This window comes from Pecten maximus, chromosome 18 (assembly GCF_902652985.1).
Source record: "Pecten maximus chromosome 18, xPecMax1.1, whole genome shotgun sequence".
NCBI classification, from domain to species: Eukaryota; Metazoa; Mollusca; class Bivalvia; order Pectinida; family Pectinidae; genus Pecten; species Pecten maximus.
The window spans coordinates 27126972-27199060 of NC_047032.1; the positions used below are offsets into that span (position 1 = coordinate 27126972).

Sequence of the window (72089 nt, forward strand, 5' to 3'; positions counted from 1 at the left end):
TTTTTATGACGGTCACTATAACTTGGTTAAAACCAGTTTTTTCATGATGATCACTATAACTAGGTTAAAACCACTTTCTTTTATGACGATCACTATAACTAGGTTAATTTAAAGAAGTTTTTTATGACGGTCACTATAACTAGGTTTAATTTTTTTGATGACGGTCACTATAACTAGGTTTAAACAAGTTTTTTTTTATGACGGTCACTATAACTAGGTTAAAAACAGTTTTTTCATGATGTCACTATAACTAGGTTAAAACCAGTTTTTTTTTTATGACAGTCACTATAACTAGGTTAAAACCAGTTTTTTATGACAGTCACTATAACTAGGTTAAAACCAGTTTTTTCATGACGGTCACTATAACTAGGTTAAAACCAGTTTGTTCATGACGGTCACTATAACTAGGTTTAAACCAGTTTCTTTTATGACGGTCACTATAAGGTCACTATAACTAGGTTAATCTAAAGAATTTTTTTTATGACGGTCACTATAACTTGGTTAAAACCAGTTTTTTCATGATGATCACTATAACTAGGTTAAAACCACTTTCTTTTATGACGATCACTATAACTAGGTTAATTTAAAGAAGTTTTTTTATGACGGTCACTATAACTAGGTTTAATTTTTTTGATGACGGTCACTATAACTAGGTTTAAACAAGTTTTTTTTATGACGGTCACTATAACTAGGTTAAAAACAGTTTTTTCATGATGTCACTATAACTAGGTTAAAACCAGTTTCTTTTATGACGGTCACTATAACTAGGTTAATTTAAAGAAGTTTTTTTTATGACGGTCACTATAACTTGGTTAAAACCAGTTTTTTCATGATGATCACTATAACTAGGTTAAAACCACTTTCTTTTATGACAATCACTATAACTAGGTTAATTTAAAGAAGTTTTTTTATGACGGTCACTATAACTAGGTTTAATTTTTTTGATGACGATCACTATAACTAGGTTTAAACAAGTTTTTTTTTATGACGGTCACTATAACTAGGTTAAAAACAGTTTTTTCATGATGTCACTATAACTAGGTTAAAACCAGTTTCTTTTATGACGGTCACTATAACTAGGTTAATTTAAAGAAGTTTTTGATGACGGTCACTATAACTAGGTTTAAATTTTTTGATGACGCTCCCTATAACTAGGTTTAAATTTTTTGATGACGGTCACTATAACTAGGTTAAAACAATATTTTTTTGATGACGGTGACAATGATACTTGTATTTGCTCCCTCTGATCATTGTCTAATGACCACAATGGATGGGGTGGGCGGGGGTACGTGCGTTTAACAATAAATACGAATTTATAATACTCGTATAATTATATGAATTATCTACTGGTTTGTATATATACAATAATGTAAATGAATACTGGCCAACTGACATCCCTGATTTCAGTATAAAATAGTTTTTGCGTTAATATCACAAAATACTGACAATATTTACCAGGTATTTTGTGTGACACGTGATTTATATACACCGCACATTGTAGCTTTACTGAAACAGAGAATATTCCAGACTGGACATAGGGCGGGTCGTGACTCCAACTCATTAATTATAATCGCCACACGTAAGTGATCTAGAAAATTCTGTCCTCCAGAGTATGATGCGGTAAATATCCGAAAATTTAGTAGGTAATTTTAATACCGCATATCAGAACTATTTAATCGGACTATACCTTTTCTCTCTGTCTCCCTCTCTGCTGAAACTAATTTAATTTGTAAATATGTCATCTTGCTATAATGTGTTTGTATAATCGTATCAGGAAACTGACTTTATATAAAGTGTATAACTTGTGTCCAATCCCTTTGTATATTTAAGTTACAAATAAAAATGTGTGTTAAAATCAAAACCTTTTTTGTATCAGACTTTTGACTCATTTCAATGGGTTTTTTGTTTTTGTTTTTATACCTTAGATTACACCATGTATAAAAGTATGTTGTACATTATATTAATAAATATATATGTATATGATGGATTTTGGTTTGTTTTGTTTAACGTCCTATTAACAGCCAGGGTCATTTAAGGACGTGCCAGGTTTTGGAGGTGGAGGAAAGTCGGAGTACCCGGAGAAAAACCACCGGCCTACAGTCAGTACCTGGCAACTACCCCACGTAGGTTTCGAACTCGCAACCCTGAGGTGGAGGGCTAGTGATAAAGTGTCGGGACACCTTAACCACTCGGCCGCCGCGGCCCCTAAATGATGTTAGATAACAACACACAAAAACACATTGGTTCTATCTTTTATTTGCTTTTCTTCAATTGCCACAGGGTACAACTACTTATATATATATATATATTAAAATTCAACACAATATCAGCTAATATGTAGGTCTCTGACGATAGCGAGGAACAAATATGTTCAATAACACTTGTACCAACAAAACATCACATTTACATCTGTAACAAATGTTTACACATGGAACTCTGTAAGCCAACAGTTACTATAACCCCTAGGTGTACCCATAGTAGTCATATATGTTGGGAACATTTACAGGGTGTGGTGGTATGTCGATTATCGACCGACCGACAGACAGACAGACAGATTGAATGACTGACAGACCGACAGACAGACAGACAGACCGAAGGACAGACAGACAGACAGCCGGACACGACATCAGGACTTACATCATCATCACCTCACTACTCCAACTGTATTATTTGTAAAATGATCAGAGTAAAATAAACATCAGAAATGTGCATTCCTAATTCACTAGATTCCCCTTAATATTTTGTAATAATATGTTGTGAACCAAGTCCATGTGTATATAATGTTCTACAAATGCACAAAAAAAATCGAAGGTGTAGATTATATTGGTATTAAAGTTAATTAATTTACAAAATATCACACAATTTCAATTAAAATTAGGTTTAAACAATGAGTATTTTATGATTTGAATGCTTTTTTGTCTTTAAATATAAAAGAATATCCATGTCCAAGATCTATACAGTGGCTAAAATGAGCCCGCTACAGCGTTCCACACAGAAGATTTACAAACCAAAACATTTAAAGCTCAGATCTATCCAACAACTTATCCTCAACTATTCTTTTTCTTCTTACATCATCTCCACAGATTTGTTAAATCATCTCTAGACAATTAATCCATTAAAACACCTAAACATAACACTTTCTTTGATTTATTTCTTTTCCCAGTAACTATAGTACAGCCATGTATATAATACTCCAGATTTGTGATGCTGTACAGAAGTACCACAGAAGAAATGATCATCACTGTGTGTAGTGTGTTACTACAGAGATAAAATACATCTAACAAATCGTCTGGTACAACAGCTACTGTGCTATGAACTACCGTATTTATCCAGCAATAGGCCCACCTATGTCTATTGCAGTTCAGTATGAATACTAACACATTCTTTCATTGTCCTGCAATAAGCCCAAACCCTATTTTGAGTCAATGACCGTATGTTGGCTGTCCAGTTTATTACAGAGTAAATATGGTTCAGGTATTATGCATGGTTCAGGTATTATGCATAAGAGCAAAGTCTAAATACACAAACAAAATATTGGGTTGTTTATATAAAAGGAAATGTATAATACAAATAAAATGCGTAAATACAAACATGTCCAAAGCGAGTCGGTAACGACACAGTTCTCTCCATGTAGGCAAGTCGGTGACAGTAATGACAAAATTCTAAACGCCTATCTCTTAGTTCATTTTCTTAGTGCCAACTAAAAAACTAATCATGGATGTTAGATCCAAGCACCTAGATACAAAGTTATCATCAACATAAGTTACCCATCCTGTAAACCATTGATGTATTAGTTCTAGAACAGCCCTTGTATTTATCACTTTTATGGACTAGTACATTTTTTGAAAAACTAACATACACTTTTTAAGTAGTTTACATAAAATGAGTGTTTGTCTACTGAACCTCATACAGGTAACAGGACGAGTAGACAGTATACCGGACATGTTCACATATACTGGGCAGTTCGACAATAGAAGGGAACACTTTAACTCCACACTGTCAAACTGTATTTTTAAGAATACATTTGAACTTGACAGTGAAACCAATCCCCTTATTTGACATGAAATCTTTAAGCAATATTTTTGTGCATAAAGAAATATTCAATATTTTGTGCGGACATCACGGTAAAAACGTTGTAATTTTCAATGAATGTACGTGTTTTGTTCCTTTCCAGTTATGTTTCTGTGCTGTCCCAATGTTCACAGTCGATCCTCATGTCCAGCTTGACCACTTGATTTAGTTGGGAATCCCCCTCTAAATTTAGCGCGGAAATTATTTTTAAATCATCACGTAACTGTTTTGAAATCGAGGCAACACAAACACACGATAGTTTACAAGGCGGATTAGTTGGACAACGATATTATACAGTGGTTTAAATGTTAAATAACACGTTCTGTATATATTCCGGCACATATATTTATGTGTAAATAAGTGTAAACACCGTACATATAGTATAGTGACAGTAGCGATGTACTGGTACAGACTGTATAAATATTACCGAGATTGTGTAAATATTACCGAGATTGTCATGACCTACTATCCAGCAATCAAGCAGAATACGAGCAGCGTCCGTATTACTGCTGTTTTCATGTTTGAACTGTATTGTACTGCTTCCCCAGTTTAATTCTAGGATTGTGTTTGACCCATTTTCCAATTATTCTCTTCATTGCGGAAGCTGTTATCGTTTTCAACCGCAGTCGATTCACATTGGAAGCCATTTTTGTTTTCAGGTGTTTTAGTGTGTTGTGCGCATGCGTGTTATCGTATATGTCACAAAATTTGCATATTCAGACTATTGATCAACGAATTGTGATAACCTTTTTATAATTAATAATTGATGTTTTTTAAATACATATATCATCAAATAAGAATGGTTATTGTTCATAAGGATATTTTTTTTAAAGATATACCCAATAATATGAAAAAATACAAAATAAAAATTGGTTTACCGTGATGTCCCTTTAACCCTCCATGTTCTTAAATCAGCGATCTTTTTTAGGACTCTACAACATTGGTTTGTGATATTTACCAAACCGCTCAGGACAATATTTATATCTAAGCATACATCCGTATCATATTAAGGATGGAATGTACACATTTAACAATCCAAAAAATGACTTATAATAATTTTTAAAAAAAAGTTAAATAATTCATGCAGGACTAGTCTAGGAAACACACAAAATATACCTTGAATAAATTAGTATCATCAACATTAACATTGAAGAGAATTAAAAAAAAAAAACAACAACAACGTAATGTGTTTAAGGACAAATATACACTTATAGATATACATAGTAATTACTTTAAAACTTGTACAGATATATACCCGACATGACTACAGCCAAACTTGTTATGTATATTTAGTGGTTCCTATACAGGGGCTTATTCGTTATTTGCAGTCAAACCGGTTTGTCAATTCTTAATTGTTTTATTTCTTGTTTGAATCTTAGAGACCAACAGATTGTTAAGTCTTCCTCAAGGTTTGTCTGAAAGGAACATAAAATCAACAAGTCTGTCATTATTTCATAAACAATTCTTGTTCAACTGTCATTATTTCATAAACAAATCTTGTTCAACTGTTTGTACCCCAATCAACAAAATCAGCCCTAGTTTTGTTAATATAATAACACAATAACTGTAGGTTTCAAAGTGGTCTTGTAAGTCAGATGTTCACTATATGGAGGTGCAAGTCAGATGGTCTCTATATGAAGGTGTAAATCAGACGGTCTCTATATGGAGGTGAAAATCAGATGGTCACTATATGGAGGTGTAACTAAGATGGTCTCTATATGGAGGTGTAACTAGACGGTCACTATATGGAGGTGTAACTCAGACGGTCTCTATATGGAGGTGAAACTCAGACAGTCTCTATATGGAGGTGTAACTCAGACAGTCTCTATATGGAGGTTTAACTCGGACAGTCTCTATATGGAGGTGTAACTCAGACAGTCTCTATATGGAGGTTTAACTCAGACAGTCTCTATATGGAGGTGTAACTCAGACAGTCTCTATATGGAGGTTTTACTCAGATGGTCTCTCTATGGAGATTAAACTCAGATGATCTTTATATGGAGGTTTAACTCAGACAGTCTCTATATGGAGGTGTAACTCAGACGGTCACTATATGGAAGTGTAATTCAGATGGCTTCTCTATATGGAGATAATCTCTGAAGACACTGAAGAGATTTTCCTATCCACCGCCCCAGTAATACTGTACCAGATCTTGCCCTAAGTTAACCCTGCTTGATAGCTATTAGTTTATTCTATATCTAATTCAGTTCTTGAATGTAGTTGCCAATTCTAATTGTCGGGTAGACATCATTAAACTTAAAACAAACTATGGGCAAATATCTATCATTAGGTTATACGGACATAAAACAAGCTTCATTAAGAAGCAATAATGTAATAGAAACTTTCAATTGAAAATGTGTTTGTGACAACCTAATTCAGCCAGATTAACATCCAAATACAATGTTCATCAAGAACTAAATACAGTATCTATCACATACCTAAAGATCCAACAATACACATGACACTACAATGGGGACACATTACTGTCAGTCAAATATTGTATTTACTTTTTCATGACGTAGCAATAACAAGCCATTAAGAACTACAGACCCCAGTGCCAGGTAAATACACATAATGAGCTAATCAGCATTTGTCTTGTCATGCTGTTCATGTTATAGGCACAAATAAAGTAAAACTAAGCTAAGACCTTACAGCTTCTTTATTTAGCAAGAGCTCAAAGCTTCTTTAGCAATAGCTTACAGATTATTTAGCAAAAGCTTACAGATTCTTTAGCAAGTGCCCAGTTTCTTAGCAAGAGCTTACAGCTTCTTTATTTGGCAAGACCTTACAACATATTCAGCAAGTGCTCTGTTTCTTAGCAAAATCTTTAAACTTCTTTAGCAATAGCATTCAGCTTCTGTAGTAAGAGCTTACAGCTTCCTTATAGTAAGAGCTTACAGCATCTTTAGTAAGAGCTTTCAGCATCCTTAGTAAGAGCTTTCAGCATCCTTAGTAAGAGCTTACATCTTCCTTAGTAAGAGCTTATGACTTTCTTAGTAAGAGCTCACAGCTTCCTTAGTAAGAGCTTATGACTTTCTTAGTAAGAGCTTACATCTTCCTTAGTAAGAGCTTACAGCTTCCTTAGTAAGTGTTCACAGATTCTTTACTAAGAGCTTACAGATTCTTTAGGAAATCAGTAAAAATCAACCTGCACGTTAAACAGAAACTTTCTTGTGAAGAATAAGGCTACACAGTACATTCTTATTGGACTGAATGTTTTAAGTTACAAAGTTCAAAACATAATTTTCAATATTTGATCACCTGTACATTGGGACAGTTGGCTATTTTTCAAATCAGTGCAATATGTTTTGAGGAACACTATTGTGTGTTCATGCATATGTGGAATGCTGTGGCACAAAAGTCAAGTAGAAGAAAAAATACAATACAACAAATATCTAAGTTTCCAATTTCAATAAAACGGTAAAACATGTATGAAACATGATTTTTTCACAACAGCGGCACAACACAAAAGCAAAGCATAACAAAAACTTCAACATCAAGTTAAAAACTTAAAGCACCTTTTTAGAAAGACATATATCATAACAAAAATATTTCGGGAAAAAAAGAAAAAAAAATTCAAATCAAGAAGAATTCAAATGCATGACAATTCCAATCAGAAAGTTTCATTCGATTCCTTTTCTTGAAAAACCGTAAACATAGTTTTTAAACTCTAAGTCTCATAATTATTACAAGATTGATCAATCTACAATTCCATTTTATGGGGCCTATTTTCTACATCGATATAATATTGTTTATGTCCTGCTCTGTTTATTTTCAGAAATTCCAAAAGTCAAAAAAAAAAATAAAAAAAATTCATATATTTTTTCCCCAACAGACATAACTTATCACAGAATTATATAGACTGAGACTGGAAGAAGTATTTTAAATGAATACAATTTACTTCCATCTTTAACATGAATTTCTCCTTTTATGTTATATATGTTACAACCGTTCCTGAAGTGTGGAAGGAAATTTTCTTTATCCGTAAACATGCTTGTTCAGGTACATGTACAAATCAAAGTACACTAACTACGGTATTAGGTGGTCTAGAGATGTGGCAAGAAAATCCATTAAATCTCAATAACTTCCTACAATAAGGAATTGGCATGTATCAGTAAGTTTTTGTAAAATCTTTGGTAAACATTATAGCATCCCCTAGATACTCCATACATGATAATCAAAATATCAATATCAAATATTACATATAATACTGAAATTACAATCTACATCACTTTCATTTATATTTTTCATGGATTTCAAATTTGTACTCAATGGCTGTCTAATCAACATAACAAAGCTACATTATGCAAAAATTGAATTGCTGTTCATTTCTAGATCATGGAGAACAATTGGTATACTTAGAGAGGACATATCGTGATTAATCAATAAATATAATGTACATAAGTACTACATCTGATGTCACCATGTCGTGATAGAAGCCAAGATTGTAGGTGCGTGAAATCAAGTAACCAGTTTTTATCTTTGGCTGTCAGAATTATAAAGAAACGGGTGGATAAGAAAATTGTCATGTACAGATTATCTTACAACAATTATAGAATAACTTTAACAGTCATGTCTTAAATAAACCCCCTGAATTTGTTCCGGGCACTGCAGAATTTTGATCTCCATGAAAAAACGTATAGGATATTACAGTATCTTAATATCACAGCCTCTATCCTAGTTATCACACTGACTCTGATAAAACCTATATCATGTACTACATAGCAATACCCTGTCAACACTGTAACTATAAAACATTGCTTACAAAACAGTGAATCTATAACAACTACTGATAGAATTACTTTAAAGATCTTGATAAAAGGTGGTCTTCTATTATGTATTTTCCACTGTTATTTGATATTTAAGCATCATTTGAAAATTGATCAAATATCAAAAACAGCACGATAACCAAATAATTTATGTAATATTCTTCAATAAAGTTTGTTCTTTTATATATTTTTAAAATTTGAATAAAAAGAAAATTAGATAAAAACTATTCCGTAATACTTAATGATATTTTGGAGATATTAATGTATGTTTGGGCCGCAAGGGAATACGTGCCTTGTGAAGCAGCCGTTCAGATCATAAGAAATGACCAACAGGCCACATGCATGGTCAGTCTATGGGTGTTATCCATGTCTTCAAATTCTCTTACACTCCACGAGATGTACAAATTTATTTGATATTTTCATATGTTTGTGTGGAATCATCAAATCTTACAACAATGATTCAATTGTATTTGTGGTTAAGACTTCTGAAGTTGTTATCCTCAAAAATAGTCCACATTAACTTGCATTAATTTCCTTTGGGTTTATGCGTTGTCCTCGTCTTCCACCTCGTCTACGCCACAAGTCACACCTTCGGTTACGTAAGCAGTCTCACTATGCTTGGCAAGAATCCTAAGCAATGGTCGCAGTTTTAACCACCATTGGCTCTTTGGAATCCTTTGTCTAGAAATCAAAACAGAAAACTAATGAGAATGCTGATTTATACAAGAAATGGAATCAGACTTAAATACAAACCAAAATAATAGGAATAATACGCTGTTTTAATTGTACTTTTATCTCTTATTGTGAATACTGATGATGGACCGTATATATTCACGACTGAACTAGCAGTAAAAGTATATACATATAATGATTATGAAGAATAGTATAAAGCAAATTACAAACAGATTGTACAACTATCAGGATGAGCAGAAATCATACAATATGTATTTTGTGTACTGGTAGTATTTAGCAGAAATCATACACAACATGTATTTTGTGTACTGGTAGTATTTAGCAGGAATCATACAACATGTATTTTGTGTACCGGTAGTATTTAGCAGGAATCATACAACATGTATTTTGTGTACTGGTAGTATTTAGCAGGAATCATACAACATGTATTTTGTGTACTGGTAGTATTTAGCAGGAATCATACAACATGTATTTTGTGTACTGGTAGTATTTAGCAGGAATCATACAACATGTATTTTGTGTACTGGTAGTATTTAGCCAGGATCATATACAACATGTATTTTGTGTACTGGTAGTATTTAGCAGGAATCATACAACATGTATTTTGTGTACTGGTAGTATTTAGCAGGAATCATACAACATGTATTTTGTGTACTGGTAGTATTTAGCAGGAATCATACAACATGTATTTTGTGTACTGGTAGTATTTAGCAGGAATCATACAACATGTATTTTGTGTACTGGTAGTATTTAGCAGGAATCATACAACATGTATTTTGTGTACTGGTAGTATTTAGCAGGAATCAAACAACATGTATTTTGTGTACTGGTAGTATTTAGAAGGAATCATACAACATGTATTTTGTGTACTGGTAGTATTTAGCAGGAATCAAACAACATGTATTTTGTGTACTGGTAGTATTTAGCAGGAATCGTACAACATGTATTTTGTGTACTGGTAGTATTTAGCAGGAATCGTACAACATGTATTTTGTGTACTGGTAGTATTTAGCAGGAATCAAACAACATGTATTTTGTGTACTGGTAGTATTTAGCAGGAATCATACAACATGTATTTTGTGTAATGGTAGTACCGTATAACGGGAAATTTTAACGGGGCTTTAATTTGGCGGGTCCGTATAAAGATCGCCAAAATTTAACCCGTCAAATTTTAACACCGCCAAATAAAAAGACAATTTCGCCAAGAGCCATATACCTTTGACAACTCAAGAGGGTAACGACTGGTGCGTAACGTTGGTTGTTGCCTGGCAACTGTCGGCCAAAATGCCGATAGGTACATGTAATACGAATAGCTGGTGAACAAACTACTCACGATACCTGTATAGCAATACAAGTATGACATAAATCGCATCATAATTTTTTTTTGTGAAAACAAAGCCATCTACCCATACCATTCAATGAACTGATGTTAACACTTTACCTGTAGACTCATTGTTTAACTTACCTGTATACGTATACACATGACACAATAGATGACCATGGCGATATCATACGCTTGATTAAATTCCCTTTGTCTGTTGCTTGTACACATACTTATATAAACACTAATTTGACAAATCTACATGTATGTGTTCGTCTGAAATTTTTTGGTAATAGTTTCCGGTTTGGAGACTGAGGATCGATAATACACAACACACTTAATCAACATGGATAGGATGTATGGACATAACATTAATATCTATATATACCGGTAGGTAATATATATGCTCAACGCCAAATTAAAACCCTAGATTTAAGGGAACTCGCTAAATTTTAACCTGCCAAAATTTAACTTTCAGTTTTCATGACCAAATCGCCAAATTTTATGACCGCTAAAATTTCCCGCTATACGGTATTTAGCAGGAATCATAGTACATACAACATGTATTTTGTGTACTGGTAGTACTTAGCCGGAATCATACAACATATGGTGTGTACTGGTAGTATTTAGCAGGAATCATACAACATGTATTTTGTGTACTGGTAGTATTTAGCTGGGATCATACAACATATCATGTGTGTACTGGTAGTATTTAGCCGGGATCATACAACATATCATGTGTGTACTGGTAGTATTTAGCAGATATACAGATTTCACTCACTCGAAGTTTGTGTCTGGACGCAGCTCCTGAACAGGTGTGAATGAGAGATGTCGTTTGGTCATTCCTAGTAATACTGCCGAGTCTGGATTATTGCTGAACACTGTCCCTGTCACAAGAAATATCAGTAAAATACATCTTTCTCACAGAACAGAATATCTATGTTGTAATAGAGTTTTAGTCACAGTGACCTACATTTAATTATCTCTAAATGTATATTACATTTGATGGTTGTATACTGATGTTGAGTATAATTGAATACAGTCTAACCAATCACAATGTACAAGATGGATGAACATACACATTAGATATGAATGGACACACATATGGACGGATGGATGGACAGATAAATAGTGTGGGAATATCTATAATAGTAAGATCCAATGATATGATATTCCTGCTTTACTGTCAACAAGACAAATATTACGGGAACATCATAATCATTCAGTTCGCTAATCCTTAGGATCAAGTCTTTGTTAATGATGTGAACTTCTGTCTTGATTTGGTGACGTTTATGTCATTTTGTTGTGGGGAACAAATACAATGTAAATGCATGATATTTCTACGAAGTAATTAAAGGGAGATAAATCTCAAAGTAAAGTAGGACCAGGACTAACCCTGATGACTATCTTGGGCTAAGTACTATTCCAGATCACTATCACTACATACCATCTTCATTTCTGTTTTCTTCAATTTTCCCAATCATGTAATCGAGAGCTTTGCTCGCCATCTTAGTTCCGTAGTTCCTGTCAAATGGAGAGGGCACTCCACCCTGCTGCATGTGTCCCAGCACGTTCTTACGACAGGTAAATGTACCTTTGCCCTCCTCAGAAAACAGGTTAAACACAAAATCTGTTGAGTAGTTGGCATTGGCATTTTCATTCCTGAAAAAAAACACAGTTAAATAACACTGGGCATTTTAGGGTGAAAAAATGAAAGCAAGATAAGTGAAAATCTCAAACTGGGTGGGGTAGGAGTCGAGGTCAGAACTACATCTAAAACGTTTATCATACACTAATGTGTTGTGTCTTAACCATCTGGGTAAAACATTCACTGAACATTCAAACTCATGTTTATCAACTAAAGAACTTCGGTTTGAGATCCCTGTCTTATTCCCTAAGGATTTAGTTTTGTTTAGTGTTGATTAATGTCCTATCAACAGCTATGGTCATTTTAGAACCTGTTTGCGACATGCATGCATGTGGTGTATACATGTGTGTTTTGGGAGGCTGCGGTATGTTTGTATTTTGTTTCCTTGTGATAGTATAGACCTGATCGTGCCAACTTTATAAACTACCTCACTGAAGTATATTGACAGAGACACCCACCAGGATACCCCATCTCGTCCCCAAAGGAATGAAATATTTTATTAATCCTAGCGCGTCTTATACTGCCAATCTGGAAGAGTAAAACATACAGACACCAGATGGATAGATGGAACACAGACATAGAGTGATTTGATCTGTTGATAGTGGGTTAAACTTACCTGAGAATAAGACCACGTTGAACACCAGCATTGATGATCTTATCCTTTAAATGGTTTACATCATTCTGCAATAACAACAAATAAAATTAACAGTTGATACTCTGTATAATGGGAAACACATCATCATTGTTTTGTGATCATAAATACATTGACACACACATACATGCATATGTGCACTGTACGTACCAGAAACTGTAAATCACATAGATTTCGTTAATACATATATGTACTTTCACGAACTAAACTCTTCCGACATATTTGCGAATACATGATTTTGTGAACACTGGTCTAGAAATTACTTTAACTTCACAAATGATGAGTTACCAGAGTCCTGTACTTCTCAAGACTCCTATATCGGTTACCGATAGCTTGGCTGCCATCCAAAGTGTTATTTTCGTTGTTTGTTTGTTTGTTTGGTTGTTTGGTTGTGTTTAACATCCTATAACAGCCAGGGTCATTTAAGAACGTGCCAGGTTTTAGAGGTGGAGGAAAGCTGGAGTAACCGGAGAAAAGCCACCGGCCTACAGTCAGTACCTGGCAACTGCCCCACGTAGGTTTCGAACTCGCAACCCAGAGGTGGAGGGCTAGTGATAAAGTATCGGGACACCTTAACCACTCGGCCCCTATTTTCGTACAAATAATTTGCGAAGGATTTGAATTCGCAAATGACTTGCATTGCCTAGTAATGCAAAAATAAATCCTACACAAAATATAAGTGATTTACAGTAGTAAAGCAGCTCACCCACAAACAGTAGAACTAACCATTTGACCTTTAATTCCTTTGTGAGTCTGACATTTGGGGTACTGGTATAATGATAATTTTAAATTACACAACATTTTTATTTGTATTTCATTTATTTATTTCATTTATTTATTCATTTATTGAAAATACTGAATTGATGGCCCGGCAATCATTATAGCAATTGAAGCCCATTTGGTATGTTGTGACCTATGGGGTCCATCATGAGAGTTGAGGCTCCTAGACCTACATGCTAAGATCTGTGATGTTTAAAGTTTCCCTCTAGACTTACTTCTCTAAGATCTGCAAGGTAAAAGTTTCCCTATAAACTTGCCCTAAGGACAGTGGTGTTAAACCTTTCCTCTAGACTAAGATACCCCAAGATTTATGAGGTTGGGAGTACCTCTAGACCTACCCTAAGACCTATGATATTAGGAGTACCTCTAGACTTACCCTAAGATCTGTGATATTAAAGTTTTCCTCATAGATATATGCAGCATCAGCACCTCCAGCCAGACCACTCATGGTTGCCAGGTAGCCACAGTAGCCACCCATTGTCTCAACAATAAACAGGCGTCTCTTTGTTCCTGTGGCTGACTGTTTAATTCTATCACAGATCTGTAAAGGACAAATTACAAGGTATCAGCCTCCATCCATTAAAAGATAGAAGATAAAGTGGTCAATACACACCTGTACAATACACAGTGACCACACACAGTCACCTGTATAATACATAGTGACCACACACAGTCAATACACACCTGTATACTACATAGTGACCACAGTCAATACACACCTATACAACATATACTGACCACATTCAGTCAATACACATATAATTTAAAATCACTAGACAAACAATTCTAATGAATGAAGGATTTCAACAACCTATCTCTAAAAGTATAAAGCTCTAAATTTAATGATTAATTTAATTAAGTGATTGACTGTATATGGTAGCAGGTTACATGGGATATTCCATTGAGACAACTTATATATGATTATACATCTTATGAGTTTTGATATTTCACTGTGACGTTATGTGCGTGAGTGAATGAGTCATAGAGATACCCGAATTAATGAAATAACAAGAGGCCCAATGGGCCTGTATCGCTCACCTGCCTCTACACAAAATTGCAGCTGATTGAGGTCATTTCTACAGATACTATGCTGATAACAACTTTATTTAAATATCAGAGTAAGCCAGGTTAATTCATGTCAATATATTTTCTAGTCCTTCATTCCTGAATACTATTGGCCTAAGATAGGTTCTTGGCGACTCTTGGCTCTAAGCATGCTACAGACAGGCCCAATATCAAGTCCCTGGGCCTCTTGGTTATTGAGAAGAAGTTGTTTGAATATTATAGCCTATTTGACCCATGTGACCTTGAATGAAGGTCAAGGTCATCTATTTGAACAAACTTGGTAGCCCTTCACCCCAGCATGCTACAGGCCCAATATCAAGTCCCTGGGCCTCTTGGTTATTGAGAAGAAGTCGTTTGAAGATTATAGCCTTTTTGACCCATGTGACCTTGAATGTAGGTCAAGGTCATTTATTTTAACCAACTTGGTAGCCCTTCGTCCCAGCATGCTACAGGCCCAATATCAAGTCCCTGTGCCTCTTGGTTATTGAGGAGAAGTTGTTTGAAGATTATAGCCTATTTGACCCATGTGACCTTGAATGATGGTCAAGGTCATTTATTTGAACAAACTTGTTAGCCCTTCATCCCAGCATGCTACAGGCCCAATACCAAGTCCCTGGGCCTCTTGATTATTGAGAAGAAGTCGTTTGAAGATTATAGCCTATTTGACCCATGTGACCTTAAATGAAGGTCAAGGTCATTTATTTTAACAAACTTGGTAGCCCTTCACCCCAGCATACTACAGGCCCAATATCAAGTCCCTGGGCCTCTTGGTTATTGAGAAGAAGTCGTTTGAAGATTATGGCCTATTTGACCCATGTGACCTTGAATGATGGTCAAGGTCATTTATTTGAACAAACTTGGTAGCCCTTCATCCCAGCATGCTACAGGCCCAATACCAAGTCCCTGGGCCTCTTGGTTATTGAGAAGAAGTCGTTTGAAGATTATAGCCTATTTGACCCATGTGACCTTGAATGAAGGTCAATGTCATTCATTTGAACAAACTTGGTAGCCTTTCACCCCAGCATGCTACAGGCCCAATATCAAGTCCCTGGGCCTCTTGGTTATTGAGAAGAAGTCGTTTGAAGATTATAGCCTTTTTGACCCATGTGACCTTGAATGATGGTCAAGGTCATTTACTTGAACAAACTTGGTAGCCCTTCACCCCAGCATGCTACAGGCCCAACATCAAGTTCCTGGGCCTCTTGGTTATTGAGAAGAAGTCATTTGAAGATTATAGCCTATTTGACCCATGTGACCTTGAATGATGGTCAAGGTCATTTATTTGAACAAACTAGTTAGCCCTTCATCCCAGCATGCTACAGGCCCAATACCAAGTCCCTGGGCCTCTTGGTTATTGAGAAGAAGTCGTTTGAAGATTATAGCCTATTTGACCCATGCGACCTTGAATGAAGGTCAAGGTCATTTATTTTAACAAAGTTGGTAGCCCTTCACCCCAGCATGCTACAGGCCCAATATCAAGTCCCTGGGCCTCTTGGTTATTGAGAAGAAGTCGTTTGAAGATTATGGCCTATTTGACCCATGTGACCTTGAATGATGGTCAAGGTCATTTATTTGAACAAACTTGGTAGCCCTTCATCCCAGCATGCTACAGGCCCAATACCAAGTCCCTGGGCCTCTTGGTTATTGAGAAGAAGTCGTTTGAAGATTATAGCCTTTTTGACCCATGTGACCTTGAATGAAGGTCAATGTCATTCATTTGAACAAACTTGGTAGCCTTTCACCCCAGCATGCTACAGGCCCAATATCAAGTCCCTGGGCCTCTTGGTTATTGAGAAGAAGTTGTTTGAAAATTATAGCCTATTTGACCCATGTGACCTTGAATGATGGTCAAGGTCATTTATTTGAACAAACTTGTTAGCCCTTCATCCCAGCATGCTACAGGCCCAATACCAAGTCCCTGGGCCTCTTGGTTATTGAGAAGAAGTCGTTTGAAGATTATAGCCTTTTTGACCCATGTGACCTTGAATGAAGGTCAATGTCATTCATTTGAACAAACTTGGTAGCCTTTCACCCCAGCATGCTACAGGCCCAATATCAAGTCCCTGGGCCTCTTGGTTATTGAGAAGAAGTTGTTTGAAAATTATAGCCTATTTGACCCATGTGACCTTGAATGATGGTCAAGGTCATTTATTTGAACAAACTTGGTAGCCCTTCATCCCAGCATGCTACAGGCCCAATACCAAGTCCCTGGGCCTCTTGGTTATTGAGAAGAAGTCGTTTGAAGATTATAGCCTATTTGACCCATGTGACCTTGAATGATGGTCAAGGTCATTTACTTGAACAAACTTGGTAGCCCTTCACCCCAGCATGCTACAGGCCCAACATCAAGTTCCTGGGCCTCTTGGTTATTGAGAAGAAGTCATTTGAAGATTATAGCCTATTTGACCCATGTGACCTTGAATGAAGGTCAAGGTCATTCATTTGAACAAACTTGGTAGCCTTTCACCCCAGCATGCTACAGGCCCAATATCAAGTCCCTGGGGCTCTTGGTTATTGAGAAGAAGTCGTTCGAAGATTATAGCCTATTTGACCCATGTGACCTTGAATGAAGGTCAAGGTCATTTATTTTAACAAACTTGGTAGCCCTTCACCCCAGCATGCTACAGGCCCAATATCAAGTCCCTGGGCCTCTTGGTTATTGAGAAGAAGTTGTTTAAATGAAAAAGTTGACGCCGGACGGACGGCCGGACAGACGGACGGACGACGGACGCCGCACCATGGCATAAGCTCACTTGCCCTACGGGCAGGTGAGCTAAAAAGAGATACCAAAGGGATCTTGGCACCCACCATTGAATGATCTTTATTGCTTCTATGTAAGACTGATCTTTTCTCTTCTTTCCTCTTAATCATTTGATAATTAGGGCAATATAGCTGCACATGAAATCTAACTTTCTCAGAAATAGAAATAGTGAAAACAAATTTCAAAGATGGCTGCCTGTTCTAACATTTTGTTATCCAAATGAATCTATGATTCAAGTTTGTGAAGTTACTTTCTGGTACTCTTAATAGATAGCCTTAACACACCTAAACTGCCTGTCAGTCATTTTGCTTTTTGAGGCTAAAATTGAATGGACACATCCAGCGACAAAGGAGAACTTGCATGATTATTAAGTTTTTGTAATATCGTTCCAGTACTTCTCAAGAAATAACAAGAATTGTTCACAGACAGATGGATGGATGGACCAAAGATGAGGAGTGAATTGAAGAGCCCATCATCAGATGATGGACTAAAAATCCATGTTTTTCAAGGAAGTAAGTAAAACCTACAGAATGAAACTTACATCTGCTATTTCATTTAGAGCAGTGTCGGCACCAAGACTGAAGTCTGTCCCTGGGACGTTGTTACTAATGGTACAGGGGATTACTACAATAGGTATACAGTACGCATCAAACTTTTCCCGGGCCTCGGCCATCTGTAGAGCACTGTGGTACGCCTGTAAAAAGAGCAGAGAGCTATATGTAAAGCAGGGCAGTAAGTATCAACATTCTAGATCAGATAATCATTTAGTTATAGTAGGTATATTAGTTATAAATCTGTGTGTGGTCTTTTGAAAAATATATTAAAGTCAAAATCAAAAGCATTGAGGTCAGAGTCAAAGAAATCTATGGTTATGAATTTTCACAACATTTCTCCGATTGGTCAGGATTATAGGTAAAAAAATTAACATTTATCCTTTAAGTAATATTTAGACCTGATATTTGTGTTCCTGATAAACTATAAATTTAAAGGTAGTTGTTCCCGATATATACTTTAGATTTAAAGGTAGTTGTACGTCTGAAAAGTCTACCTTTCATATGAATCTTTGAACAGGCTTTTGTTATGAGGAACAAACTGTTAGAGACACTATGACCTGTTAATATTTAAAGATAATTTGAAAATCTTTCAATCACAATAGTCATAGGTGTTTGATACTCTCTCTCTTTTGAAGAGTGTACTATCATATGAACATCCTTGGCTAGAGAAGTTGCTGTATGGACAAGCAAGTATAAGTGAATTATTTTCACCTCAAATCCTCCCACAATCAACAATCCACTGATGTCATATTCCTTCAGTTTGGCTGCAATCTTATCCATTCCGTACTTACTGGCTACGATCCTGGAGGGGAAAACAGGCAATATTACAATATTATTAATTACTGCAAAGAAACATTTATACTGTCAAAATACAGTCATGCAAAGTAACCATTCCTAGTGTGAATATTTTATGCATCAATGTACAATATGTAATGACATTTAGGATAGAAGTTTTTTTGTTTGGTTTATTACCCTGTGAACAGCCAGGGTCATTTTACGGTGGGATATCCTTAAAGTAGCTGGTGGTTATGCCTTACTGAACAACATACAAGAGGCCTGTTGCATGCCATCCAGAGCTTTTGAGGATAAAGTGTCTAGCACAACAATGACACAACCACGATATTACAGACTAGTCTGTTTCTCAGCCTCCCAAGAAACACAAACCAACACAGGTAGGTAGCGTCAAACCATGCACCTCAGATTTTCACCTGAGGTTACGTGACAGACGCTCTAACCGACCGAGCTAACACAACTCCTGAAGATAATAGGATAATAAGACAATAATAGCTGTACAGAATGTACAATGTCATGTACTTACTTCTTGGTACCCAACAGAGAACCTCCCCTGCCTGTCCAGCTCTGGACGTCTGTCCAGGCCAAAGATTTCACCTGTAACGCAAAAGGTCACTTTCATTATCAAACTGTTATACATTACTTTTTTTTTTTTTTTTTTTTTAATTCCTTTAATTATCAACTATAGATGTTATTTCATTGTTTTTAATAGTATTGATTTATGTAAAAATAATTATTCTATCTCTTACACAGGATGTTTTAATTAACATTTCTTTAAATAATTACAATGTCTAATAAAAAGCTAAATTAAAGATACTGAATCTTTACATACATTGTATTGTTTTACATTTTTATATGTATTTTTACCAAGCAAGCAAAGGTATAAATCCTTTTCTTGTGTAATAGTGTGACCTGGTTAATATTGCCCTGCTCCTTTAGCATTAGTAGCCATGTATCTTTTATACCAGTACTACTAAATAACCAGTACACATGCATGTGTAAACCCGTTTCCATAATAGACAGGTGGTTTTACAACTTAAAGCTCAATGTCTATTTTCATCCAAAGGTTACTTATATAATATATATATATAACAAGTTCTTCTTGTATGAATTATCTAAATCTAAAACAACACCTGCAAAAGTGATTTTGGGGTCAGTTTTGGAGCCCGCCCTAGGAGTATACAAAGGAAAGTTTTTGAACTGTTCAAATCGAAATAACTTCAAGTTATACTTTTAAGCTCATCTAGATCATTGGATAAATTGTTCAGACTTTTGTCTTACAATGTGGATTTTACTTTTCCTCAATTATTAAACAATGTATAGCAAGGCCCGGAGTGCAAGCACTTGTAATCATCTTCCATTTAATATATCGATGCATGGCAATTATTACTTCAGTATTATTTTAAAACATTCAATTTTGTACATAGATATTTAAGCAGTCAGTGTGCTAAACAGCATGGAAGCTTGCTGTAACATATATATGCCTGCAGCACCAGATTCAGCACATATATATATCTGTCACTACTGATTGTGATGGGAGCCATTGTTTCTCCAGACATTATTGTATAGAAGCTGTTGCTGATTATTTCATTTGATTTAAATACTGTACTGAACAAACATTTTACACTTTTTGGAAAAAAAATTTCAAACTTAAACAAATACATTTTCTCTAAGAAATCTAAAAGTACAAAATAGAAAACTTAACAAGTAGGATACTAAGATATGTATCAAATAAATTAAAAACAATTTAAACATGAACAAACAAATCCTGGACAGCAGCAGTCTTTAATGATACAACACATACGGCAAGTTAATCTTGACATGGCAACTTTATCTCAACATGACAACTTCATCTCAACATGGCAAATTGATCTCGACATGGCAACTTCATCTCAACATGACAACTTCATCTCAACATGGCAAATTGATCTCGATATGGCAAGTTAATCTTGACATGGCAACTTCATCTCAACATGACAACTTCATCTCAACATGGCAAATTGATCTCGATATGGCAAGTTAATCTTGACATGGCAACTTTATCTCTAAATCTCATATTCATAATTTATGATTACATACCCGTAATATGGATTGAAAATGAAGCTCACAGATGTAAAATAAGACAGTAAATTGATACTTCATTATCAAAGGTAGAAAACTATTATTTCAAAAATTAATGAAATTAATTCAACAGCTTTTCTTTTCTTGATAAATAACATGCATGCAGCAAGAAATAAATGGGTCAAGGTATCTGGTAAGCTGGGGTGTGTGGAAAACAAAGGTATACCTCATAGCACATCATCAACTTCTATGTTAGCATTTTAGGAGGTTTATAATTATAAGAAAAAAATAATTATGCTAATACAACTGAAAGTATTATACCCCAGGATAATTGTTTTCCCTTTATAATTTGAATAAATTTGACGACATTTTTAATCATTAGTTAAATACATGTATATACATATGTAATATCACTATAAGTTACAATACATGTACGTACTAGGTACATGAACATTATAAATCTCACTGACAACCCCAATAAATAACTTTAAAAAATTTCTCATTAATATTGATAATTGATTTGTGAATTATATAAAAAATATCTGACCCTTCATGCTTAGTTGATAAATTTTCAAAAGGAATCAGACTGGTTTGAAGGTTTTCTTTCCACATAACACCACACAAACAAATGTTTGAACAAAATTGGGACCATTTCAATGAAACAGTAAAACTCTGGAATAAAAAGCTGGTAATTGTCTCAATGGACTTTTCAACCACAGCTTACCCTTCTTCGTTTGTGATCATCCTTTTGAACAAAAGAAAAATCCCCCAACACAATTAATAACTCAGTCATTAGGAGTAATTTAAAGTTTTTTTGTTTTTTTTTCATGGTCTGATAGTGAGGTATAGAAGGATGCAAGTAAATACCCAGTAAATATTTTATAATTTTACTATATATACAAAATCTAATTTGTTTTAAAAGGTCAATATATTTCAATATATAATATATATTATATAAAATTTATATTTGTTTAAAGAGGTAAATATATATATCATAATTACAAAATCTAATTTGTTTAAAAAGGTAAAATTATATTCTAATATATACAGTATTATTAAAATTTAAATTGTTTAAAGAGGTAAATATATACATGTATCATAATTACAAAATCTGATTTCTTTAAAAAGGTACTATTATATTTTAATATATATTATTATATTTTAAATTATTTAAAGAGGTAAATATATACATGTATCATAATTACAAAATTTAATCTATTTATAAAGGTAAATATATGATATATATCATACAAAATCTAACTTGTTTAAAGACGTAAATATATAATATTATACAAAATTTTAATTGTTTAGAGATGGAATTATGTGGTGTAAAACAACATGGTGCAATTAAGGTGTAGGTTTGGGGAAGTGTATGTGTGTAGTATAGAGGTGGGAGGGAGGGAGTTTAGGAGTTGGGTGTGAGATGGGGGGGGGGGGGGGGGAGAGAGTTGTACATATGAATCATCTTCAATTCAAGTATGTGTCTACACTCTAGGTGCTGAAAGAAGTGACAAAATATAACAAATTAAGTACATTTTGTATGTATCAATTGGCAATTTTTTAAGAAAAGTTGATGAAAGGGCCTCATGTTTCCATAATTTCAGTAAAAGACAATTTGCTGATGGATGAGACTTCTGTAAATGTCCTCATTTAAGGTTTTATCCTGTAAGTTACCATCTTAGCTTTGATAAAACATTTCCTGCCAGACTGAAGTCACCAATAATAGATACTGTAAACAATGCCCCAAACTCCTAAGGACCAGGAATCACAGACAAGAGGACGGTTCATCAATGTTACATTAACTTAAGGAAATTCCTGAACTAAAAATTTTCCTTAAGAAAGCATTACAAAATTTAACAAAGGTTCCTGAACTAGGATTTTGTCCTTTAATTCTATTATAATGCTTTCCTATGAAAAATGTTAAGTTAAGGTATATTGATGAAAACCAGCGCCTGGCTACCTTTTACACTTTCTCAATAACACTGATATATATCGACAGAAAGACAAAGTGGTGTCGTTTTTAGCATCCATTTGTATGAACTGTACATACAGGACAGGACCAGATACGTTCAGTCTAAGCTCAAGCAGTCTTACTGGCTCACAGCAAAGAAGGTGTGCATTTACTCTACATTTCTTATTGTTGAGAAATAAATAGGATGGAGAAAGAAAAGTGTAAAGTTAAATGGATAAAGGAAGTTGTATTTGGTCTGGTCCTAGCAAGTTTACATACAGTAATTTAATGATCTTTGAAACATTAAAAGCCAATTAGGGCGTTAATGAAGGAAATTGTAGTTGCATCCGAATAATTATTTATTTATTAATCAATACACATTAGGTTTCATTTGATTTATAATTAAGTAGGCTATCAACATCAACAATTATCATATATTTATCATTTAATTGAACAAATTCATTGACAATTACCTATATGAATATATCTGTACCCATAGAAATAAGTGTCTGTACATTTTATGCACCAATCACTGTGGAACCTTGTTAAATCTTGAATTAAAATTTCAAACATGATTCCCTGGCAGCTTTGATTTTTTCCTTGCTTTATTTATTTCTGTTTCCTTTTTTCCTTATTTCTACCAACAGCAAATTTATTAGTGGTAATGCAAATCTGTGACTGACCAAATGAAATAAAAAATATAATTTTGTTCTAGTATAACATATCTTAATGTCATATTAGGAAACCACGAAAGCTAATGGAATTATAATAGTTTTTACAGTATTTCCACATGAAAATTCTTTTTTACAGTATTTTCATATGAAAATTCTTTACAACAAGCAGTTTTGATAGATTTATAAGTAGTTCATCATGCTGACAAGGTTCCACAGCTACAACCATGCATCCCAGTAAGCTATAGTGTTTAGGATATAACATATATAACAGAAGGAAGAGGAGACTAAGAGGATCTATAACCGTCACAACAACATTATTCATTATATCATCCACACACAGCATTTTGTGTAAAACTATTCTACCATGATCAATTAGAATGTCTTATAATACAAAACAAAGAAAATTGGAATCAAAGTATAAAACTTTTATCTACAAACAGTGATATAAACTGTTACCCTTTTTCTTTTTTAGATTAATAAGGGTCTAATTTCGAATGGAAATCCAGAAAATCAAAGTCTCTTTAAACCGGTATATTAGATATTTCAGGGAGAAAAACAATTCTATTTTTCCTAAGTTCTTGGTCCTGATATCCATTATCAGATTCATCAATGGTGTGATCTAGCTATTATCATATGTTCAGTATATACCTAGTATCTCAGTAATTTCATTTTATTGACAGGGAAAAGACCTGAAATATACCTTGCTTTACTTGAATTGGCCTTGATGGAAGGTTTTTGCATGGTAATGGTAGTACAGAACAGCTATTTATAACAGAAGTAAAAGCCATGCCAATTAAAAGTTCAAATCAATAAGTACTAAACACTGATAAACAAAAATTCTACTCAATGCTGATATGGGAATGACAATGAAATTGTTGTTATCACCTACCGGCTCCACCACGTGGGTCAACTGTTAAAAGCAAAAGTTTTACTACAAATACCAATGAAAAATACCATCCCAACTTCCTAAAGAATCTCCATCATTCTGTACCAAGGGAGATTACTCCTTCGGTGTATGTTTCTAGGGGAGATAATTCTCTGATTCACTGTATCAAGGGATATTATTCCTAAAGTGTATATTTCTAGGGTAGAATTTTGTTGATGATCTCTCTAAAGACGAGTTAAAACCAATTTTCAAACATGGATAAATTAACAGCATTTCCAGCTCCAAAAGACTGTTTCATGAGAAATCAAATTATCTTTCTACATGAAAGAAATTGTTTGAATTTTCTTATGTATCTAAGTTTCAGAGATTTACTAAATTGCTTATGTATGAAGAGAAAGATTTGCAACAAATTTCTAACCCAAGGGGAAATATATCATAATTCTTACTGAACTAAAGACATTTTGATGAATTCTTGTCTAAAAAGCAATTATTCTTTACCTTTATTCAAGGGGAATAAACTCCAACTATCTCATTTGGAAATCAAAATCAAATTACATTGTAAACAATTTCACAACCCTGTGGCATATGAAACCATTAAATATATTGATAAAATTAAATGATCAAAGCATTATTTTATAACAATAAGCTGAAAACCAGTGATATAATGTCTGTTATAATAGGTATATTGCACAAGTGGAATAAAATCTTTGTCATATATGTATAAGAATGATGCATGCTTTAAGAAATCCATCAATAAATAACTTTCACCAGGTGCACTTTATAATGTATGAAAGTTCTAATTTTCTAAGGGATGAAAAAATACACATAACCTATAAACAGTTAAAACATTAATACCAGCATAACGAGCTATGGAGAATTATAATTTTATTCCTTTTTTTTTTAAATGAACCTCTGGAAAACAGCATTTTCAATCCTAGAACAACAATTTAGAATATCTATAAAAGATACACTATCTTTCAACTTTTTAAATTCATTTTCAATTAATTTCTTTTGATGAATTTACCTCGGTACAGCATTTCAGTCAACAAGTGAGAAAATGCCATGTGAGCTGCATTATGCAGATCAGATTAATTGAATACATATGTACTGCGTGAGAACTCAAAGTATTTATTTTCTACTGCAAGTTACCAGTACAGTGTAACTTTTCTATGATTTCAGTAACATAGCTAAGAATATAAAGCATTACTGATTTGTCTGCTCAAGGAGTGAATAAGCATTACGTGAAAGCATGATATATTTTTTAATCTCTGAGAATAATTTCATACCATTCTTGTTATCAATTTTCTTAAAATAAAGATCAAACTTTTTATTTGATCAATTTTGTAATAACTTCACAATTATTTAGAAATAAAATATCGAATATCTACTGTATATAATTAGTCTGATTGACAGATTAGAAAAATATTTTAGATTTTATACAGTTTAGAAAAATGTTTTTGCTTTTATAATTAAAAAGTTTATCTAGACAAAAACTAATTAAAGAGTAGAGAATACAGGATAAGATATGATAGATATCTGATTATTTTATATTAATTAGTCTTTTGTTATAGAACAGAATGTAGAAGTGATATAATGGATTCTGTAGATAATTTAACTTACTCCTTCAGAGAAATCAAAGAAAACCTCGTGTGGGTTTTCCTGCAATGACATTGTGAAACATGATAGTAAGAAAACCTCGTGTGGGTTTTCCTGCAATGATATTGTGAAACATGATAAGTCATAAACAGATGTGAGGATTAAACCAATACAGTAGACCACCACATATATCTCAACCACTCAATGGACTCGTAGCGGGTACAGGTACAGATAATCAGTTAAAAGTTAAACTACCAGTAATATTATCTAGAGGACATCACATATGCCAGTCAGCCAGATGTATACTTCTACTTTCATACTGTATATACATGTGACCCCCTCCAACAGAAGTATTTCTGACAGAGATTTTGCAAAAAGTTTCTTTCTCGTTAAAATCAGCACCCACTCAAAGCAAAAATTAAATGTTAGAAGTGAAAATTTCCTCCAGTGTGAATCTTAACTACATATCACTGAATTTGAATTTTTTTTCCAGATCTTTTCTTCAGGTTTTCTTTTCTATGTGACATTTTGTTTATGAATGTTTCTGTGACAAAAATAATTCATCTCCATAACAACTTACATTAAAAACCAATATCAATTCACACTGCAAAAATATTCTTATCAAAAGGTATTAAATATTATATCACACACAATAAAATCAGAGCAAACAATGAGTTACTTACATCCCCAAACAGAAGTCCATCAAATGAGTCGTGGATTCCTAGCACTTCATAACCTTGAGTCAAGGCAAGACGGACAAAGGATCTAACCGCAGCATTAGCACCGCAAGCTGGAGCACCGATGTTCATCACCGCTAGCTTTTTTCCAGTCTACAGAGAGGATCAAGACTTATTAAGCTATTACCCAAAGCTTTTTCTCATTATTTTTTTAATCACTTATAATAAAATTTGAACATGACTTAATATGGCTTATTTATTTAATTTGGTATAACACCACAATCTATTCACTTGTACTGACAGCAGTATTTACCCGAACTGTCAGATAAATCCTTGGGTATAATACAAGTACTCTCATACAATGCTTATACTTACAACACAGTGTTTACCGGAACTGTCAGATAAATCCTTGGGTATAATACAAGTACTCTCATACAATGCTTATACTTACAACACAGTGTTTACCGGAACTGTCACACAAACCCTTGGGTGGCCGCAGCTTACTCAATTTTCTATATGTAGCCAGATTATTTTGGAAACTCCTTAAAGTGCAAAAAAAGAATTCATCTTAAAAGGAGTCATGAATAAACAAAACTTAAAGGCCCATGGGCCTTAACGGTCATCTGACTCTAAAGACCCTTTTACTGTTGTAGCTTATACATACACAGTGATAAGTATTGTGGTACTGTTGGCCATGGCGGCCTTCTTGGATTTTGGACCAATCAGAAAAATAACAGTTTGTCAGGACCATCTCAAGATCTCAAGGGTCAGATAACCTAAAAATAGATTTCACAATGAAGCCACAGCTTATTCAGGTACCTGTCTCAAACTTTGAGCTATGAGGTCTCTGACATAAATAGTTCAGGTGTAGCGCGAGGAAGACTCTGTGGTATATCGGGACCTGATGAAAACCTTTAGGAAATAATGTGCTGGCTGTTACAGTTGAGTTAGTCAAATTTACTCCCCACATTCTGATAACTGTTGCAGATATATTCAGCTGATTCATAGGTGTTTCCTTATTTATTTAAAACAATTTTTCAAACCCTAATTTTTGAAACAGTGTGTCAATTTTAAGAGCATAGATTACAGAAATGTAACAAGTAATGTAAAATCATTACATTGCTAAGAAAACAGAGCTTTAGGTCATGATGAGTCCACTAGATGTCATAAAGATTTAGTTAAATACAGAGTGTGGAGAATGGGAGATCCTCCAACATGCTTTTAAAGCTAAAAAACAAAGGACAAACTTACTTTCCTCGAAGACGGACTGCTTCTTCAAAGTTTTTGGCGTCCATAGCATTTTGTACAGCCTTTGTCTGGAGTGAAGAAATACATAAAGTCACTACACACAAAGTCATTCTGTTCCCTGTCGTGTTATCTTTGTCAATAGGACAAACAAATTCAAATGTTGATAGGTTTTTTACTGACAAAATCTGGGTTAATGTATGAAAAATACTAAAATGTGCAATTGTGTAAGGATATTTTTTCTCCTCTAAATCCCATACCTGGTAACAAGCTATCTAATATCTACTGAAGGTTTGGTAAAAATGTTAAAAAGGGTTAAATACTATATTTCAATAAGTCCACCCATTTTTGGGTCAATTTGAGTCAATACGTCCACCAATTTTTGAGTCAATTTGAGTCAAAGTTTATGTTATAGCACTCAGCTTGGCTTTCCTTTTCACACAATAAATAATAGGGTGAAGAAAATTAAGGTTCAACATACTCCAACAATGTTAGAGGATAACAGGGAGAGAAACTGATGAAATCATCACAAATAACTAGCCAGAGACATTTAACAAGCTGAAAGAGATTCAAACATAATGTTTTACATTTTTGATATTTCATAATTTGTAAAATTATGCTTCCTTTCATAATATTTGAAATGTAAATGTGCAGGATTCTAGGGGAACTAAAAAAGCTACAAAATTCAAATCAGGGATTATTTTGGGTTACCAAATGGATGGGTCATTTTCAAGGAAAAGAACTATTTGTAATATAATTTATAGGCCATTTATAGAAATTTAAAGGATATTTCTGAATCATGTGGATCATTAAGGAAAATTGTAGGCCAACGGCCCCATGGCCCCCTCCAAAGTAATCCCTGCAAATTATCAATAAATTTCCGAAACACTAAATTAAGAGAATCAATCAGATACCTAGAAACAATTTCTTTAATATGTCCTAAATGTAGAACTGAAGCCTACCCTCTGGACACATTCCATGAGAGGAACTCTAACAGTTTGGTTACCATCCAGCGATACCACACAAGCTGGCGTGTCTGGTGCAGCATCCATCAGGGCTAGTACTGCCTCAGCTCCCATACGTGCCCCCTACAAATAAACCATACAGGCAGTGTTGACAATGACAGGGATATCATTTGAAACAAACTACAGTACTGTAAACTTTTCTTAAGATCAATTTAGAAATAAAAGGAATTTTTGTTCTGGATATTATGAAATGGACCATAAATTTTTCTACTAATTAATTTTTTTTTGTGGTTGTCTATTCTTCCTGTAGGAAGGATCAATGAACAAGTATCTACTCAACAGGAGGACTCCAGGCCTAGGTTTATCACACAAGAATCACCTAAAGCGATTTAATTAATACACTACCATATAATAAGATACTTTTTCTCCTTCGTCACCATGGATAGAGTTTCTTTATTTCTGGAGTCCTCCCATGGGTGTATATATTTTATGGAACAGCCCTTACTTTACTCTACCCTTTAACTCTTTCCGTACTTTGTGTTCTTTCCGGATTCTGTACCGGAAGTAATTGTTAGGCTCGCCCCCGGAAGTTTAAACAAAATGGCAGACTACATGTGCATTTTTGGTGTGTTGTTTTTGCATATAGTAACAGAAAGGTTAGTGTTATCTTTGTACATGATTAAGAAATATTTAACAAAATGATATCTAGATGTCAGATTTAATACTCTGAATCGTCCTAGACTCCGATATCTAAAATGCAAATGTAGCAAGCCGCCATATTATTTACATTAACAACTTCATGAGAAAATATCACCTATTAGGCTAACGAAAAAACATGTAACACAAACGAAATAAAAACAAATTTATCAACCAAAATGTTTGTTTCAAAAGTTTTGAACGCATTTTATATGTCATTGCATTGAATAATTGTTTATGTAGGTTGATGTTTCAAACAAATCAACACTTTAAAAACGTCAACTAGCCTATAGTCGACAGTGGGGAAGAGGGAGCTTGAAATGAAGAGCACATTTTTATGTCGACTATATTCGACAACGGTACTGAAAGAGTTAAAACAGAAATACAGAACTTCTTGATAATAACAAAACTTTACAGTAACTACATAGAAAACATGATCCTTCAATACCAATCAAATCATCTTTTCAAATTTCCATGAGTAAACAGTAACTTTAGGGAAGTTGGCTTGAAAAATGAAACAATTTCAATTGGGTATGTGTAATTTCATTTCTAAAAATGAACAGATTGACACGCCCCCATCCTAGGCACCCACTTGACCCTTTTCTGTGGTAAAATTGTTGTGTATCCCAGACCCTGATAAACACATCTCTCATACTGGTATAGTTACCAGAATTCTGTCAAATGCAGTCGGCTTGCCTCCTCTCTGGACGTGTCCAAGCACAGTAATCCTGGTATCATATTTCAGGCGCTCTGTGATCAGCTGTAAACATCAATATGAAACAACAGTTTAAATGGAAGTTTTAATAAACCCATCAAGACACAATGGGACTATCTTTAACCAGTTGGAGTGAGTCCTCCTATGTTATTGTTAAGGATTTACTTTATTGCAGCACAAAGGAGACAAATTTGTTTGATTGGGTCATAGAAAATTGTCCCATGCAATAGTGGTTCAACAACATTGATATATTTCTACATTTCTTTGGGTAACATAGGCTTTTGTTCTCCAAGTCAAATAAAGTATTATCCTAAGTGATGCCACGATAATATCTATCATGCCCGATTGCTTGTTGATGTAGTAGGAGTAGGGGCTGATATCTATTTTCTATTAATACTAACCAGAAGCAGACGCCTGTAATTTGTCCCTGTAATGTTGATTTGTAATTTAGAAAAGAAGATTTTAATTTAAAATGAAAAACAATTTGTGGGGAAAGTGGACACCCCTGAAAAAGTACTAGGAGAATAAGACAAGGTCTGCAAGAGAGAAAATGTTTTCTGATTCTGTAGTACTCTATGCTATTGTAGGCTTGTTAACACGATATCTCTACATCACAATGATAAAAATTGACTTACATTTTTCACCATGTCAGCTGTAATACTCTTTCCATCTCGGTCAATAGCTCCTTCAGCCACTAGTATGATGTTCAACCTTTGACCTAAAGCTCTCTCCTTTATGAAATAAACAAATAAGAGGTTTGGTCAATATTCCATTGGTTCTTCTATCAATTTAATTTGAGTAAGGTCATTATATCAAAATTTAGATCAGCAAACCTGTCATTAGCCCTTCATCCCAACAGTTAATATATTTGGTCTTAAATCAAGACTCTAGGTCTTTTGGTTAGTGAGAAGGGTAATGGTACCTAAGATTTTATACACATCTAACCCTTCCCCATGACCTTGAAAGTAGACCAACATCATTTATTTGGACAATCTTGATAGCCTTCATTAAACTTTTTAAACACCATGATTCTGGGTCTCTTTATTACCAAAAGCCATTTAAATATAAAACACGTAAACACTGGATGACCAACAGACACCACAATACTGCACAAACTCATACACATCCACATTGACATTTCAAAGACTGAAACGTAGAGTAATTTCTCTTTCAATACTATACATTGCTATCAGTCAATGTAGTTTATCACACTCTGACAACATATGTATCTGACATGTTTGTCTACTGCAAATGGACTATAAAACTTCAATGTATCATTTAAAACACATTAATACAGCAAAATATTATAACTGCATGACCACTTACAGCAGCCAGCTTGTTACAAAGAGTGTCCTCCCAGCCTGCCTCTGGTGGCCACTCTGGGATAAACACCCAATCAGCTTCTGTGGCAAGAGCAGCTACTAAACCCAGGTACCTGTAGAAGTAAAAACAAACTTCATGTTATGGTGTAAATATGGGTTATATTTGTCGAGGGCTTCACAAAAAACTATGATATTATATTTAGGTGCAAATATAATTAATATCTGTTAAAGGTTAGTGGATGTCTTTTTTACTTTGAAAATCAGTGACCGATGACCACTGAAATCTGATCAGTTATATAGATATTAAAACCTAATGATAACTATGAGTGGAATAAACAATATGAATTAAACCTTATGAAGGCTAATGAAATATTGTACACAAGCCTCTTGTACACCGACCTCTCCACAATTCACCACTTACCCACAGTGACGTCCCATGACTTCTAACACAAATGCCCTCTGGTGACTAAAACAAAGAATTCAACAAACATTTTTAAAATGTTTCAGATGCAGTTACATTTGTATTTCAGATCTAAGTTGAAAGGAAAAATAATGTTTGAATTGAACAGCTGGAATCAATCACTACCTACTATTTACTCTGCATTACTTATTAACATCACAGATTTTAGATGAAGTGCTTGTTTGCACAGATAAAAATGTGACCAACTACTGACCCGGGCTTCAACATACTTATTAATAATTTTTATACAAGTGCTTTTTCAGTATAAGTTTCTCTTTTAATCAATATTCATGGAGATTTTAGAAACACACACTTTCTGATATCATTGAAAGATATGCAATTCATCTAAAGTGAATCGGTGAAACTGAATGTCAGTAGATCGATCATTTAACAATTCAAATCTTGATAATATTTATTTGTTGTAACTCAGTACCTCGAGGCTGTTGTGGCTATAGCATCTACAGCCTCTATGATTCTGTGTAGAGCTGAGTCTGTGCCTATGGTCATGTCGGTACCACAGAAGTCATTATCTATTGACCCCACCATCCCCACAATGTTAAGGTGGCTGCAATTTGTGTGGTGGTCAGCGGTTATCCTCTCTGAAAATGTTTACATGATTAAAAGATGCTACAATTTCTGCTCCAATCCAGTGAGGACATTCATGGCTGACTGATTTTGACACAGAAATGTATCACAGACTGGTCAACAACATCACAGTATATCTATCAGAACCATAACACCCATGCAATGTAACTGGCCTAGATACTGGGGTATCTATTGGAGGCTCAGTGATGATTAGGGTATCAGGTGGACAAGTACATGTCATACCCAGCAAAATGGACACATGATTACATTTTCAGTCATTTCTTCAACCTGGCAGTTAAAATTGCTTGAGTGGATAGATATTTTGAAGAAAGAAAATATGTGTAATCAAAACAATAACATACAACTGCATGCTATATCATCTTGCAGTGCCAATTTAGCCATAATGTGTACTGGTAATGACATTCTGATAAATTTGAATTTGAGAAATTTTGAAGGTTACATGATTTCATTTTTGATAAAAGCTTTATTTGAATGAATTACATGTATTTCATATAATTTCATGTCAAAAATAAATACCAGCTTTTAGCAGTTCATCCAACAGACTTGACCATTCAATCCTGAAAAGGTTTGCACCGGTCAGACTTCCATCTCCACCAATCACCACCAAGTTGGTTATGTTACACTTGACAAGATTTTCTGCTGCTTTCAATCGACCCTCTCTTGAACGAAAATCTGAACATCGAGCACTGCCAATCACAGTACCACCCTGAGAGAGGACAAACAAATAAAAGTAAACTTCCAGAGCCTGATAAACAAAATCTATAGTTTGAGGAAATTAAGTAGGGACCATGTTTGATAAAGATGGACATAATTGATATTGGTCCATGTGATTTTACAGGTAACAACACTTATCACTCATCATCAGGAAAAATGATATTAATATGGAGCCATATTTTTTTAAATTTTTATTTTCAATTGCTGATTAATTGAAAATTACCACTATGATACTACAATGTACATGTACTAAAATGTTTTCTGAAGTAAGTAAAAAAAATGGACATTCTTTTCCTTACCAAATATTTATAAAGTGTTTATATTATCATGGGAAAATGTTTTTGCCGATCTCGCATCATACATTTGTCTTATTATATGTCACCTGATGCAACTAATTTTCTACAAAATACTATCTTATCCACAACACAGAATCAAGAGAGAGAAAACAAATTGTGGATGTTAGTCAGAAGTCCATACAATACATAGTTACATACCAACTGCATAATCCCAGAAGAGCTGGCCCATGTTGCTTCCTGTATGTGATCTCCGCCATCTACCATTCCTTGGTAACCCTGGACAAATACAAGACAAGATTAGAGTACAGTTCAGTTATTACTGGTAAGATGAGTGCTTAGTATTCCAAATGATTTTGTGATAAGATATTTCAGTCCGCTTTTCCTCCATGCTGGATTCAATCAAATATAGAGTACCCACTAGACCTATAGTACCACTATATTTGGATTCATCAAAATTTTAAAAACGTTTTTCTGGATTTGCCTGAAAAAAATCCTACAAAAATACTGTATTGACAGCAGTGTTGAGAATTGCTTAAAAAACAATTGTAAAGATGTACTACTGATCTATAACATTTTTAATTACAAACTAAAGAGTAGTGTATTTACAGATACAATATTTCCACCATCATAACATTTGTAGATTTGATACAGTTTAATGTTGTAATAAATGTCCCTTAAACCTTCAACATTAAAATAGATATTTAACCACAGTTATTTCCCCTTATCTGTGAAAAATTATTTCAACAGTCTCCATTGTCCAGTCAACAATTTTGAATATTTCATGTTGTACTTTTTTAGATGCACTTTTTAGACACAAGTCAAATGCATTAATGATCCTATACACACAGCTATATAGCTAACTCACATCATCATATCAAAACCACTGTTTCAAATGGTTCATTGCTATAATCTTAATACTTTAAGTTTTTAAATTTGAGAGCACTTCAAAAGTCTAAACACAGCTAAACTTTGGAGGAGCCCAAAACCATGGCTTGTCATGAACTACTAAACTGAATAATGTCAAAGGATAAACCCACTACTGATCACAATACTTCATCATGTTCAGGGTCTACTAGAAACATTGTCAGATAGAACAACTGTGCAAAAAATAAAAATACCTTTTATTCAAAGTACACAGTGGCTAATGACAGATTTATTTAATTGGCTAATTATTTTTTCTTCTTACCAACATTTATTACTTTTTCTTGTTGCCAAAATTAATTACTTTTTTTGTTACAAATATTTTAAATCTACTTCTCAAGTATATAAAATACAACTAAAAGTGTCGTTGCATATGTCTCTTGAGCTTTAATGAAAAGCATTCCCTAAATGTTAAAACCATGCCACCCCCTTTATTAATTAGTCTAGATGCTCTTCACGTACATTCACATCAGTACCAATTACAATTTTTTTCACATACCTCTCTGATATAATAGACTTTACATCCTAGATAAAATCCCATACGCACTACTGCCCGAACAGCCGAGTTCATACCTATAAAAATAAAATGACAAAATTTAACAAGTCACTATTTGACATACAAATGATACATTATCAAGTGGACTTCATTACAGAATTCTATATTGTAATGTTCTTCATACAACTTCTAAGACTACCAGTTACCTTGTGAATTATCAATCAAGAGGCCCAGATGGCTTATAAAGTTATATCGCTCACCTGGATATGGCAGACACGTGAATATTGGAAACCACTAATACAATTCTACAGATGAAGGACTTTGAAAAAATATGTTAATGTGTGAATAATGTAAATTAATCAATATGTTCTGTTATGTTATGAAAACAGACAGTATAACCATTTTTCTGTTTTGGAAATGAATATTGGTTTTGAATATTTTAAAACCAAATTATCAAATTCAAGATCAATTTATTTACTTTTACTACAATATGTATTGATAGTTTTAATCCATAATTTGCTACATGTATTAATTCAGAGTTTAGTTCTGATAGGAATTACCTAGGCCTCTAGCTTCAATAAGTTGAAAAGAATGTACTGAAATCAGGGCATCCAGTTTTTAGCTATTTCAGAAGTCAAATCGCTATTTATCAAGGATCAAAACACATGTCAAATTGACATACATAAGTATCTTTCAATTCCAAGAGTCAAATCTGACTTTGAGGAGTCAAAAACATACTTTCAATGGTCTAGATCTACTGGATGCTCTGTAAAATATTGAGAATTTAATAGCAATTTGCAAACATAATTGGCATTTTGACACTATTGTATTGCACATTTTGCAAGGACTGCAATAAGTGCTGCTGCACTTACGTGACAACACACATGTAAATAAATTACGTGTGGTCTGTGACCTATCAACAATTGACTGATTGACCCTTGCTAATCAGAAGAGACGAAATGCCCTTGGTGTATAACATATATAACAGTATAAGGTGAATTGTAAACAGATATCCCCGCGGTGTTCCGTACGCTTGACATTGTATTATTGCATGACATTTGTCACACATGACACGTGCAAATTATAAACAAACCTACCCTGCGAGTCACCACCACTGGTGAAGACACCAATAGCTTTCCCGGCCCCACTTCCATAGGTAAGTTCCTGTCCTTCTCTTCCCGGTAACGCCATGACGCTATCTTGCCTGCTTCTATAAGACTGTAGCGGTGGGGGCTGCTTAGAACTGCTATTACTTCTACAATCCATTTTTGGAAATTAAGCACCTCCCACAAGTGTATGCATCGGCTGCTTTCAAAAGGTGACCTTCCAATCGACCTTGACCAGATCTCGTAAAATCTCGCGAAGTCTGAGACAAACGAGCACCTGTCGGAAATATACGGAAATTAACGAAATGAGCGGAAGTGAAAATGCGTAGGAAAATATTCTAGTGTTTCTTCTGTGATTTGTTTTGTGTTTTAATGCTTCATTATGATTACCTAAATATATATGATAAATATGTTAAATTATTTGGCACTTCATTTTTGATACTTGGTGCTTACTTAATTAAAAAATATTGCATTTTGCGTCAGACTACTTTTATCCTTCGGAAGCTCATCTGGGTAAAACGGTGTTCTTCCTTTTTCCAACAACGTGAAACTGCAACCATGAGGTGCGAAATCGGTCCCAAATAAATCCCCCTTTTACAGGTTTTCTTATTCGCCGTATCTAAGAAAATATGTCCTTCGTTAAAATCGATACTTGTTTTGCAGTTGAGAGACCATTTTACTGTGATGTCGTCCATGTAACTTCACGAAATTCGTCATATTTGGTGTCTGGTTAAAAAAACATGGCCGACATTACCACATGGGAGAATCGTTGAAGTCATTATTCGTTTGATTTATACGCTAGTGTTAATTTCTAACTGGTTAATTATTCAGCCATTATAAATCACAATATATGTCTTATGTTGAATTGATTTCTGACCATCCACTGCCACGAAGGTTATTTATTGACGAGTAGAATAAACTCGTGGACAATTGCTGGTCAGATGCAACAGTTTTAAGTATATACGCTTCCAGGATAAGAGGAGACTAAAAGGTTTTAGTGCAATTGTCCCTGGGATACAATATGAATTGTTCAATTCAATTTTGCCTGTTCAATTTACACAAGATCTTTGAACTGTATCATATGTACTGTACGAAGTTATTTTGTGGGTACCGGTCATCATAATTTTAGCCCTGAACATGCATTGACTATATAATAAAGTTAATTATAAATTTTTCAAAAGTGAATACTAACTTTTTTCATGAAGTACGCATGTAAAGTGTTTATGAAGTACGCATGTAAAGTGACGTGGATATTTGAGGAATCCTTCAAATATCCAGTGAAACTATGCTTTCATCAGATTTATCACGTGCCTTTCATGTTTAATTTTTACCTTCAACCAGTCTTGTAAGATGCAAGCAATTGTTTTCAAATACAGATACATATTGAGGTTATGATTGCAATTTATCACTTTACTATAGTATCTTATTCTTTTTTACAGTACCCTCAGGTTGCAGAAGAGGCTGGCCGCAGCCGTGCTAAAATGCGGCAAAAATAAAGTTTGGCTTGATCCCAATGAAACAAATGAAATAGCCAACGCAAATTCACGTATGTATGAAAAGTTGAAAGAGGATACTTTTTCATTAATAAAAACATAACAAAAAAGAAAAAATACTTATAAAAAACATTCCAATTATTATTTTTTTATTTTTTTTTTTAATTTGACGGTATTGAGCAAAACAACTAGAGGACAATCGATTATATATCCGGCCATTTCATTTAGTCTGAAAGTTTGTAACATGATACAGGATCTCAGAATTTAATTCTATATAGTTTGATATGGATTTTACAGTCTGATTAAATGTCTTATCACATAATTGGAAACAAGTTCTGATCAAGCATAAAAATTACTGCATTTACTTTGATACTATATGACTTAGGCTTTGAAGAAAATATGACGGCTATTTCTGTTAATCAAAAGGATCTCATTTTTAAAAAAAAGTTCCCAGCAGTTGTCTTGAATTTTTCTTTAAAGGTGCTACACCTCCATCAAATAGTATTTTTTTATCGATTCAAAACACTAATGGAATCGTGTATTTTTCTTCAGCAACAAAAGTTATACACTACATTATTACCACCCTCGGAAATTGTCATCTTATTTATCTTAAAGATTAAAAAGAATAAAGATAATTGAGTCCCTAGGAAATTCAATTTCGCTCCGCCTCCATATTGAATGAAATACTGATTGCATGTTCACCGAAAACACAAACAAGTAATGGCGGTCACACGAAGATGCGAGGAAGGCCACAAGTTTTAACATTTCCAGAAAAGAAGGAATTCAGTGTAAATAAGATTATGAAATGAATAAGTATTTTAATTGGAGACTGCATGGACAGGTTGAATTATATATAAAACAAAAACAATGGAATCGGAACACATGAAGAAATAGCACAGTTTTTGTTGGAGAGGCAAGTGTGTAACGTACACACATACATAGTGTAACGTTTAGTCTTGTTATTTTAGCTGAAACCTGTAAGCATATGATGCAATTGAATCAATGGTTAAGATTTCTCTCGCGACATCTATCAATTGCAGACTGACTAACTATTGTTCACCAGATCAAGTTTTAATATTAATAAATCACATTTTTTATAAATCCAGCGAAATGGGGCCAAAGGGGGTATTGCTAAGGCAACAGGCAGTATTTGTTTTCTTCTGTATGTAAATCTCTTCAAAAATGCACCGCGATCAAGGTTACATGTACGAAAGGAGATTATAATGGGTTTTTTTTTTTCATAGGCAGGGATATTCAAAAGTTCACTTGTTGGATGGGATATAACAATTTTTGACATCAAAATTTTTATTATTATTATTTGTAGGTTTTAAATAGGCATACCGTATATGAACTAAATGTCAGTTATTGTCAAAATGATAATCTATTGCACTCTGTCGGAGGTGTAGCATCTTTAACGATTGCTTATTACTTTGAAAGTTGTGTTTTGGTTACATTGCAGGATAGAAACCTGCTTCCAATTGGATTATGGCTTGCAATTAATAGTTGTTTTGAATTTACTCACTATGTCAAATTATTGAGTCGAAAGTATTATTCTGTTTTCCTTTTGTATTGTATTTTCTCAATATGTCGAGAAAATAATGTACATGTTATTGTGATTTGCTTTTAATTATTGTTTTGAAATTTTCTGCATAGGTCAAAACATCAGGAAGCTTATCAAGGATGGTCTCATCATTCGCAAACCAGTGGCTGTTCACTCACGTGCACGTGTCAGGAAGAATGCCATTGCACGCAGGAAGGGGCGTCATATGGGACATGGAAAGAGAAAGGGTACATTGAATGCCCGTATGCCTACCAAAATCCTTTGGATCAGACGGATGAGGGTTCTCAGGAGACTATTGAAGCGCTACAGAGAAGCCAAGAAAATTGATAAGCATCTGTAAGTTTTAGAAAAAAGCAAGTAATTGGTTCCAAAAATGCTAAATGTAAGAATTACACACTTTTTGGAAATTTCTGGTCTTGTGTGATTTTTTTTATTTAGGCAATAAATGTTTGACTCCATACTTCTGCCCACAGTTTTCATAGGAAATTTCAAGGAAGCATTGTTAAAGTAATGATTGTCTTCCTGAATTGTCCAATGAATATGTTTGTGTATTAAAAACAGTGTTTATTGACGGGGCCTTTTGGGGGTCTATAATGTGCCCCATTCCCAATAAAAAAAAATGTTTTAGAATATATCATATTTAAGCCAAAATTTGCAATTTACTCCTCAAAATATCTTTTCCAATTCACCAATGTTCTTCCCAAAATGAGAGAAAAGGCCCCATCTCAAACCATTGAGAAAAAACCCTGATTTAATTTTCTGTATGAGGCTTGAAATGGAAATTAAAAAGTTAACGAAAAGAAAGAATACTAGATAATTGTTTTAATTGAATAAAACATGGAACCCTGAAATTAAGACATTTACTATATTTGGTACTAAATGTATCTTTAATGTCTGCATCTTTAGGTACCACGAACTGTACATGAAATGCAAAGGAAACGGCTTCAAGAACAAGCGTGTGTTGATGGAGCATATCCACAAGAGGAAGGCTTTGAAGGCTAGGACGAAGTTACTCAGGTACAGGATGAAAAACAGGGAGGGATTTAGGGATTATGAGTTGTCAATTGTACTCTGATAATAAACACGAAATGATATTTAGGAGTTTCAAAACTGTCGAATGTATTTACTATTGAAGAAGCAATTACTGTCATAAATAAGCATGAGCAAAAGCCATGCCCTTTGATTCAAATGTCACATTTGATTACTTAGCAGTTGAGTATGTTGAGGATAAATTAGAATTGTCTTTGTGAAAATCATAACTTTTTAAGAAAAACTGAAAAATCATGCCATACCCAGTGTAGTCTCACCAAATTTTTATTCATACTTCAACTAATTTGTTTTATATTGTTGCTGAGGAGATTTTTGTGTTTGTATTCCAGTGACCAAGCCGAGGCTAGGAGACAGAGAGTCAAAGAGGCCCGTAAACGCCGTGAAGAGCGCATCAAGCAGAAGAAGGAAGAGATGCTCAAGTCCTACAACACAGAGGACGAGACCAAACGATAGACATTTTATCTTTTCCATCTTGTGTCACATTCATTGGTGTTGTATTGATCACAATAAAAGTGAATGTGGAATATTTTTCAATTGTTGTTGCTGAAACGTTTGGAAAAGTTATTGTGAGCAAAGATTTCACAACAGCAATCTACACATTTCTTTTATTTTTCGCTCACCTGCCGTGAGGTGGCAGCCATCTGTCATCTGTCTTTCATCAATTTTTCCAATAAAATAAATTCTTCTCAATACCCAAGATGCCTAGAGATCTGATATTGAGTCTGTAGCATGCTGAGGTGAAGAGCTACCAAGTTTGTTTAAATTAATGACCGTTACCTACATTCATAGCCACATGGGTCAAATGTACTAAAATCTTTAAATGGTGACTTATCAATACTATTATATTTTAATAATAATATCAGCTGAACAAAGTAGTAGGGGTGTACAATTTCAGTAGCTGGACTCCTGGGGCTGATGGTTTTCGAGTCGGGGCTAGCTGCTCTATGGCACTGACAAAGCCCATGGCCTAGTACACATGAATATTTCCTGAATTTATGTAAATCTTAATGCAAAGCCAATTCGTTCCAAACTTTTTGTTTATAAATCTACCTTAAAAGCCAGTTTTTCTGTACACAGTTGTGACAAATTAACAACCATAGGTGATTGACTTCGGCTCAACACATATTTCTCGACCGTAAATTAATACATGTACATGTATCAAATTAAGGATTCAAGCACAAGAGTGACCCAGATGCAAGCACGGGTTTAAGGACATGGGCAATTTACATGCAGAGATAATTCAGATGAGAAAGTAGTTACGAAGTGACGGTGATAATATCAGAAAAGTTGTCGGTGACGGAGTGCATGTCAATGTTTCTAATTGGAATGGGAAACTAGTTCTGCCACTAATATATCCAAAGAAATGGGGAGAAATAAAAGGGGGCCTAACAATGTTTCTGGGGAAGGTGACTTTTGTAGTAGAGCATTACCCAGGGCACTTTCCTTTGAAAAGATGGAAACTAAACAGTTTTCATCCTTCGACTAGAGGGACTTAATAGACTGTTAAAACGTTTTGGTACCTCATGGACTGGCCCTTCCCCTCTTCTTGTTCAGAAAGGGCTGGTTGAGATTTATGATGCTCAGCTATGCATTTTGTGCTGAGACTCGAATGCTTTTGGTGAAAATCTGATATTTGTATAACTATGTTTGCAAATATTGGAAGGAATTTCAGAAAGACTTTTCAAGTACCATTAGTCTGTTGGAAGATCTTGCCAAGAGAGGGCGTAGTCTAGGAATTTACCAGCAGTCTGTTTGAAGAGGGCATCGTTTGTACCTATGGATTTACCAGTAGTCTTGTTTGAAGAGGGCATGGATTTACCAGCAGTCTGTTTGAAGAGGGCATCCTTTGTACTTATGGATTTACCAGTAGTCTTGTTTGAAGAGGGCATGGATTTACCAGTAGTCTGTTTGAAGAGGGCATGGATTTACCAGTAGTCTGTTTGAAGAGGGCATGGATTTACCAGTAGTCTTTAAGATCTTGCCAAGAAAGGGCACAGTTTGTACACGGGAATTTACCAGTAGTCTGTTTGAAGTTCTTGCCAAGAGAGGGCGTAGTTTGTACCAAGGAATTTACCAGTGGTCTGTTTGAAGAGGGCGTCGTTTGTACCTATGAATTTACCAGTAGTCTATTTAAGATTTTGCCAAGAGAGGGCGTAGTTTGTACCAAGGAATTTACCAGTTGTCTGTTGAAAGGTCTTGCGACCAAACTCCACAAAGAAGATGTTTTCACCATCAATTCAATCATTCAATCGATTCTTTATTGATATTAAATTTTACTCTAAATATGCTTTTAATGTTTTTTTAAACTCGGTTTCACCAATCTGGTAAATTCATTTTATAGCGTATCGTATAATGATTTGTATGTTAATCAGATAACCCGTTTCAATGAACGGAATTGAGGAAACAGGCCTAGGCAGTTTCTTAGATTCACAAATCTACCGGCAATTGACTATCGAATAATAATTACTGCGAACTCTCGCCCGTCCATACCCATCAATACCAAACCAACCAACAGTCTCTGTGAAGTTAACGGATGTTTATTAACAGTTTTCGGACTTAGTCGTCACTAAGCTTGCTCATTGTGTGTACAGTAACAAGAGGTCGTTGTGAAAAGTAAGTAATGAACATGGCTGAATACACGCATGCTATATGAATGTAACATGATAGAAACACAGAAAAAGTATACGGATTACAGACTGTTGTAATACAGATAAACAATATTCAAACTTTCTAGAAGTCTACATACGGTTACAATTTGAAATTAATTAAGATAGAAAATTATTCCCTTTATTTTATTGATATTTATGGTATTTGCGGTTATAATCTTGAATTACTTAGTTTTAGTTTTCGTACATTATTAGGTCATCTGACCCGAAGGGTCAGGATGACCTATAGTCATCATGCTTCGTCCGTCGTCGTGCGCCGTCCACCGTGCGTAAACTTTTCACATTTCAAACTTCTTCTCAAATTCCACCAGTGGGATTCAGCTCTAACTTACCAGAAATGATCCTGAGATGGTCCTGACCAAGTGTTGTTATTTTTCATGTCTGTCAGAAATCCAAGATGGCCGCCATGGCAGCCATCTTGAAAAACACATTTTAAACCTCTTCTCCAGTTCCACTGGTGCCATTGAGCTGGAAATTGGTGAGGATGTTAAGGAAGGAGAGCCAACAAAGTGTTGTTATTTTTTGGCCTCGTAAAAACTTTGGACATGGCAGCCATGGTGGCCATTTTGTAACATGATTGCGCAATCATGGTTTTCCTGAACAACACCTATTTCAAACTTCTTCTCAAATTCCACCAGTGGGATTTAGCTCTTAGCTTACCAGAAATGATCCTGAGATGGTCCTGACCAAGTGCTGTTATTTTTCAAAATTCAAATATGGCCACCATTGCCAACATTGCAACTATACCTGCTACAGAGAATGCATACTACAATAGTATAAGGGTGTTTAATTTTGAGTCAGATGACCGTTAAAGGCCCTTGGGCCTCTTGTTACATTTGTGAGTATATTGTCATTTCTACAGCACTATCTTGACGTGAATTCTTCTCCAGCGTCATGATTCTATTGGAAGTTTCATATTAGAAGTTCGGAATTTACTTTAATTAATTCCCTGAAGTTAAGGAATATTGATGAAACTGGTTCCTGTTATTATTATGATCCTTAGACTCGTCCTTAAGTAAATATATTTAAAAAAAATAAAATGAATAAATAAATAAAAGTACGTTGTCGATGTTTCGTTGTCCCGGTTTCGCTATTTTTAGGTCATCTGACCCGAAGGGTCAGGATGACCTATAGCCATCATGCTTCGTCCGTCGTCGTCCGCCGTGCGCCGTCCGTCGTCCGTAAACTTTTCACATTTCAATCTTCTTCTCAAGTTCCACCAGTGGGATTAAGCTGAAACTTGCCCGAAATGATGCTGAGATGGTCCTGACCAAGTGTTGTTATTTTTCGGGTCAGTCCGAAATCCAAGATGGCCGCCATAGCCGCCATTTTGAAAACACATTTTAAACTTCTTCTCAAGTTCCACCAGTGCTGTTGGGCTGAAACTTGCCAGAAATGATCCTGAGATGATCCCGACCAAGTGTTGTTATTTTTCGGGTCAGTCCAAAATCCAAGATGGCCGCCATAGCCGCCATCTTGAAAAACACATTTTAAACTTCTTCTCAAGTTCCACCAGTGCTATTGAGCTGAAACTTGCCTGAAATGATCCTGAGATGATCCCGACCAAGTGTTGTTATTTTTCGGGTCGGTCCGAAATCCAAGATGGCCGCCATAGCCGCCATCTTGAAAAACACATTTTAAACTTCTTCTCAAGTTCCACCAGTGCTATTGAGCTGAAACTTGCCTGAAATGATCCTGATATGATCCCGACCAAGTGTTGTTATTTTTCGGGTCGGTCCAAAATCCAAGATGGCCACCATAGCCGCCATCTTGAACAACACATTTTAAACTTCTTCTCAAGTTCCACCAGTGCTTTTGAGCTGAAACTTGCCTGAAATGATCCTGAGATGATCCCGACCAAGTGTTGTTATTTTTCGGGTCGGTCCAAAATCCAAGATGGCCGCCATAGCCGCCATCTTGAAAAACACATTTTAAACTTCTTTTCAGGTTCCACCAGTGCTATTGAGCTGAAACTGGCCTGAAATGATCCAGATATGATCCCGACCAAGTGTTGTTATTTTTTGGGTCCGTCCGAAATCCAAGATGGCCGCCATAGTAGCCATCTTGAAAAAACACATTTTAAACTTCTTCTCAAGTTCCACCAGTGCTATTGAGCTGAAACTTGCCAGAAATGATCCTGAGATGATCCCGACCAAGTGTTGTTATTTTTCGGGTCGGTCCGAAATCCAAGATGGCCGCCATAGGCGCCATCTTGAAAAACACATTTTAATCTTCTTTCCAAGTTCCAGCAGTGCTATTGAGCTGAAACTTGCCTGAAATGATCCTGATATGATCCCGACCAAGTGTTGTTATTTTTCGGGTCGGTCCGAAATCCAAGATGGCCCCCATAGCCGCCATTTTGAAAACACATTTTAAACTTCTTCTCAAGTTCCACCAGTGCTGTTGGGCTGAAACTTGCCTGAAATGTTCCTGAGATGATCACGACCAAGTGTTGTTATTTTTTAGATTGGTCTGAAATGCAAGATGGCCGCCATATCCGCCATCTTAAAAAACACATTTTAAACTTCTTCTCCAGTTCCACTGGTGCCATTGAGCTTGAAATTGGTGAGGATGTTAAGGAAGGAGTGCCAACAAAGTGTTGCTATTTTTTCGGCCTTGTAAAAACTTTGGCATGGCAGCAATGGCGGCCATTTTGTAACATGATTGCGCAATCATGGTTTTCCTGAACAACACCTATTTCAAACTTCTCAAATTCCACTGGTGGGATTCAGCTCTAACTTACCAGAAATGATCCTTAGATGGTCCAGACCAAGTGTTATTATTTATTGGGTCGGTCAGATATCCAAGATGGCCACCATGGCCAACAGTGCCACTATATACTTGCTACAGAGAATGCATACTACAATAATATAAGGGTTTTAATTTAGAGTCAGATGACCGTTAAGGCCCCTGGGCCTCTTGTTTAAGTTAACTGTTTGTTAGTCGACCTGCATTTTTCTATTGCTGTTTTCACAATAAAATCAGTACTATTAAGTTATAAAGATACATTCAGTGAAAGGTCATGTAAGGTTAATGCAGATTACCAATGCACAATTGTAAAAGGAGTGAGTCGTTTTGCCTTATATATCCAGTCTTTTAATCCTGGTCTCGGTTACGTTAGGGAGTTAAAAACTAACTTATATGTCCCTGGTCACGTGACGGAGTTAGAGACTAACTTATATGTCCTTGGTCACGTGAGGGAGTTAGAAACTAACTTATGTCCCTGGTTATGTGAGGGAGGTAGAGACTAACTTATATGTCCCTGGTCACGTGACGGAGTTAGATACTAACTTATGTCCCTGGTTACATCAGGGAGGTAAAGACTAACTTATATGCCATTGATTACATCAGGGAGGTAGAGACTAACTTATATGTCCCTAGTTACGTGAGGGAGTTAGAGACTAACTTATGTCCCTGGTTACGTGAGGGAGGTAGAGACTAACTTATATGTCCCTTGTTACGTGAGGGAGGTAGAGACTAACTTATATGTCCCTTGTTACGTGAGGGAGGTAAAGACTAACTTATATGCCATTGATTACATCAGGGAGGTAGAGACTAACTTATATGTCCCTAGTTACGTGAGGGAGTTAGAGACTAACTTATGTCCCTGGTTACGTGAGGGAGGTAAAGACTAACTTATATGTCCCTTGTTACGTGAGGGAGGTAGAGACTAACTTATATGTCCCTTGTTACGTGAGGGAGGTAGAGACTAACTTATATGTCCCTGGTTACATCAGGGAGGTAGAGACTAACTTATATGTCATTGTTTACGTTAGAGAGGTAGAGACTAACTTATATGTCCCTGGTCACGCGAGGGAGTTAGATACTAACGTATGTCCCTGGTTACGTGCGGGAGTTAGAGCCTAACTTATATGTCCTGGTTACGTGCGGGAGTTAGAGACTAACTTATATGCCCCTGGTTACGTGCGGGAGTTAGAGACTAACTTATGTCCCTGGTTACGTCAGGGAGTTAGATACTAACTTATATGTCCCTGGTTACGTGCGGGAGTTAGAGCCTAACTTATATGTCCTGGTTACGTGCGGGAGTTAGAGCCTAACTTATATGTCCTGGTTACGTGCGGGAGTTAGAGACTAACTTATATGCCCCTGGTTACGTCAGGTAGGTAGAGACTAAGCAGTATGAAGTGAGCAGTAAGCAGTATGGAGTAAGCAGTATGAAGTAAGCAGTATGAAGTAAGCCGTAAGCAGTATGAAGTAAGCAGTATGAAGTGAGCAGTAAGCACTAAACAAGTAGTAAACAGTACACACTTTAGACAGTAGGCAATAAGCAGTAGGTCTTAGCAGGTTTATATGATAAATATAGGTCTAGCTATGATAAAATGCCATTAGGATTTGGTAATTTGATTTTTGATTTTCTTTTTTTCGGAATTTTCGTATGTTTTGGATTTAATTTTGGACATCAAATCTAAATTTGTTGAGATTATTTTCGGAATTTGAATAAAGTCTACCTGAAAATGTTATGTTTGTGTATCAAATGTATTTATTTAGAAATAACATTTTATATGTAAGTAATTTTATGGAATTTCTGTATAAAAAAATGCGATGGTGAGCTTAGCAATTATTGACTGCACTTGATCTGATAATTGTATACTAAACCTTGTTATGCCGATATGATGGGACACAAAGACCCCCATGATCCTTGATATAAAACGTGACCTTTCAACCTTTAGACATGCTACATGCTTGAAGTTACCAGGAACCGTTTTGATAATTGTATAGTATTTTTAACAAACAACGATAATTTGACAACTTTCCAAAAGAATGTTTTACGAAAGTCAGTTTATCCTCTAAAGAAATCAGCATCTGGTTTAAAGTATCAAACTTCAGCCAATACATAAACATGATACAGAGATTACCAAGGGAAGATAGAAAGTGTATTTTGCAATTGCGTGAACAAATCATATCTTATAACTTTTTAGTATATTATATTTGCAGGTAACATATATTTCTGTTTGCATATAACAAATTATACCTCTGTTATTCCACTTTTAACAGACCACATATATCGCCTCAGTTAGGTCAGGGAAAATGAGCAAAAGGTGAATAATTGATCTGCCTTTGTTCTAATAAACCAACACATCTCTTTTTTTCTCCAGAAAACTGGAAAATGGGGAACACATCGCGTACGTATGTATTTTATTATCTTTGCATCATTTTGCAAAAAAAAAAAACCAGAAATTATTTAAGATCCTGTTAATGAAGTTATTGACGAATCACGGATCAACCACTGACAATTACAGAGGGTGTTATACCACTATAATTCAATAGATTTGTTAAACACTGGATATCGGATATCATGAACCGATGTCACGGTTTCCAGGCATAAAATTTGCCTCGGGACAAAACAATCATCGGGTAAATATTACCACTCAACAATCAGACATGCACAGGAGATACACAAGTGGGGGTGGGGTCGGGTGTGCGGGGGGGGGGGGGGGGGGGGGCGTTACATTTTAGAAATAAGCACAGTATATTTCCTCAATTGGGTTTATGACTTTTCTTCACTAGGGTGGAGAGAGTGAAAATGAATGTCATCCCTGGAGTATTGAGAATGCACATATCCAGAATATATCATAAAGCTGCATACCCTTCGCTTACCACTTGATAGTAACCAACCATTTTTAAAGGATATATTTCATGTTTTATGAGGTTGGAATTAAAGATTCGATTTAATGACAATATTTTCTGCTTTTCTCTTTTCTTTTTTTTAAATATATAATTTGCCGTCATTTTTTCTATTTTTAGTTGGAACTAAGGATTCGTTTACACAATGGTATTCCTTTGGACTCGTCAAAGAAGCTAGTGGACAAAAGTGTGCATATTCAAAGCAGTGTTGATAAAATGAATAGAAGTGTTATATATCGGTAGGAGAATTTACCTCCTAATGAAATGGGTTTGATAATACCCGGATTAATTCCTTATCTAGCTCCGACATAGTTTCAGTGAGGTATACATCAAAATATCAACTGTTTTCCACTCCCCGTTTCTTTCCAGCTGTATGCCTGATTTTGTTTTTAGAACTTTTCCATAGCGCATCCAGATATTGAAACGGAATATTTCGTGTTATTTCGTCATCAATTATACAGCCAGGTTTGCTATAAATAATCTCATACCTGATTACCATTTATTAGGTATTTGTAAATAAGTTATTTCTCAAGACATATTCTCAAGCACTGAGCCATTCAGCTGACAATTGGTCAATTATGTCATTATTATTGTTAACAACATATATCGTATTACCCTTTTTATAGATGAAGTCAACTATCGACAGTCAGAATGAAGTATGCTAAACAAATGTATGGAAAACAATATTTATTGAAAATTCTGGGGTGAACTTGATTTTCTTCTTCGGGAAAATGTCGTAGAAGTAACACATTCCTTCTGTCTTTTGAAAAATATATCAAGGGAATATTATTCAAATATCAAGAGAACATAACTCTGCAGAACTAGGCAATGGCTCAGTGTTGAACAGATGATTATGCTGATTACGGTTTAACAACAATTTTAAAATCCTGATAAAAACATTTCTGGTAAAACTACACTGACAATTTTTTTTAACGCATTTATACAAATTGAAAATTGTTTCCCTGAAAGCTGGACATAGAATTTTCACGTGAATATCGTAGATACTATGACTTTTAGTAAACCGTATAAATGAAAATTCTTGGCTGTAAAGTCCAGAAAATACTAACATTTTGTCAACATCAATGTCTATCATCGTAAATCTATAATAATTCACCTCGCTGTCTCCTGAAACTTATATCAAACTACTGAATACATGAAGTCAACACAATACACCATGTGATTTTTTTTGATTTTTTTTTTAATTATTTTTTATACAAAAAGTATCTTCCGGCATTTTTGGCGATAGGGTATTTTTCTTATTTATTAATATCGCCTTTGGTCACTTTTATATTTCCATTTTTATTCTTATGATATCGGCACTTTGACGGTATAAAACTTACTCTGGTTCTATTTAAAAATCATTTTCCAAGTTATGAAATATTTTGTAACAAAAACCAGTAGTATTCATATGTTTATGTTTATCATGATTTGAGCACGAATGTCAAGCCTTAAATCATTGTCACACACACACAAAAATATTAAATCCTTTTTTACACCAGTAAACGTATATGTCAGTTGTCCTCTCCAGTATGGAGCTCTGCAACATCTAAAATAGAAAGCAATTCAGATGAGAAATAGAAAACGGATCTGTTGGCGTGAAATATTGATTGTTTAACATAATGTCTAAACAATAAAAAATAAAAATCATGAAATTTGACCTAAGGGTGTACAAAATGTATTGTTTTTATATCTTGGTCAAAAACATAGTAAAAAGTTTTGTCAAGTGAAAAGTTACTTAAATACCATATCAAGTAATTTTTGAGGTATATTTGTATAGTACTTTTAGTAGTAGATTGTCGAGATTTTGTAACGTTGCTAGAGTCAGGGTTGAAGCTAAGCTATCGTTTTTTTCTTTCTATTAAATGTCTTTCAATTGATTTTCTCACAATGGTCACGTATGAGACACTCTCGATATTCAAAGTACTATAGCTGTGATGAACGTGATGAGAATATTTTTCGTTCTACCGTGAAAAGACCAAAGTTTAGATGAATCGTAACTTGATTACGGATTGTTCGACAAACAACCTGACCGGAGTAAAACAAGACATAACAGTTGGATCTTGCCCCTACCATTGAATGGTCTTTCTTGGTTCTACGTAAGATTAATCTTTTCTTTACTTTACTTTTTTTACTTTCTTTCCTCTAGTCATCTTATCAATGAAATATAAGATCTCAGGAGAACTTTCAGAGAAAGAGAAAAATCCATTTTATATTCCCGATTAAACTTGGAATTAAATGGACACAATTAAGGACCAAGGGGTATATACATATGATGCTTGAACAATTTCCCTCCAGCTCCACTACTTCTCAAGAAATAGTGATAGCAAACTTCAACTATCACATTCCAAGATGGCTGCCTCTCTGCCATTTTATTCTTCCGCTCAAAATTAAATCGGCACATTAAGGGAAAAGGGGAAGCATTTCAGAAATATCCTTCCAGCACTTCTAAAGAAATAGCGATCAGAAGGATTGTTTACGGACTGACGAAGACTACGGACTATGAACTTTGAATGGTCTCCGATCTGCTGCTGTGCTGATAAGTAACATTGTACAACTTGTGAAAATTATTAAGGAGTCGTTGAAATAAAAATGAGAGTCCATTATAATCCTTTAGGTTTCACTACTTTCGTATAACACATTAAACATTTAAAACAATTAAACAAACCTTCTATTTATTCGTCATCCCACATGGCCTCGCCAACTTTCTCGATGGCTTTGAAAGGGTTTGTTATGGTCCTTCCAACAACATTTCCTGGAAGTGAGCCAACGCCTTTTGAAACGCTATTCGCTTTATCACCCTCGTCTATTGAATCACCTATAGCTTGGACTGGTGCTGCCACCAAACCTCCAACGGCTGCTACTGGTACCCATATTGGCGATGTCACGACAGTGAATAGTTTACGAAGGCCACTTTTGACTTTCTTGTCCGACATATTAATTTGTTTGGTGTTATCGGCGTGTTGTCAAACTATCGTGTTCTGATAACGAAACAAGAAGTAATGGGTTTTCCCAGGAACATCCGGGCTTTGTGTAATATTAATAAGACAATGTTAACATTAAAGGTTCTCATCGCTAACGTAATAAAATATAACTAGTGTCCAGCTCGAACATGAAATTACTTGCCAAACAATGTTCCGGTCTAAAAGCTTTATAGGACATAGCGTATGTATTGAGTAGCATGTGAGCATTCCCCATCTCATATTTGACGTCATTCCAACGATTGAAACTTTTTCCAAAGAGATCTTCGAAGTCCAATAATTGTTTTATCTGTTTATGGCGAAAAATGTTGTTTTCCTTCGGCCATTTGTTAGTTCGGCCATTATGTTTATACTACATGTAGAACACACGTTTCACACTGTATGGGAGTAATGGAATAATTATGGGAGCCCCAGTTTCATGTTTAGCTGTCCGAGTTCGAGAAGGATTTCACACATTTTTCGGAACCCAAGGTAATTTGGAATTTGATGTAGTCATCACCAACGTAATAAAATATCAGAAAAACCTTAAATTTCACAAATAAATAGGTTTTTTTTCTCTATATGTCCTACTTTACCTCATTACCTCAGTATGAAGCAAGCAGTAAGCAGTATGAAGTAAGCAGTATGAAGTACGCAGTAGGCAGTATGAAATAAGCAGTATGAAGTGAGCAGTAAGCAGTATGAAATAAGCAGTAAGCAGTATGAAGTAAGCAGTATGAAGTGAGCAGTAAGCACTGAACAAGTAGTAAACAGTACACACTTTAGACAGTAGGCAATAAGCAGTAGGTCTTAGCAGGTTTATATAATAAATATAGGTCTAGCTATGATAAAATGCGATTAGGATTTGGTAATTTGATTTTTGATTTTCTTTTTCGGAATTTTCGTATGTTTTGGATTTAATTTTGGACATCAAATCTAAATTTGTTGAGATTATTTTCGGAATTTGAATCAAGTCTACCTGAAAATGTTATGTTTGTGTATCAAATGTATTTATTTAGAAATAACATATTTTTTGTAAGTAATTTTATAGGAATTTCTGTATAGAAAAATTGCGATGGTGAGCTTAGCAATCATTGACTGCACTTGATCTGATAATTGTATACTAAACCTTGTTATGCCTATATGATGGGACACAAAGACCCCCATGATCCTTGATATAAAACGTGACCTTTCAACCTTTAGACATGGCTACATGTTTGAAGTTACCAGTTAACAAACAACGATAATTTGACAACTTTCCAAAAGAATGTTTTACGAAAGTCAGTTTATCCTCTAAAGAAATCAGCATCTGGTTTAAAGTATCAAACTTCAGCCAATACATAAACATGATACAGAGATTACCAAGGGAAGATAGAAAGTGTATTTTGCAATTGCGTAAACAAATCATATCTTATAACTTTTTAGTATATTATATTTGCAGGTAATATATATTTCTGTTTGCATATAACAAATTATACCTCTGTTATTCCACTTTTAACAGACCACATATATCGCCTCAGTTAGGTCAGGGAAATGAGCAAAAGGTGAATAATTGATCTGCCTTTGTTCTAATAAACCAACACATCTCTTTTTTTCTCCAGAAAACTGGAAAATGGGGAACACATCGCGTACGTATGTATTTTATTATCTTTGCATCATTTTGCAAAAAAAAAATATTTAAGATCCTGTTAATGAAGTTATTGACGAATCACCGATCAGCCACTGGCAATTACAGATGGGGAGGTGTTATACCACTATAATTCAATAGATTTGTTTATTGAGTTTCAATAGATTTGTTTATTGAGTTTCAATAGATTTGTTTATTGGGTTTATGACTTTTCACTAGGGTGGAGAGAGTGTAAAAATGCACATATCCAGAATATATCATAAAGCTGCATACCCTTCGCTTACCACTTGCTGATAACCATTTTAAAGGAGATATTTCATGTTTTATTAGGTTGGAATTAATGATTCGTTTTAATGACAATATTTTCTGCTTTTCTCTTTTCTTTTTTTAAATATATATTCTGCCGTCATTTTTTTCTATTTTTAGTTGGAACTAAGGATTCGTTTACACAATGGTATTCCTTTGGACTCGTCAAAGAAGCTAGTGGACAAAAGTGTGCATATTCAAAGCAGTGTTGATAAAATGAATAGAAGTGTTATATATCGGTAGGAGAATGTACCTCCTAATGAAATGGGTTTGATAATACCCGGATTAATTCCTTATCTAGCTCCGACATAGTTTCAGTGAGGTATACATCAAAATATCAACTGTTTTCCACTCCCCGTTTCTTTCCAGCTGTATGCCTGATTTTGTTTTTAGAACTTTTCATAGCGTATCCAGATATTGAAACGGAATCTTTCGTGTTATTTCGTCATCAATTATACAGCCAGGTTTGCTATAAATAATCTCATACCTGATTACTATTTATTAGGTATTTGTAAATAAGTTATTTCACAAGACATATTCTCAAGCACTGAGCCATTCAGCTGACAATTGGTCAGTTATTGTTGTTATCATTATTAACAACATATATCGTATTACCCTTTTTATAGATGAAGTCACCTATCGACAGTCAGAATGAAGTATGCTAAACAAATGTATGGAAAAAATATTTATTGAAAAGTCTGGGGTGAACTTGATTTTCTTCTTCGGGAAAATGTCGTAGAAGTAACACATTCCTTCTGTCTTTTGAAAAATATATCAAGGGAATATTATTCAAATTAAACTAATCTAAGATCAAGAGAACATAACTCTGCAGAACTAGGCAATGGCTCAGTGTTGAACAGATGATTATGCTGATTACGGTTTAACAACAATTTTAAAATCCTGATAAAAACATTTCTGGTAAAACTACACTGACAAAATTTTAGAAACTATAACACTCGTCAGTCTCTTCCTTCCTGACCGTTTTAAGGAATACACAAACACAGGTTTTGAAGTCAAGGAGAAATGTGATTTTAAAGTGATTAAGTAATTACCTTTTGAACAACTTAGCCTAGTTTATTATCTTTCTAGATAATTACTTTATGAAAGTCAAAATAGTTGTTGATCAAGGTATTACACAGCTGATGAGTTTTCTTTTATTACATTATATCTATGACCCTTCCAACTCATTTAACAGTTTAAACGCATATGATCTACGATACTTTCTCATAAAAACGTCGTATGTTTTGATATAAGTATGAACAAACGTATGAAAGTTACGCGAGAAATGCGATTTTTGTGTGTTGATAACTGGTAGGTAATTATTGGTACAATCGGAAAACAATTATCGATATCTCCTTGATTACGATCATATGACAGTGAAAACAAAACAATTTTGTTTTTTAACGCATTTATACAAATTGAAAATTGTTTCCCTGAAAGCTGGACATAGAATTTTCACGTGAATATCGTAGATACTATGACTTTCAGTAAACCGTATAAATGAAAATTCTTGGCTGTAAAGTCCAGAAAATACTAACATTTTGTCAACATCAATGTCTATCATCGTCAATCTATAATAATTCACCTCGCTGTCTCCTGAAACTTATATCAAACTACTGGACCGTAAAGTCAACAAAACACACTATGTGATTTTTTTGATTTTTTTTTAAATTATTTTTTATACAAAAAGTATCTTCCGGCATTTTTGGCGATAGGGTATTTTCCTGATTTATTAATATCGCCTTAGGTCACTTTCATATTTCCATACGTATATGTCAGTTGTCCTCTCCAGTATGGGGCTCTGCAACATCTGAAATAGAAAGCAATTCAGATGAGAAATAGAAAACGGATCTGTTAGCGTGAAATATTGATTGTTGAACATAATGTTTAAAAAATAAAAAATAAAAATCATGAAGTTTTACCTAAGGGTGTACAAAATGTATTGTTTTTATATCTTGGTCAAAAACATAGTAAAAAGTTTTGTCAAGTGAAAAGTTACTTAAATACCATATCAAGTAGTTTTTGAGGTATATTTGTATAGTACTTTTAGTAGTAGATTGTCGAGATTTTGTAACGTTGCTAGAGTCAGGGTCGAAGCTAAGCTACCGTTTTTTTCTTTCTATTAAATGTCTTTCAATTGATTTTCTAACAATGGTCACGTATGAGACACTCTCGATATTCAAAGTACTATAGCTGTGATGAACGTGGTGAGAATATTTTTCGTTCCACCGTGAAAAGACCAAAGTTTGGATGAATCGTAACATGATTACGGATTGTTCGACAAACAACCTGACCGGAGTAAAACAAGACATAACAGTTGGATCTAGCCCCTACCATTGAATGGTCTTTCTTGGTTCTACGTAAGATTAATCTTTTCTTTACTTTACTTTTTTTTACTTTCTTTCCTATAATCATCTTATCAATGAAATATAAGATCTCATGAGAACTTTCAGAGAAAGAGAAAATCTATTTTATATTCCCGATTAAACTTGGAATTAAATGGACACAATTAAGGACCAAGGGGTACTGTATATACATATGATGCTTGAACAATTTCCCTACAGCTCCACTACTTCTCAAGAAATAGTGATAGCAAACTTCAACTATCACATTCCAAGATGGCTGCCTCTCTGCCATTTTATTCTTCCGCTCAAAATTAAATCGGCACATTAAGGGAAAAGGGGAAGTGTTTCAGAAATATCCTTCCAGCACTTCTAAAGAAATAGCGATCAGAAGGATTGTTTACGGACTGACGAAGACTACGGACTATGAACTTTGAATGGTCTCCGATCTGCTGCTGTGCTGATAAGTAACATTGTACATTAAAGGGACATCACGGTAAACCAATTTTTATTTTGTATTTTTTCATATTATTGAGTATATCTTTTAAAAAAATATCCTTATGAACAATAACCATTCGAATTTGATGATATATGTATATAAAAAACATCAATTATTAATTATAAAAAGGTTATCACAATTCGTTGATCAATAGTCTGAATATGCAAATTTTGTGACATATACGATAACACGCATGCGCACAACACACTAAAACACCTGAAAACAAAAATGGCTTCCAATGTGAATCGACTGCGGTTGAAAACGATAACATCTTCCGCAATGAAGAGAATAATTGGAAAATGGGTCAAACACAATCCTAGAATTAAACTGGGGAAGCAGTACAATACAGTTCAAACATGAAAACAGCAGTACGTAATACGGACGCTGCTCGTATTCTGCTTGATTGCTGGATAGTAGGTCATGACAATCTCGGTAATATTTACACAAACTCGGTAATATTTATACAGTCTGTACCAGTACATCGCTACTGTCACTATACTATATGTACGGTGTTTACACTTATTTACACATAAATATATGTGCCGGAATATATACAGAACGTGTTATTTAACATTTAAACCACTGTATAATATCGTTGTCCAACTAATCCAATTCGCCTTGTAAACTATCGTGTGTTTGTGTTGCCTCGATTTCAAAACAGTTACGTGATGATTTAAAAATAATTTCCGCGCTAAATTTAGAGGGGGATTCCCAACTAAATCAAGTGGTCAAGCTGGACATGAGGATCGACTGTGAACATTGGGACAGTACAGAAACATAACTGGTAAGGAACAAAACACGTACATTCATTGAAAATTACAACGTTTTTACCGTGATGTCCCTTTAAGGAGTCGTTGAAATAAAAATGAGAGTCCATTATAATCCTTTAGGTTTCACTACTTTCGTATAACACATTAAACATTTAAAACAATTAAACAAACCTTCCATTTATTCGTCATCCCACATGGCCTCGCCAACTTTCCCGATGGCTTTGAAAGGGTTTGTTATGGTCCTTCCAACAACATTTCCTGGAAGTGAGCCAACGCCTTTTAAACGCTATTCGCTTTATCACCCTCGTCTATTGAATCACCTATAGCTTGGACTGGTGCTGCCACCAAACCTCCAACGGCTGCTACTGGTACCCATATTGGCGATGTCACGACAGTGAATAGTTTACGAAGGCCACTTTTGACTTCCTTGTCCGACATAATAATTTGTTTGGTGTTATCGGCGTGTTGTCAAACTATCGTGTTCTGATAACGAAACAAGAAGTAATGGGTTTTCCCAGGAACATCCGGGCTTTGTGTAATATTAATAAGACAATGTTAACATTAAAGGTTCTCATCGCTAACGTAATAAAATATAACTAGTGTCCAGCTCGAACATGAAATTACTTGCCAAACAATGTTCCGGTCTAAAAGCTTTATAGGACATAGCGTATGTATAGAGTAGCATGTGAGCATTCCCCATCTCATATTTGACGTCATTCCAACGATTGAAACTTTTTCCAAAGAGATCTTCGAAGTCCAATAATTGTTTTATCTGTTTATGGCGAAAAATGTTGTTTTCCTTCGGCCATTTGTTAGTTCGGCCATTATGTTTATACTAGAACACACGTTTCACACTGTATGGGAGTAATGGAATAATTATGGGAGCCCCAGCTTCATGTTTAGCTGTCCGAGCTCCAGAAGGATTTCACACATTTTTCGGAACCCAAGGTAATTTGGAATTTGATGTAGTCATCACCAACGTAATAAAATATCAGAAAACCCTTAAATTTCACAAATAAATAGGTTTTTTTTCTCTATATGCCCTACTTTACCTCATTACCTCAGTATGAAGTAAGCAGTAAGCAGTATGAAGTAAGCAGTATGAAATAAGCAGTAGGCAGTATGCAATAAGCAGTATGAAGTAAGCAGTAAGCAGTAAGCAGTATGAAGTAAGCAGTATGAAGTGAGCAGTAAGCAGTATGAAATAATCAGTAAGCAGTATGAAGTAAGCAGTAAGCAGTATGAAGTAAGCAGTATGAAGTGAGCAGTAAGCACTAAACAAGTAGTAAACAGTACACACTTTAGACAGTAGGCAATAAGCAGTAGGTCTTAGCAGGTTTATATGATAAATATAGGTCTAGCTATGATAAAATGCGATTAGGATTTGGTAATTTGATTTTTGATTTTCTTTTTCGGAATTTTCGTATGTTTTGGATTTAATTTTGGACATCAAATCTAAATTTGTTGAGATTATTTTCGGAATTTGAATCAAGTCTACCTGAAAATGTTATGTTTGTGTATCAAATGTATTTATTTAGAAATAACATTTTATATGTAAGTAATTTTATAGGAATTTCTGTATAGAAAAATTGCGATGGTGAGCTTAGCAATCATTGACTGCACTTGATCTGATAATTGTATACTAAACCTTGTTATGCCTATATGATGGGACACAAAGACCCCCATGATCCTTGATATAAAACGTGACCTTTCAACCTTTAGACATGGCTACATGTTTGAAGTTACCAGTTATTCTACCATGTTTGCTATATAACGCCAGTTTTGATTGGTTAAAAACCATGTACTATTTTCCAATTGCCCACGCTCGTGCAAATGATACACGCTCGTGATTCACGGCTGCTACAATTTTAAATATCTAATATTCACCAGTATCAGAAAAGGTTACTATAGCCGAGGGTTAGTCTTTCAATATATTTTTATCACGACGCGAGTTCGAATCCTACGGAGGCCCCCACTTTTTTTTTATTTTTTTTTTATCTTTTTTTTTTTAATTTTCAAAATCAATGCCATATGCTAGATACTCTTGATCGTAGTACTGTATTTCCTGTATATTTCATCAACAAATAATGCAATACTCAAGAAATAAATTACAAGGTTTTCCCGAGTTTTCTTTGCTGTTTTTCTATTAGAAAGAGGTCGATCTCAGAACTAAACAGTACATGGTAGAATAGAAATAATCAACTTTGACTCGTGTATTGTTACAGGATATACAACTCGGACTCGGATATTTTGCAATTTTAATTGATAACTCAGGCCTGCGGCCTTCGTTATTAATTTAATTGCAAAATATCCTCGTACTCGTTGTATATCCTGCAATAATACACGAATCATCGTTAATTATTTCTTAAACAAACAACGATAATTTGACAACTTTCCAAAAAAATATTTTACGAAAGTCAGTTTATCCTCTTAAGAAATCAGCAACTCGTTTAAAGTATCAAACTTCAGCCAATACATAAACATGATACAGAGATTACCAAGGGAAGATAGAAAGTGTATTTTGCAATTGCGTAAACAAATCATATCTTATAACTTTTTAGTATATTATATTTACATGTAATATATATTTCTGTTTGCATATAACAAATTATACCTCTGTTATTCCACTTTTAACAGACCACATATATCGCCTCAGTTAGGTCAGGGAAATAAGCAAAAGGTGAATAATTGATCTGCCTTTGTTCTAATAAACCAACACATCTCTTTTTTCTCCAGAAAACTGGATAATGGGGAACACATCGCGTACGTATGTATTTTATTATCTTTGCACCATTTTGCAAAAAAATAAATTATTTAAGATCCTGTTAATGAAGTTATTGACGAATCACCGATCAGCCACTGGCAATTACAGACGGGGAGGTGTTATACCACTATAATTCAATAGATTTGTTAAACACTGGATATCGGATATCATGAACCGATGTCACGGTTTCCAGGCATAAAATTTGCCTCGAGACAAAACAATCATCGGGTAAATATTACCACTCAACAATCAGACATGTACAGAAGATACACAAGTGGGGGTGGGGTTGGGTGTGCGGGGGGGGGGGGGGGGGGGGGGGGGGGGTTACATTTTAGAAATAAGCACAGTATATTCCCTCCATTGAGTTTGTTATGACTTTTCACTAGGGTGGAGAGAGTGGAAATGAATGTCATCCCTGGAGTATTGAGAATGCATATATCCAGAATATATCATAAAGCTGCATACCCTTCGCTTACCACTTGCTGATAACCATTTTAAAGGAGATATTTCATGTTTTATTAGGTTGGAATTAATGATTCGTTTTAATGACAATATTTTCTGCTTTTCTCTTTTCTTTTTTTAAATATATATTCTGCCGTCATTTTTTTCTATTTTTAGTTGGAACTAAGGATTCGTTTACACAATGGTATTCCTTTGGACTCGTCAAAGAAGCTAGTGGACAAAAGTGTGCATATTCAAAGCAGTGTTGATAAAATGAATAGAAGAGTTATATATCGGTAGGAGAATTTACCTCCTAATGAAATGGGTTTGGTAATACCCGGATTAATTCCTTATCTAGCTCCGACATAGTTTCAGTGAGGTATACATCAAAATATCATGCCTGCTGTTTTCCACTCCCCGTTTCTTTCCAGCTGTATGCCTGATTTTGTTTTTAGAACTTTTCATAGCGCATCCAGATATTGAAACGGAATATTTCGTGTTATTTCGTCATCAATTATACAGCCAGGTTTGCTATAAATAATCTCATACCTGATTACCATTTATTAGGTATTTGTAAATAAGTTCTGAGCCATTCAGCTGACAATTGGTCAATTATTGTTGTTATTATTGTTAACAACACCTATCGTATTACCCTTTTTATAGATGAAGTCACCTATCGACAGTCAGAATGAAGTTTGCTAAACAAATGTATGGAAAAAATATTTATTGAAAAGTCTGGGGTGAACTTGATTTTCTTTCTTCGGGAAATGTCGTAGAAGTAACACATTCCTTCTGTCTTTTGAAAAATATATCAAGGGAATATTATTCAAATTAAACTCATCTAAGATCAAGAGAACATAACTCTGCCAAACTAGGCAATGGTGATTATGCTGATTACGGTTTAACAACAATTTTAAAATCCTGATAAAAAAAAATTCTGGTAAAACTACACTGACAAAATTTCAGAAACTATAACACTCGTCAGTCTCTTCCTTCCTGACCGTTTTAAGGAATACACAAACACAGGTTTTGAAGTCAAGGAGAAATGTGATTCCAAAGTGATTAAGTAATTACCTTTTGAACAACTTAGCCTAGTTTATTATCTTTCCAGATAATTATGTGAAATTCGCAATAGCTACATATCAATACATACATTGATGATAGGTCTTCTTACATTACATAAGATCTATTACATTAGATCTATTACTCTTCCGACTCATTTAACAGTTTAAACGCATATGATCTACGATACTTTCTCATAAAAACGTCGTATGTTTTGATATAAGTATGAACAAACGTATGAAAGTTACGCGAAAAATGCGATTTTTGTGTGTTGATAATTGGTAGGTAATTATTGGTACAATCGGAAAACAATTATCGATATCTCCTTGATTACGATCATATGACAGTGAAAACAAAACAATTTTGTTTTTTAACGCATTTATACAAATTGAAAATTGTTTCCCTGAAAACTGGACATAGAATTTTCACGTTGACTTTAAGTAAACCGTATAAATGAAAATTCTTGGCTGTAAAGTCCAGAAAATACTAACACTTTATCAACGTCTATCATCGTTAATCAATAATAATTCACCTCGCTGTCTCCTGAAACTTATATCAAACTACTGAATACATGAAGTCAACACAATACACCATGTGATTTTTTGGGTTTTTTATTTTTATTTTGTTTTGTTTGCAGTATGAAATAAGCAGTAAGCAGTATGAAGTAAGCAGTAAGCAGTATGAAGTAAGCAGTATGAAGTGAGCAGTAAGCAGTATGAAATAAGCAGTAAGCAGTATGAAGTAAGCAGTATGAAGTGAGCAGTAAGCACTGAACAAGTAGTAAACAGTACACACTTTAGACAGTAGGCAATAAGCAGTAGGTCTTAGCAGGTTTATATAATAAATATAGGTCTAGCTATGATAAAATGCGATTAGGATTTGGTAATTTGATTTTTGATTTTCTTTTTCGGAATTTTCGTATGTTTTGGATTTAATTTTGGACATCAAATCTAAATTTGTTGAGATTATTTTCGGAATTTGAATCAAGTCTACCTGAAAATGTTATGTTTGTGTATCAAATGTATTTATTTAGAAATAACATATTTTTTGTAAGTAATTTTATAGGAATTTCTGTATAGAAAAATTGCGATGGTGAGCTTAGCAATCATTGACTGCACTTGATCTGATAATTGTATACTAAACCTTGTTATGCCTATATGATGGGACACAAAGACCCCCATGATCCTTGATATAAAACGTGACCTTTCAACCTTTAGACATGGCTACATGTTTGAAGTTACCAGTTAACAAACAACGATAATTTGACAACTTTCCAAAAGAATGTTTTACGAAAGTCAGTTTATCCTCTAAAGAAATCAGCATCTGGTTTAAAGTATCAAACTTCAGCCAATACATAAACATGATACAGAGATTACCAAGGGAAGATAGAAAGTGTATTTTGCAATTGCGTAAACAAATCATATCTTATAACTTTTTAGTATATTATATTTGCAGGTAATATATATTTCTGTTTGCATATAACAAATTATACCTCTGTTATTCCACTTTTAACAGACCACATATATCGCCTCAGTTAGGTCAGGGAAATGAGCAAAAGGTGAATAATTGATCTGCCTTTGTTCTAATAAACCAACACATCTCTTTTTTTCTCTCCAGAAAACTGGAAAATGGGGAACACATCGCGTACGTATGTATTTGATTATCTTTGCATCATTTTGCAAAAAAAAAAAAATTTAAGATCCTGTTAATGAAGTTATTGACGAATCACCGATCAGCCACTGGCAATTACAGATGGGGAGGTGTTATACCACTATAATTCAATAGATTTGTTTATTGAGTTTCAATAGATTTGTTTATTGAGTTTCAATAGATTTGTTTATTGGGTTTATGACTTTTCACTAGGGTGGAGAGAGTGTAAAAATGCACATATCCAGAATATATCATAAAGCTGCATACCCTTCGCTTACCACTTGCTGATAACCATTTTAAAGGAGATATTTCATGTTTTATTAGGTTGGAATTAATGATTCGTTTTAATGACAATATTTTCTGCTTTTCTCTTTTCTTTTTTTAAATATATATTCTGCCGTCATTTTTTTCTATTTTTAGTTGGAACTAAGGATTCGTTTACACAATGGTATTCCTTTGGACTCGTCAAAGAAGCTAGTGGACAAAAGTGTGCATATTCAAAGCAGTGTTGATAAAATGAATAGAAGAGTTATATATCGGTAGGAGAATTTACCTCCTAATGAAATGGGTTTGGTAATACCCGGATTAATTCCTTATCTAGCTCCGACATAGTTTCAGTGAGGTATACATCAAAATATCATGCCTGCTGTTTTCCACTCCCCGTTTCTTTCCAGCTGTATGCCTGATTTTGTTTTTAGAACTTTTCATAGCGCATCCAGATATTGAAACGGAATATTTCGTGTTATTTCGTCATCAATTATACAGCCAGGTTTGCTATAAATAATCTCATACCTGATTACCATTTATTAGGTATTTGTAAATAAGTTATTTCTCAAGACATATTCTCAAGCACTGAGCCATTCAGCTGACAATTGGTCAATTATGTCATTATTATTGTTAACAACATATATCGTATTGTAGTGAACTAGGAAATAGACAAGTTTTATATGTTATGTGTTCAAAGTTACCTAGAGTAGTTAAAGCTATACGCTATAGTAAGCCAAATCTATTCGAGTTGCTTCCCTTAGATCAGTAGTTAATTAACCCGTTTTAGGTTTACACCCTTCATTCTATATCAAGGTAAAATATAACCAAACGATAGAACCTGAAAGTCAGTCGTTATTAGGTAGCACACGGTCTGTGGGACCAGTGGTCAGTGCCTAGGGCTATATTTGGAAATGACGAGATAGGGGTTTAGATACGCCCATATTTCGGGTTAAAGGTCAGGATTGGTCAATTGACCACATCCTCAATTCATACATATTAATTAACCCTTAGGGGATATAAAAAGACTTGCGCGTTTTGCATAAGGAGTTCTCCAGCAGCTTTCAGTCTAAACGGACTTAGTGCCGTTTGGATGTACATATTTAGGATGTGAGGACTTAGTTTTGTTTAAATGTGTGTGAACTGTTAAGTGTGAATGCGCCGGCGATAGTGTGGAAGATGGATGAAACTTCATTGGATTGTATTGTACCTTCGGGATTTTCCTGTGGATTAATAAATATAAGTAAACTTTATATCCAGTGTTGAATTATGTTTATCACACCACAACCATCCCAAAAAGAACTTTCACGTCCCGTGTTCATGGAGAGCGGACGTTACAATTGGTGGCAGCAGCGGTGGGATGGTTTTAAAATGTGGTTGTGATAAACTGGAACTAACACTATGGATGTTTGAATTCTACGAAAAACTGTGATGTCTTTCGTTCGACGGAGTTTGGTACGATTGGATTCATACAACTCGTCAAATCCTGTAGTGCTATCGAGAGCACGAAAACTGTGTGTTTTAAGTCCGTTACTCTTAATTTACAAAGGAACGGCATATATTCGGAAACTTTGTTCGGAAATGGATTTTAACCCTAGAAGTGCTTGCCTCGAGCTTGTGGATTTATCTCCGCTACCCACATCATATAGTTGTGTGTTTCACAAAGAAATATTGAGTAATGGAACGTTTTGACTGTGTGTTTAGCAGTTGTGTTCTCTATTATATTGAAGTTATATTGAGAAATCTATTTACTCGGGATATGATGCAGGACATAGGTCAAGGAGTTTCGGAGGATATTTACCCTCGGGAAGCTGAGGATTTTTCTAGTGGTTTCCGAGTTACTATGGAAGTTAACTCATTGTGTTGTCTCGCGTTAATAGTGCCTAACGGAGAAGTATTTAGGAAATTAAAAGTGAATATTTTCGCTACTTGGAAGTTAAAATCCGACAATTTTCCGGGATTATATACAGGATATATACAGGACATGTATAGGAAATGTTATCCAATGAACCGTGAGTACATTTAAAAATCATCAAAATATTGTCGAATAACGGTTATAAAAGCTGTGACGGTGTCAAAGAACTTTCGGATTGCTAAATAAAATGATTAAGCATTTTAGACACATGTTTTTGACCTTTTAGGAAACTGTGATCGTTCATAGATTGTGACAACTCTCAGACTAAGTAGTAAAATGAGCAGGAACTTGATCAGTGTATCGTGAGTCAGTCCTAGATTCGGGAAGGCTCAAATCAGGGAATAACCTAAGTCAAGTATCGCCAATTTCTGGACCTAAAACAGTAAGGTTGATGGGGTCGACCATACGGGGAAAGCAAACGGTGGTGCTAAAACAGACATTGGGAGAAAGTGGAAAAGTTTAAAATCTTCCGCGCAAAGTCGCAGACAGGAAGATGTGAAAGCTAAATTCGTGATGTTCAAAGCAACGCGGATAGGAAGTTGATAGCAAAATAGCCGTTAACTTAATTGGAAATTAGACTCTGGGGCCAGGAGTAATTCCATGATGGAAACATCTTTTGGCGTATCATCGAATACAATGTAACACCAGAAGAACGCCCTGTGTTAGTACCGTTTCGCACGCGATTTGAAACTACTTATGTCATGGAGAAATGTGCATTATTCAGAAATTGTGAAAATGTGGAATTGAAGAGACAAGTTTTAGCTCGTGGTTTTGGCATAGAAAATGAAGAATTCCTGGAGAATATGTGTTAACATAGCAGATGATGTGTATCCTACACTTATTTGGTCGTATAGATGATATTTGGTCGCATTCAGTGGAGCTGTGGTTTAATTCGCTTGTATTTGTTAATTTGACTCTTTTCATCGATGTCAGATTGAGCCAAGTCCGCGTTCGTTACGTCTCAGCTAGTGAGGATGATATTTGTACATGTAGATGATTTTGGACTTTGAATAGTGCCAATCATGTGTTCCAGGATGGAGTAGGCGCTAAGTGGAAGCTAGTGCATATAATACTATATATATGGTGCTTCATCTGGACAATAATTGTGTACGCGAAGGATTTTAAACAGTTTTGGTATAGTTTGACCGCTGTTTGGTAGCCTTGATATCGCGTGAAATTTAAGGCGAATAATGCAACTTCTTGTACAATGAAGTTTAGGTCCTAGGACAGGTGGTTTCTCAGGATAGCATTAATTGGAAATCCTTCGAAAATCGCGGCAGTTGAAGCGATGTTGCTCCAGTTTTGTATATTACCGAGTTACAGCTATAGAGTGTTAGATGTCGGAATTGCGTCAAATTATCGGAAATTCATGTTCGGTTTCGCACTAATAGCGAAATGTCTGCGTGACCTCGCCAGGAAAAGGTGTTTTAGTTTTCAAATTATGGACTAAGAAATGCTCAGTGTATGTTCGCATTCAACGAACTGGAATAACGACATATCTGCTCCGATTCTCGGATATCCAAGCTTGGAAAGTGGAATTTATATTCTTGACACGGATGCTAGTAACTTTGTCACATTTAATGGTAAACTCTGGATTTACATTAAGATAAGTGAAAATTAATGTTTTTCAAAGGACATATCCTGGAAACAATATTCAATTCGAACTCGGTAATAATTCGAATTAACTCGGTAAACGTGTTCGCAAAGTTTACCAATCATTCAGTACGGCACGGAAAACGGTAGCTATATTCATGACCAAAATGTGTTATGATATTGGAGATAAAATACGCAGATTCCAACATTAAATAATAGTGGGAACTAAGGCTAAGTTAGCCCGTGATTGGACCGGACCGTGGACAGTAGTCGCACGGCTTAGTGATGTGTTATTTAGAATTCGTTACTCCGGAAGATCAGAGCCAGTTGTAATACACAGTGGCAATTTGAAGCCTTACGGAGGTACACGTACTGGGGACAGCGCGACCGACCCTAGCACAGCGGGAGCTTCCACCCCTACCAATAATTTACCTAAGCGTTTGGACTCGCCAGGTCCAACGACTGACCAGAAGTGGACACCCCTCGTTGTCAGGACAACGCGAACTGGGCGAGCCATCGAAACTTAGAGACCTCAGTTTTAAACTTCAAAGGACTTACGAAGATCATCGACTATTGCCCTTTATGGACGCATGCCCAGCGGGGATGAAGATTGGATTACGTAGTTATCATCGACTATTGCCCTATATGGACGCAAACCCCTGGGGGGATGAAGAATGGATTTTGTTTTGAATCGGTAAAGATTTCAACTTTGTGAAGTGACTCACTGACTGAACTTATCTAATTCAAAAAGTGATGTTCGTTGAACTGTTATTTTGGATCATTATCAGAGAACATTCAGGACTTTTAAAGGATTATTAACTTTTTAATAGGAACGGTGCAAAATTATCAAGGGATTTAAACGTTGATACTTTGATCTGGTGTTTGAACTGGGATATTAATTCAAACTTTCGACTTGGATTAGAACATTTAGTGAAATACGGAAATTGGTTACTTTTGGATTAGTAACTTTTAAATGGACTGAACTATGCAGAATTACCAAAGGATTATTACGTGCGTGGATACTTTACAGTGACATTTTATAACTGAACTTTGTGATATCAAAAAGTGACTTAAAGTAATTTCAGATGGAGATATTATTTAGGACAAACACACTAACTGTGATTATTAGTTATTGTTTCCGTGGATCACATTTATACATGTGAATTTTTGGAATTTATTTCACTGTGTCAAAGGTAATGTACGAATAGCATGTTCATTAATATTATAGTTGTGAGTATTGCCTCCAATGTTAGATTTCTATCTTAGATGTAACTCAAATTAAGGGTTATGGGTGGATTTTATCTCAATATTGTAGTATATCGTATTAGTGGATACGTATACTTGGGGGTTTGGACGTTACAACTAAACCATACATATATTTGTCATTTCGTATCAGAAATATACTTGAAAAATGATGCTCGATTGTGTCCAAGTAGCCAAATAGGTAGGATATCGATGTAAAATCGAGAATTCATATACAGTCTGATGACGTTTTATGTGTGCAGGGGTATAACGTGTGATAGAGATGTACGGAGAGTACGAGTTGTTGTATGTTTTGTAGACTAGGTACATTTTTGAAAACATTACGGTAAACCAGTAAAATGTATGTTAATATTTTGGTAGACATTAATTTTACGATGTTTGTTTGAACTTTGCGGATATATAGCCGCCAGGAGCTCGTGAGCGATCGATGTTAGCTATAGGCTTGTAAACATTATTTTTATTACGCAAAGAAGTACGTAATATTTGGTGCGTTTAATGTTTTAGTGCCAAAACGTTTTAAAATAGTGTAGAATGTCAGGAAATAATATTTGACATTGAAGTTTAGACTCGTACATGTCGTAAGAAAAGTTTTGTTAATGCAAACGCAAAATGGTATTTTAATATGTTTTATGTTTTCACGTTAGAATAGATAGATTGCTTTTGTTACGAAAACTATTAACTATGTATGACGTTTGTGGGGACACAAACTCTTCGAAAGAAGGGGGTTGTGTAGTGAACTAGGAAATAGACAAGTTTTATATGTTATGTGTTCAAAGTTACCTAGAGTAGTTAAAGCTATACGCTATAGTAAGCCAAATCTATTCGAGTTGCTTCCCTTAGATCAGTAGTTAATTAACCCGTTTTAGGTTTACACCCTTCATTCTATATCAAGGTAAAATATAACCAAACGATAGAACCTGAAAGTCAGTCGTTATTAGGTAGCACACGGTCTGTGGGACCAGTGGTCAGTGCCTAGGGCTATATTTGGAAATGACGAGATAGGGGTTTAGATACGCCCATATTTCGGGTTAAAGGTCAGGATTGGTCAATTGACCACATCCTCAATTCATACATATTAATTAACCCTTAGGGGATATAAAAAGACTTGCGCGTTTTGCATAAGGAGTTCTCCAGCAGCTTTCAGTCTAAACGGACTTAGTGCCGTTTGGATGTACATATTTAGGATGTGAGGACTTAGTTTTGTTTAAATGTGTGTGAACTGTTAAGTGTGAATGCGCCGGCGATAGTGTGGAAGATGGATGAAACTTCATTGGATTGTATTGTACCTTCGGGATTTTCCTGTGGATTAATAAATATAAGTAAACTTTATATCCAGTGTTGAATTATGTTTATCACACCACAACCATCCCAAAAAGAACTTTCACGTCCCGTGTTCATGGAGAGCGGACGTTACAGTATTACCCTTTTTATAGATGAAGTCAACTATCGACAGTCAGAATGAAGTATGCTAAACAAATGTATGGAAAACAATATTTATTGAAAAGTCTGGGGTGAACTTGATTTTCTTCTTCGGGAAAATGTCGTAGAAGTAACACATTCCTTCTGTCTTTTGAAAAATATATCAAGGGAATATTATTCAAATTAAACTAATCTAAGATCAAGAGAACATAACTCTGCAGAACTAGGCAATGGTGATTATGCTGATTACGGTTTAACAACAATTTTAAAATCCTGATAAAAACATTTCTGGTAAAACTACACTGACAATTTTTTTTTAACGCATTTATACAAATTGAAAATTGTTTCCCTGAAAGCTGGACATAGAATTTTCACGTGAATATCGTAGATACTATGACTTTTAGTAAACCGTATAAATGAAAATTCTTGGCTGTAAAGTCCAGAAAATACTAACATTTTGTCAACATCAATGTCTATCATCGTAAATCTATAATAATTCACCTCGCTGTCTCCTGAAACTTATATCAAACTACTGAATACATGAAGTCAACACAATACACCATGTGATTTTTTTTGATTTTTTTTTTAATTATTTTTTATACAAAAAGTATCTTCCGGCATTTTTGGCGATAGGGTATTTTTCTGATTTATTAATATCGCCTTTGGTCACTTTTATATGTCCTTTTTGATTCTTATGATATCGGCACTTTGACGGTATAAAACTTACTCTGGTTCTATTTAAAAATCATTTTCCAAGTTATGAAATATTTTGTAACAAAAAACCAATAGTATTCATATGTTTATGTTTATCGTGATTTGAGCACGAATGTCAAGCTCTAAATCATTGTCACACACACACAAAAATATTAAATCATTTTTTACACCAGTAAACGTATATGTCAGTTGTCCTCTCCAGTATGGAGCTCTGCAACATCTGAAATAGAAAGCAATTCAGATGAGAAATAGAAAACGGATCTGTTGGCGTGAAATATTGATTGTTTAACATAATGTCTAAACAATAAAAAATAAAAATCATGAAATTTGACCTAAGGGTGTACAAAATGTATTGTTTTTATATCTTGGTCAAAAACATAGTAAAAAGTTTTGTCAAGTGAAAAGTTACTTAAATACCATATCAAGTAATTTTTGAGGTATATTTGTATAGTACTTTTAGTAGTAGATTGTCGAGATTTTGTAACGTTGCTAGAGTCAGGGTTGAAGCTAAGCTATCGTTTTTTTCTTTCTATTAAATGTCTTTCAATTGATTTTCTCACAATGGTCACGTATGAGACACTCTCGATATTCAAAGTACTATAGCTGTGATGAACGTGATGAGAATATTTTTCGTTCTACCGTGAAAAGACCAAAGTTTAGATGAATCGTAACTTGATTACGGATTGTTCGACAAACAACCTGACCGGAGTAAAACAAGACATAACAGTTGGATCTTGCCCCTACCATTGAATGGTCTTTCTTGGTTCTACGTAAGATTAATCTTTTCTTTACTTTACTTTTTTTACTTTCTTTCCTCTAGTCATCTTATCAATGAAATATAAGATCTCAGGAGAACTTTCAGAGAAAGAGAAAAATCCATTTTATATTCCCGATTAAACTTGGAATTAAATGGACACAATTAAGGACCAAGGGGTATATACATATGATGCTTGAACAATTTCCCTCCAGCTCCACTACTTCTCAAGAAATAGTGATAGCAAACTTCAACTATCACATTCCAAGATGGCTGCCTCTCTGCCATTTTATTCTTCCGCTCAAAATTAAATCGGCACATTAAGGGAAAAGGGGAAGCATTTCAGAAATATCCTTCCAGCACTTCTAAAGAAATAGCGATCAGAAGGATTGTTTACGGACTGACGAAGACTACGGACTATGAACTTTGAATGGTCTCCGATCTGCTGCTGTGCTGATAAGTAACATTGTACAACTTGTGAAAATTATTAAGGAGTCGTTGAAATAAAAATGAGAGTCCATTATAATCCTTTAGGTTTCACTACTTTCGTATAACACATTAAACATTTAAAACAATTAAACAAACCTTCTATTTATTCGTCATCCCACATGGCCTCGCCAACTTTCTCGATGGCTTTGAAAGGGTTTGTTATGGTCCTTCCAACAACATTTCCTGGAAGTGAGCCAACGCCTTTTGAAACGCTATTCGCTTTATCACCCTCGTCTATTGAATCACCTATAGCTTGGACTGGTGCTGCCACCAAACCTCCAACGGCTGCTACTGGTACCCATATTGGCGATGTCACGACAGTGAATAGTTTACGAAGGCCACTTTTGACTT

The 72089-nt window shown here is 34.8% G+C and overlaps 2 protein-coding genes and 3 long non-coding RNA genes across 9 annotated transcripts in view; 1 reads left to right on the forward strand and 4 right to left on the reverse strand.

Annotated features, from left to right (window-relative positions):
• Positions 1 to 6712: 6712 nt before the first annotated feature.
• LOC117316133 (ATP-dependent 6-phosphofructokinase-like) lies at positions 6713 to 36732 on the reverse strand. 5 transcript variants are annotated; one of them, XM_033870632.1, is made up of 24 exons: positions 36485 to 36732; positions 35391 to 35464; positions 34169 to 34246; positions 33477 to 33666; positions 32788 to 32953; positions 32316 to 32360; positions 31899 to 32007; positions 31208 to 31303; positions 30525 to 30617; positions 29159 to 29284; positions 28203 to 28267; positions 27403 to 27493; positions 26958 to 27104; positions 26299 to 26337; positions 24682 to 24702; positions 21892 to 21912; positions 19633 to 19703; positions 19026 to 19116; positions 18302 to 18454; positions 14311 to 14475; positions 13119 to 13183; positions 12302 to 12516; positions 11636 to 11741; positions 6713 to 9521 (listed from the first exon to the last, which is right to left on the reverse strand). In XM_033870632.1, exons 1-24 carry the CDS (start codon positions 36651 to 36653, stop codon positions 9383 to 9385), a joined length of 2535 nt encoding a protein of 844 aa, XP_033726523.1. In that variant the 5' UTR covers positions 36654 to 36732; the 3' UTR covers positions 6713 to 9382. The 5 variants fall into 5 exon arrangements, with proteins under 5 accessions (XP_033726523.1, XP_033726526.1, XP_033726525.1 ...); XM_033870635.1 differs by lacking the exon at positions 26299 to 26337; XM_033870634.1 differs by lacking the exon at positions 21892 to 21912.
• A 238-nt stretch (positions 36733 to 36970) lies between these two features.
• On the forward strand, positions 36971 to 41125 carry LOC117316135 (60S ribosomal protein L19-like). The gene is made up of 5 exons (XM_033870641.1): positions 36971 to 37056; positions 37933 to 38039; positions 39640 to 39883; positions 40454 to 40564; positions 40927 to 41125. Exons 1-5 carry the CDS (start codon positions 37052 to 37054, stop codon positions 41048 to 41050), a joined length of 591 nt encoding a protein of 196 aa, XP_033726532.1. The 5' UTR covers positions 36971 to 37051; the 3' UTR covers positions 41051 to 41125.
• An 8961-nt stretch (positions 41126 to 50086) lies between these two features.
• Positions 50087 to 51937, reverse strand: LOC117316136. Its single transcript, XR_004529828.1, has 2 exons — positions 51575 to 51937; positions 50087 to 50455 (listed from the first exon to the last, which is right to left on the reverse strand). It is a non-coding gene; the product is annotated as an uncharacterized LOC117316136 (long non-coding RNA).
• Positions 51938 to 55446: 3509 nt separating this feature from the next.
• LOC117316138 lies at positions 55447 to 57925 on the reverse strand. Its single transcript, XR_004529830.1, has 2 exons — positions 57582 to 57925; positions 55447 to 55609 (listed from the first exon to the last, which is right to left on the reverse strand). It is a non-coding gene; the product is annotated as an uncharacterized LOC117316138 (long non-coding RNA).
• A 12415-nt stretch (positions 57926 to 70340) lies between these two features.
• The window catches only part of LOC117316137, a 1970-nt gene continuing 221 nt past the window's right edge, over positions 70341 to 72089 (reverse strand). Inside the window, exons 1-2 of the long non-coding RNA XR_004529829.1 lie at positions 71835 to 72089; positions 70341 to 70715 (exon numbers count right to left, since the gene is read on the reverse strand). The exon at positions 71835 to 72089 is cut by the window's right edge and continues 221 nt beyond it. This is a non-coding gene — a long non-coding RNA (uncharacterized LOC117316137). The remainder of the gene's footprint in view (positions 70716 to 71834) is intronic.

Coding starts and splice junctions, on each gene's coding strand:
- LOC117316133 (XM_033870632.1), bottom strand. CDS start 36,653: ATGGATTGTAGAAGTAATAGCAGTTCTAAGCAGCCCCCACCGCTACAG. Junction 32,954..33,476: donor GGATGAACTGCTAAAAGCTG/GTATTTATTTTT, acceptor AAACATTTTCAG/AGAGGATAACCGCTGACCAC. Junction 26,338..26,957: donor ATGGACTTCTGTTTGGGGAT/GTAAGTAACTCA, acceptor ATGTCATTGCAG/GAAAACCCACACGAGGTTTT.
- LOC117316135 (XM_033870641.1), top strand. Junction 39,884..40,453: donor AAGAAAATTGATAAGCATCT/GTAAGTTTTAGA, acceptor CTGCATCTTTAG/GTACCACGAACTGTACATGA. Junction 40,565..40,926: donor GCTAGGACGAAGTTACTCAG/GTACAGGATGAA, acceptor TTTGTATTCCAG/TGACCAAGCCGAGGCTAGGA.